The sequence below is a fragment of the Manduca sexta genome, chromosome 21 (assembly GCF_014839805.1).
Source record: "Manduca sexta isolate Smith_Timp_Sample1 chromosome 21, JHU_Msex_v1.0, whole genome shotgun sequence".
NCBI classification, from domain to species: Eukaryota; Metazoa; Arthropoda; class Insecta; order Lepidoptera; family Sphingidae; genus Manduca; species Manduca sexta.
The window spans coordinates 12,115,796-12,187,884 of record NC_051135.1 but is presented as its reverse complement, the minus strand read 5'-3'; the positions used below and the strand labels follow the sequence as shown (position 1 = coordinate 12,187,884).

At 33.5% G+C, this 72,089-nt stretch overlaps 1 protein-coding gene and 3 long non-coding RNA genes across 7 annotated transcripts; all 4 read right to left on the bottom strand.

The window, feature by feature from the left end:
• Window positions 1–22,050: 22,050 nt before the first annotated feature.
• Window positions 22,051–28,803, bottom strand: LOC119190054. The gene is made up of 2 exons (XR_005112751.1): window positions 28,208–28,803; window positions 22,051–26,767 (listed from the first exon to the last, which is right to left on the bottom strand). It is a non-coding gene; the product is annotated as an uncharacterized LOC119190054 (long non-coding RNA).
• Window positions 28,804–29,052: 249 nt separating this feature from the next.
• LOC119190044 lies at window positions 29,053–35,895 on the bottom strand. Its single transcript, XR_005112747.1, has 2 exons — window positions 32,146–35,895; window positions 29,053–31,320 (listed from the first exon to the last, which is right to left on the bottom strand). It is a non-coding gene; the product is annotated as an uncharacterized LOC119190044 (long non-coding RNA).
• Window positions 35,896–39,207: 3,312 nt separating this feature from the next.
• LOC119190011 lies at window positions 39,208–46,748 on the bottom strand. Its single transcript, XR_005112719.1, has 2 exons — window positions 46,560–46,748; window positions 39,208–42,869 (listed from the first exon to the last, which is right to left on the bottom strand). It is a non-coding gene; the product is annotated as an uncharacterized LOC119190011 (long non-coding RNA).
• Window positions 46,749–55,371: 8,623 nt separating this feature from the next.
• On the bottom strand, window positions 55,372–65,929 carry LOC119190010. Of its 4 annotated transcripts, XR_005112716.1 has the most exons (6): window positions 65,514–65,929; window positions 64,981–65,192; window positions 64,509–64,688; window positions 62,228–63,796; window positions 56,051–60,506; window positions 55,372–55,968 (listed from the first exon to the last, which is right to left on the bottom strand). XR_005112716.1 is itself a non-coding variant. In XM_037440979.1 (2 exons), the coding sequence occupies exons 1-2, from the start codon at window positions 65,690–65,692 to the stop codon at window positions 64,976–64,978; spliced, it is 396 nt and encodes a 131-aa protein (XP_037296876.1). In that variant the 5' UTR covers window positions 65,693–65,928; the 3' UTR covers window positions 64,695–64,975. The 4 variants fall into 4 exon arrangements, 1 of the variants encoding a protein (XP_037296876.1); XR_005112717.1 differs by lacking the exon at window positions 64,981–65,192; XR_005112718.1 differs by lacking the exons at window positions 55,372–55,968; window positions 56,051–60,506; window positions 62,228–63,796 and adding an exon at window positions 63,797–64,140 and having other exon boundaries at window positions 65,514–65,925.
• Between the last annotated feature and the right edge of the window lie 6,160 nt (window positions 65,930–72,089).

The window sequence follows — 72,089 nt, the reverse complement described above, 5'->3', positions numbered from 1 at the left end:
ACTACGAAAGTTATTAATAAAAGCAAAGTACCTTTATTTCCAGGCGGTTTTTAGTAAAAAAAAATGGTATATTTGACAAGGACAAAAGGAATAAATAAAAGTTAAGGCAGCTAAAATTCGTATATTACTACAGTTTAAATGTAAATGACTAATTACATAGCCAAATATCACTAGTCGTCGTAAATGCTCTTAAAAGTTGCTAGTCAATATGTGCGACTACACAAAACATTTCGAACATGTTTGTTAACAATATGTAGGTTATTTTATTCACGAAGACGCGCCCCACCTCCTTTTGAGCGGAGTGATGAGGGGTGTCGCGGGGTAAGGGGACTGATGTAAGCACTTTCCCCGACGCTATCTATCGTAGTGTGCGTGTGCACAAATGTTACACACGCGCAATGTAAGCGATTAGGGAAAGTAGTGGGGCGCGTCTTCGTGAATGAAATGATCTTTTATAAAATGCATTGACTTGTAGAACTTAATTATCAACTAAAACTGTTTGTGTCTCGACAAATTTAAGAAGAAATAATTCAAAATCTCTTTCAATTTTTATTTAGGTAATGGAGAATTGTGTTCAAAATTAATTACCTACGTAAAAAACGATTTCATTTTATAAACAATCACAAACACGCACACACAAACACATACTATAAAGCACTGCGAAATATTTGTGCGCTTTTTTACACAAGCGCACGTTTTTATAAATGCAAATTTTACGCAGCGCCGGCTTACACTCATATTAAAAAAATTACGTAACAGTATCATAAAATACAAAATACAGTATAAATTACCATAGCACACAGAATAGTTAGAAAAAAAATGTATTCATAATAGCATTGGAAAATACGAGATTAAATGCATTTATTATAAGCATAATGCCTTTGTATACATTTTTATACTACACTACAACTATTACCTACGAATACAATTTAAAATATTATCAATAATGACATTAGACAGTTCGTTTGTGACTAAAATAACTTCGTTTAGTTATTAATTACTGGCAAGTCGGGTTAACTTAAAAAAAATAAAAACTGATTTAAAACTAAAAATACCTTATTATTAAATTTAAAAAATCCAACTTTGTTCATAAAAGGCGACTGCATTTACCATTCATTCGTTGTAATTACATTGAATAATATTAAATGACAATTTCGCCTTTTAAACGGGATTTCTTATACATGTTACCAGCCTTTTCATTATAAATGACTAAATTAATTATAATTAAACACATAAGACCCGATAAGTTTTTTTTTAATCCGGAACAGAATAGCTTTTCAGAGAATATTCTGTATCGAAAGATTTGCTTTGATATCAAGTACATAAAAATATATTTTGTAGACCATAACGTAGATAATTGATAGCCCAAAGAAGAGTTTCCAATTTAGCTCTTTCATAACTACCTATTTTCGATTTTCAGATTCCGTTAACGAATTTATCTATTAATTAATTTGTTCTTAAATTATAATTTTTGGAACCGGGGTATAACCTATCTCACTATACGCTAGTGTTCCTCATTCCAACATCGAAAATTAATCAAATCTTATACGTCAATAAGGTTCAATGTGAAAATCAATCAATGCAATTATTTTTATATACTTTCGTATAAAGTATACTTCCGTTTACTTAAGTTTTTGTACATGCCTTTTATTTTCTATAAGTACTAAGGGACTGTTTCACAAGTTTCAACTAAATTTTATTTGACAGTTATCGTATTAAACAGCTATTGTAAATAATACTAATTTTATTACCATTTATTTGGGACCATAGTTTAGAGTGTGACTCTTTTATTTGGTCGGACTATACATTTTTGTGACGAGTAAAACAGGCCCTTAGTATTTTCTGCCTTCTTTGTTACAACTTCACTGACGATAAATATGACGAAGCAAAACTCAAATGCACATCAATGAGTATGTTTTCCAATAACAGCTTCGACCATCTTTCCAAACATTTTCACACGCACAGGACACTTCTTGCTGACTCTCTTCGAGCAATACCAAGTCGCTGATCCATCGAAATGTCTGTTATTAGTGGAGAAGGTATAATCCTCGATGCGAAGCAGATGACGACCCGTCGGCAACGGAATGAGCATGAAATCTGTAACTATAATGAAGAAGGTTAGTAAAATTGTATATGAAGATATAACAGAGACCTATAGGAACTATTATGTTAGTGGAAGTAAAGATAAAAGGAAAGGTTATAACGAGCTTTTTGGGGACTCTAATACGGCATTACCAGAATGAAATAAAAATAATAAACGAAGAAATAATGCATGCAACATTGTGTTGAAATATGTAAAATTTAGATCATTCGTATTACTAAAAGATTTCTTTTTAATTTAATTTATTCATTAAAATAACATATTTAATATGAAACATATTTATTATTATAATCGTATAACAATTAAAATTAACAGGAACTAAACTCTAACAACGTAACATTTACATAATACCACGATTTGGGACTGCTTTCGCCTATAATTAATTGATATCATAAATTATTTTGATCCGAGCACCAAAATTTTATAACCATGCAGTATGTATGAGTATTAGGCAAAAGTTAATTCATTATTATAATTATATAACGACGCCGACACACAATAGCCCGTTTTTGTAAAGACTTAAAATATATCTCTAATCAAGATGCAGAATATGAATTAAAAGACGAATTTCATTCCAAATTGTTGACTTTGACGTTTGATGGTTTTCATACAAAAATCGTCTCACAAAATAACTAATACCAGCAAATGATAATACTTATTAATGAAATTATGTCAAAACCACATATTGCACAAGAGTTTAAAATAGACTTCGGTGAATAAAAAAATATATTTCAAACATTGTAATATATTATAATATTTAAATTGGTTACAAAAATATTCCCCTCACGATACGTTACAATACGAAAGACGATTTCTTCTCTAATCACAAATGTTTGAGATCTTGAAGACCTGTTTACACAAGTCTTTATAGGCTACATCACTTCATAAGTACAACAAAGAAGTACAATACATCAAATTATCAAAATAAATGAGAGCACAAAAAATATGCAGTAAAAAATTACGACAACCAAAAACAAATTCAATTTGCATTGACATGTTTAGTCTACAGTAGACTTTAAACGCATATTCCAAAACCTTCCAAATTCAAATCAAATAACTAAATAAACAGTTTTACTGATACTCTTAAGTACATAAATGCCGCTCTTCGGTCCATAGGAAAATATGCTTTAAATCCTTAGAGTTATAATATTTTTTATCCCTGATGATTCAATGATTGTGAAGCTCCCGTGCACAGATAATGAGGTCATCCATGGTGACGATAAAGGATGGACACCTGGAAAGGTACCTGTTCTTGCAATACCATCTTTTCTTTTTCCTGTCACTTCGTCTACAGTAATAAATATATTCACCTTTCCTTAAAGTGGTCTTGCTTCGAATTATCCCTGTAAAATAATTCATCAGTGAAAATCTTAAACTTTACATACTCGATTTTGACCATCAGACGGTCTTTGTCTGGTCGAATACAATAATGTACCCCTTGCACCAATTAATTTTAAATTGCAGAAAAAATGATTTTATTGATTAATTTAAACTAATAATAGTAATTTATTAAGTTCTAAAAACAAGGGCTGGGCTTGACGTTCATTCGGTTAAAATCAATTAAAATAAGTATCTTACTTACCTTAAACAAATTTCAGGTTTCTCATTGAGCGATAGCTTATCTCTAGTTTGTATCCTGCTTAACTGTAATATGCAGTTGTTAGAAGCTGTTTGAGGCGTTATTTCGTGCACCCATTCTCCTTTTCTCTTTTGCCTTTTTAGTGCAAACAAAAGTAGTACAACTTGCTCGTCAGAATCGTGCGACATGATTCATAAAACTGAGCAAATTGTATAATTTGTGTTAGAAGACGATTGTGACTGGTGTTTCGCCCCGCCAGGCCTGGGTTGGTGTATGCAACCCTTGGTTCTCGTGTGCAACCCTGCCTCGCGACACGCGACGTGACGTGTGTGAACAGTGTGCCGTGATCTTACTTACTTTCGTCACGCCATGCGGATATCACATCCAGCTACTTCTGTGTGACGAATTTTTAGTTGGACAAACCACGATTTTCAAGTCATTAGGTCTTCATAATATACTTGATATAGTTATACCTTCTTTCGTAAGTACGAAGTTCTTGACAAACACAGTTCAAACACAAAGTATAATAAAACTAATATAATTGCCTTTCCTTAGTATAGTTTACCTTTTACATTTACCTAGATTTTAGATGGATGAATACCTATATGTTAAGTGATTTTAATTAATCTGATATGTTTCAAATGCTATATTTCTAGTGAATCAGCTATTCCTACTGCAATATGTAAGCGCAGAAACACAACCGAGCATGAGTTAATAGAGAATGGACTGTAAATACATATCTGTAGCTGTGAAATGAAGCTAATTTTTTTGCTGACTGTACATGGATGACCACTGTCAATGACGTACTTTGTTGCATCAAACCAAAACAACCAGTTTTACATAATCCACTATACAAAATTTTAATGAGCTAACTTGATACAAAATTGTTCCCAAGTAACATAGAGAAATAAAACAATTACTAGAATCTTAATTACTTAATAATCGCTGTACACTTTTGTGTTCATCGTAATAATCACGCCTGTACCCCGAAGGCGTAGGTAGAGGTTATTACCCCGGATTATATTATAACCCAAAGTCCGGTGTGTATAAGCCGGCCCTGCCAAGCTAACAAACTTAGTCAGATTAAAAATTAAAAAAAAAATACAAGACCATCAGGTACAACTTACAATACCAGATATTTTGTCAACAATATATTTATTGTACATTTTATTTAAAAACATTAACTTTTACCATGTATACATAGTCTGCTACTATTCACAACCTGATATATTTTCCGTTGCGTAGTATATATTTGGGAGGAGGATGTATATGGTCACAGTAATAGGACTGGATATTATTATCTGCGTCGAGGATCACGCGTCCCCTACATCCCCTGCTGTTGTGGCTTGAACACCGCCAGTGACTCGTGCCTTTAGCCGCGAAATTCTTCGAATGGCAGTAAGTATAATTGTCGATCAGAATTAATGAGTTCCCTGTACGAGATTCCACGAACATAACTGAAAAATAAAGAGTGTCCATTTTCTAATATTTACTGCTAGCCTAATAAATACTAGACATTTACCTAGTTATTTGCATCTAGAAGAGAGGAATTGTATCATCCATCTGGTTTTATATGTGGGTGTGTCGAGGTAATTTCGCTGTTAAGGTGTGTGAAGTCTACCAATCCGCACTAGGCCAGCATGGTGGACTAAGGCCTAACCCTCTCAGTAGTAGAGGAGGCCCGTGCCCAACAGTGGGACAATATATTATAATACAGGGCTAATATTGTTATATACTATCATACTGGTAGGCACATGAAAAGGTATAAATTCTATAATATACATACCATGTTATTTTAATATATCCCGGCTTATAACGGTGCAACTTCGAAAACTTAACCAAATCATTTTCATTTTTTCTAACTATGACATGAATTTAATTTATGGTAATAAAAAACCTGATACAAGGGGATATATTGTTCCTGGTGTAGAATATATTTGGGTGGGGAGTGTATATGAAAGTAGGATAGAACATTATTCCCCGCGTATGTGATCAGCCTGCCTTTACATCCCCTAGCATTGTATGTGAAACAACGTTATTGGCTGGTTCTCTTTACCACAAAAGTTTTCGCGATGTAATAAGTTATAGTTCTTATTAATGAACAATATCTTCCCTAAGTTCGATTGGACAAAGGTAACTGAAATTAAATCATGATTTATTGGCAATGATTACTATAGTATTAGTACACTACGATCATTTATTTTAGTCCACATACGTCGTGCAAGTGATATAAACTAAGTTGGTTTACAAAAAGATTAGCTCTCCGATCTTTTGAATTTTATTTATTCATATATTTTATCAATTAACAATCTTACATACTTGACTAAATCCTGAATTAAATAATTCAAATATAAGATTGTCGCCTACTTATTGTTCGACGGCATCGATTATTTATAGGATTATGTAGTTCACTGCGAACAGATATGTTTTAGAAATTGAAGATGGTAGATCCTCGACTGACTGTATTTGCTGTCATTTATTGAGTTTTTGATAATATGATTGTAGGTACTCCTAAGTACCTATGCTATATCTTCCAATAAAATATATTTGTATCTTCTACAGGATATTATTTTTACAACTATTTACATTTTACTTAAATATTTTTACTTACTCATAACATAACTTTTAGATTTATTTGGTGACTTTACAAAAATATTTACGATACTTATAACATGCTCTGGAATATAATCGTAATTTATTTCTCCAAAAACATTAAATTAATCTTTATAAATAAAAATACTTTAAGATTGCATTCATATTTAATATCTCTCCACAACCAAATATTTATTAACAATATCTCTGTACTGGCGTATACTCTGAGCTTTATTGCTGTAATTTGGAAGCTGATCCCACTCTAAATACTTTGAAAACATCTTTTTAAAATTCAATCTCTTATCCAGATAAACTTTATTTGTGTTTTTTATCTTGGAACTTGACGGATACTGTAAAGTAAGAATGTGGTCGCAGACACTTTGAATCATAATTTCATTAACTTTTTTGTAGTGATTTAGGTGCTTCCCTCTGTTGTCCGGGAGGGTCAGGCCACTCGCGCTTAGTTTATTGTGGGCAGTGCGCACAATTCTGTCAGTAATGGCTAATGTGCCCAGAAACATCTTCAAACACACGCGTATTCTTTCAAGAGAATTTGAATTATCTGTAGCGAAAGGTAAAAAATAGTGTATACTATAATGTCTTCTAGATGGTTCTTCTGTAGTGCAACGAGCCTTATTAACCTTTTTAGTGAATTTGTTAACGAAGTCCCACTGTTTTCTATGATCACCCAGTTTCCAAAAATCAGTAAATATTTTTGTGCGCGTTTCGAAATCGAATTTTTCGTAACATTTCAACTTGCACGTTTCTGGGCAAACAGGTCCTAATACTCTCTTACTGCGCACGCGACCACTTCTACTCATATATTCCTGACCACTATTCACCCCAATTTTTCTTCCAACGTCCAACCATTTAGTTTCGGAGCGTTTCCTTCTTTTATTTCTATTAGTTTTGAATGTAGGTGTTATTTTCTTTTCAGAATTGCTTCTTGGGGTTACAAAATTTGTAGTAGGTAAGAGAGCTGATGAACTAGGTACGTTTTTACTTTCTAAAGGATCTAGTTGCGGTAAAGGTGATGGTGTTGTTTCTAAATTGTCTGGAGTAAACTTCAATACGATATTTCCATGCGACGATAGCTTTTTATCAATCAAATCTTCCAGTGCAATCCAATGGGATGAATCTGTTGGCAAAAAAAAAACAAGAATGTTAAACACGAATTCATTAGTACACAATAATTGTTTATATTAAGATATTATGAATGATGGTATTTTTAGTGAAATAAATTAACTTTTATTTGCAGTTGTGATGTACCATATAATCAGTTTGTCATACCTGAATGCCGTGAACGCACATATAAACTTGTCTAAAAATTACACAGGAAAACATATTCGCAACTTCGTTTACAAGAACGACATACTTATTCCATTTATTTTAGTTTAAAAATCATAATACTGAACCGATTTTGAATCCATCTTTATGGGATAAGTTCGGGGGTCTTTCAAATAAAAAAACAATTTTTCTAATCGTTTAATAAATTACTGATTTCAAACATTTTATGTTTAATTTCATTTCGCATTTCACAAATACATTTCGAATTGATAAGCTCTTTTTTTATGTTAATTAATGATACAATTTAGTATAACATACTTATACATTCATTAATTTGTAGAAATATTTCGTCCGTCCGTCAAATCTTTCCAAATGGTAAATCGTAGTCTACAGATTTTAAGTAATTATTAATTTAGTGTTTTTTGTGATATTGAGTTATAATCACATTTAGAATTTATGATACACAGTAAAGTGTTATTTAATAAATATTTTTATCTTTTTTTTAACATATATACGTTAATTGTCATAATTTCGGTAAAGCAAAGAAGGAAAGAGAAGAAAGAAATTTATTTTGACAATATAAACTTTTTCACAAAACTAATTTACTTTGGTAATAATAATTGTATCGTATTTGATTAAAAGAAACGCATACATGAGATCATTGCCTAATTATTATTATACGGCGTCGGTTAAATAATAAATTGATTTATACTGATGATGATAGTCTAACCAGGAAAATAAATCCCGCCATCTTGTGGTAAAATATGAAACTAATGTCTTACACTGGCAACATTTACTTTAAAACGAGATACAAGATTTGCGAGAATTTATTACAGATAGTAAGTAGATCATAGAAAATCCATAAAATAATCATAATCTACATTTTGACTAGTTATAGAGCATTTTTGGAAGGATTGTGTTAAAATATATTTGTAAAAACGAGTATTTTCTGTGTCTTAAACATACTTTCATTTTTTATATTTCTCTTAAGTTAATTAGCAATCACATTTATAATATTTACGTATTATTTAGACCGGAATATATTCGCAATATTAATATCAAGAATATAGCAATAAATAAAATGGCCTTAATGGTTGGCACTGTATTTTCATTACATACATTTAATAGTACTTATGTTCTACGTACATTGGAAGTATATACATATGAACTATATAAACTATTTGTTCAAAATCTGAACTAAAATGGCGACCAAAACGTCACTGTTATATCCTATTTATTCACTTGAACAACAAATAATTTTACTTATTTGACAAATATTTTTTATTCACATCCAGATTTATACTTAGACTCGAGTTGTTATATTATGAGCGCCACTCAATGTTAAAATCATACTAAAGTCAGGTGTACGGATTGTAGTACAGTTAAGTCGTACTCAAGGAGTATACGGAACGTCAGATCTAGTACGTAGTACATATACATCTAAAAATATATATCTTATATTTTTTTGTTCTTTAAATAATTTTTCCTCTTTACTTACTTCTCACTAATACAAATGCATTTTCTTTGAAAATATTTGTATGTATTTAAAAAGTAAATGCAGAAACAGCTGAACGGATTTGGATGAAATTTGGCACACGGATGGGGTATGTCCTGGAAATGAAACCAGGACATACCTATGTGTTAACATGGTGCTGGCATCAAAGTTTCATTCAAGGACTTTTGTGCCGTGAAAGGCTTTCACGCGAAGCCGCAAGCATCACCTAGTACTTAATATGTATCTACTACCCAACCCTTTTTCTCTATTTCTCTTATCTTCAGTAAGTGATTGCCACGAGCAACAAACGCTAATAAATATTGTACAATCTCTCTTGCCTTTATTGTTCTTAAAGTTAAATGACTAGGTAAATTCTAGATCACAAATAATTGGTCTAGGTCGAAACTACGAGAGTGAAATACTTCCAGTGAATTATGGTTATATAAAGAAGCATTATAGGCCTCACCTTATTTATTATTAACATGACTTATAAATATCTTACCTATCACAGAAGTTTTTTTTTTTTTTTTTACTTTTGCGCTACGTGTATTTTACGCTGCCGCTACATATACTATATCTAAAATTAACACGTTGAAAATGTACTACAAATAAGGAATGTGTGTACTATTGGAGAACCGTATTAAAATAAATAAAATAAATAAACATCTAATGCAAAATAGCCTCCTAACGCTAAATGGCAAAAATACTAATTACGTTTTCACAAAACCGCTGCTCCACAAACATCTTAAAAATGAATAATAATTTCAAATACATCTATGACTATAAATTCGACACACTGATACAAGTCAAGACCATAAAATATTTAGGCGTTATTTTAGACGCAGACGAGATCTTTAACACTTAAAGCATCGGAATGTTTACCGATGTTTGGCTTACATTAAATACTCATTCACAGATATGAAAACATCACATGTTTAAAAAAAACTTAGAAACTACACTAGACTTGAAACGTTTTAAGTTATATACACAGCCATATGCCAATCCATCACCTCCCGTATTTCTATTTGGGGAAGATAGAAATACAGAAGCAAGAACTCCTTACTTATAGCAAATAGACCTTAAAGATCGGTTATCAAGATAATGGCACTACACCTTTCAGATTAAACACATAATATATATAAAGATGCGAAAATCCTAACTGCGCGTCGTCTATTTATTTTCAGAAATTGTTTATACACATAAATGCCTACAAAGCTAGATAGTTTCACCATCATGTCGAAAAAAAGAATCTTTCGATTACCTATGCGTACACACACTTTTTTTGGATATATATTTGGGTTTCTTAGCACACTTATTACTTAGTACTACTACTACTGACTTAGATACTGAAATAAAGGCCTTACATTACGAGAATCAAAGTTAAAGATATCCAAGCGACTTAATCTAGTATTATGACTTCAAAAATACTGACACATGTTATTTTACTTCTAAGGGAAGGTTATATAAGACTTATTTACTATAAATAATTATTATAATTGATAATTTTATGTTTCGTCTTAATATACCATAAATTATAATATCGATTTATTATGCTATATAATATTATATAGATCAAAAAGACTAGTATTAAAGTCAGAAGAGAAGATCGTCTTCTCTAAGTAGATATAAATTCAGTAAAGGTTTAAAAAAAGGAACAAGAAAAGTACGATAATACAAATTATATAGAAATGTATAGATTTTGGTGTCCTAGATACAGGCTCTGCCTAGTTTGGGACCCTCCTTGTTTTGTTAAATTTAGTTTTAAGCATTATCATTATTTACAACAATGTAATTACTGATATGTACCTACGTATCTTCTTCTTGTTATATTCCATTTGTGCAAAACACAAAATATTTTTATTTTTTATTTTCATATACTTTTGGAGCATAAGTTATTTTAATAAATTAGTGATTTTTCGTTTAATATCTTTCTATTAACATATATTTATTAACAATATGCTTGTACTCGCGACAAGTTTGGGCTTTGTTGCTATAATTTGAAAGTTGATCCCAATCCAAGTACATTGAAAACATATTTTCAATAGTCAATTTCTTATCTAAAGTAACTTTGTTTGTGTTTATGTTTTTGGCTCTTGCCAAAGCGTCTTGCAACGAAGCAACGTGGTCGCAGACACTGTGAACCATTGTTTTATCATTTATTTTTGGGATATTTGGCTGCTTTCCTCTATTATCAGGCAAGGTCGTACCACTCGCGCTTAGTTTAGTGTGTGCTGTGCGCACAATCCTACCAGTAATGGATAATGTGCCCAAAAACGTCCTTTGACACACACGTACTCTTTCAGGCGTATTTGAGTTACTATCTGTATAGAGTGGTAAAAAGTAGTGCACATTATGTTGTCTACTAGACGGTGTTTCTGTAGTACAACGTACCTTGCTAACTTTACTAGTAAACTTGTTAACGTAGTCCCATTGTTTTCTATGATCAGCCAATTTCCAAAAATCAGTAAATATTTTTGTGCGCGTTTCCAAATCGAATTTTTCGTAACATTTTAACTTGCAGGTTTCTGGACAAACAGGTCCTAATACTTTTTTACTGCGCACGCTACCATCCCTACTCCTATACTCCTGACCACTATTTACTAGAACTTTTCTTTTATTATCAATCCAATTACTTTCCGTACGTTTCCTTTTCCCTTTTTTATTAGATTTTTTAATTTCAGGTACTACTTCCTTCTCGGGATTGCTGCTTGGCATTGCGATATCTGGTGTAGCTACTCTAGTTGATGTGCTAGGTTGATCAATACATTCTAAAGGATCCAGTCGCGGCACGGGTGTAGGCTCTGGTAAAGTTTCCAAATCAACAGGAGTGAACTTCCACTCGGTACTTTCATTCGACGAAACCTCTTCTTCTATCAGGTCTTGCTGTGCAAGCCAACTAGATTCGCCTTTAATTTCTAAATCTGGTGAAAAAAAATTAATAAATTGATGCAAGTGTAAGTTCAAATAAAATATTATATTACTATGGTACACAATAACATTTACTTATATTATTTTAAAACTAATTGTCATATGAAATGATTGCTTTAAAGTCTTTACGAAAACAAAAAATAGGTAAAATTCAAAAGTCAAGTTATGGAGAAATGTAAATATAATTATATCCATATTCCATATCTATGAACTTTTCCATTTTTGTCATGAAAACATGAGAAGATGTAGCACAGGTCCTGATTTGACCTTTAATGTTAGTTTTAAATTATTTCATATATCATTTCTATCATGTGTCTTGACACCGCCGATTCCATTTTGAAATGAAATAAACTTTTCCGAATTCTTTAGTCTTTTTTACCTTTAAGTGATTTGAAAACACTTATTATGTTTCATACTTTATTGTTATTGCTGTCTAATAAATTATCTTCTGGGCCGTGTTGAATTGCTTTAACATCTTCTGATATGCATTCTTCCAAATCCCAATTTCATATTCAACTACTGTATTTATATCCGCCCGTATAGCGCCTACTGTACACAAGTTGTTGAAACCCGCTATAGTCGCATGCGTAAGTGTGTCGCGTTCCGGAATCAGCCTGTGTATATCCGATTCCAACAGGCCGGCACAATGTCGACTGTCGAGAAATGATCATCCTTCGTCTGTCGACATTCTATTGGACCCCACTTTACTTACCATTAGGTACAATGTGGTCACTTTGTCGTTCCTATGTAAAAAAAAAACTATCAAGAACATATTCTAATTAAACAATAAACCAAGTGGGACATTAAAATGAAATGTATTAAAGTAACAAAAGTAATTTACTAAAAAAATATAATAAAATATACTTATCATCGTGCGCGTAGAAAAAATATAATCCAAAGTAAAAATAATTTTAGAAGTTTTTCAAAATGAGCATATCGGTAGTAATGAAATATATATGACGATATTTACTTTTTCTCCTATTACCAAATAACAATGTATGTGTGAATCGAAAAAGAAATCGTCCTTTAAACTCAAAAAAGCATTTTTTATAAAAGAATAATCGGAATAAGTTTTTTAATCTTGAATAAAAATATATTTTTGAATAGTTTATTTAAGGACAAACATATTTTTTTATATTCTCAGGTGCTGTTCAACTGCATGTTTAAAACATAATACATAAAATCAATAAATTTAAATAAGTGCAAATAAATAATGTAATTATATTAATTAAATTGAAACTTACATTACAAAATAATTTCGTTTATTTTCATATAAACTTTAATTTATTTACAATAAACTTTTTTAAAATTAAATTCGCCATTGGTCTAACCTATGTCATGATCATTTTGTTGTATAAAAACCTTTTTAACATAAATATTAAATCACCTTCTAATACATGTAAACAATATTTAATCTTAATCTGTGTTTAATTAGGCACCGTCTTCAAAATTGGTAATCGATATACATATAATATATATTTTTTTGTTTTTAGTGGTTTTGGCAAGCGATTTTTTTTATGTTTTTATTTTTTTCTTTTTTGTGTCAGTAATAGACTGCCTCGATGGCGTAGCCTTATTGCACACACGGTACGGGTACCGCCGAGAAGTCTTGGGTTTGGTTCCCGGGTGGGCTAAGCCTGCTCGTTTGATAGCAATGTGATCGACCTCTATTAATTGGGCCATAACTGGAACGCGAGTGTGGTAGATATCTACCTGCCCCCGAAAAAGAAAAGGGGTGATGGTATGTATGTAGAAATAAACCTACAGAAACTAAACTCCACTGAAAAGTCACAGGAAGTTCGCAATTACGTTCACTTGGACACGTAGTTATTCCAATTATCTTGGTTCTAAATCAAAATATTAGACCGATTTTGAAAAAAAAAACTATGGAATTAATCCGAAAGTGTATCTTTTCAAACAATAAAAACCAAACCGGTAAATACACCAGATTCCTCAGGTAAAAACTATAAAAAATACACAACGAATTAAAAAAAAACTCCTTTAATGGAGTCCGTTTAAAAAATCATGAAATATGTATTATATACATATACATATAAAGATTTGGTAAATATTTGTGGCCGTTTTAACTCTCATAATTTTGGCTCAGTATGTTTCTGAGACGCTGATGTCAGTTCCATGTCTCCATACTTTTTATAAACAAGGTATGCACACGACTGGTGTAATATGATATAAGATCGATTTTACTTATGTAGTCCACATGCTCTCTGAGAAATCGATAATATGTTCGGACATGACAAGTAAAATCGTATTAAAATCGATGTCACCTTCATGGTATTCGATCGTACCGATATCTCGGATTGTTTTTAACGTCACTGAACTGTGTATTCATTATAATTTGGGCGGGTGAGAGTGAACTTCCGATACGCAAACGATAAAGTCGTCGATCGTTGTCAGGAATGCTTGGCAGTTCATGACGTGCCTCTCTTTGCAGTACCATCGGTTGCGTTTTCCACCAGCCCTTTTACTGTAGTACACAAATCCATCTTTTTTTATCGTGCTCCTGGTTCGTATTATACCTGCAAATAATTAATATTAGACCTTGGATACTAAGCCAAAAAAAATAAAAAAAATAAAAAAACAATAAAAAAATAATATAAATTTTCCATCAGCTTATATTCTGCAGTTACAAAAAAGCCTGTTAATTTTATTTTATAATCTTTGAAAACAGTATCGACAACACCAAAAATATATGTACAAAAACTTAATAAAATACAATTTATTCAAGTAAAATAATTCGTAATTTTTAACAAAAATTAAATTACTAAATTTGTTAATTGATCTTTCTCTGAAGAATACACAATAAAAAATGCTTGGACTTCAGTTTCGAAATCCAAAACAAAACTAACACATACAAATTTATGTTCCTTTATTTAAAAACCAGCTTATGGAAATTGAAGGCACACTAGTTCATTGAATTGATGATATCGCATGGAACAAAAAGAACATAGTAAATAAAGAAGAAGCATACAATTTTACAATAATATATATCAATATAATAAAATGAGAAAGAAATACATACACTGCTCAAAACAGTTGAAAACATTGCTCTCACAGAAACCACGTGACTTACTAAACTATCTTTAGGTATTGCCCTTCGTGTATACAATATTTCGCTGGTGGGTGAGTATGTTTGTTCTCTAGTCCGATAATGGCGAATTTCTCATCTAATTTGAGCTTGGCGTTGCATCCCTTGCAGTTATGAGTTGAGCAGTACCAGTGGAAGTATTTGGTCTTCTTGCATTGCTTCTTGCAGTAATACGTGTAGTCGTTGTACATGACCAAATGTTTTCCTGAGTATCGAGACTTCGCCAATAGAATCACTGGAATATGATTAATGAATTAGTACTATGATACAGTCCGCTCTCAGCGGAGTGAAGTACAAATGATCAATTAACCAGTAGATTAATTACGCATATGAAAAAAATACGAAAAAATCTAATATTTAGCGTTCTTGCACAGCTTTAGCAACATTTGCAGCATGTTGTAGGATATATTTTTTATCCGCCCAGATAATGACAACCGTACACAAGGTGTTAAAATCAGCGATAGTGGCCCTCGTTGGTGTGTCGCATTTCGAGTTCAGCCTGTGTATATCCGTTCCAACAGGCCGGCATAATTGTGTCAACTGCTGAGGAGTAATCCTCTCTTGTCAGTCGACATTCTGTTGGACCCCACTCCACTTACCATCAGGTGCAGTGGGGATACTTTGCCGTGAATTTACATTAAAAAAACATCAAAACTATTCCACCTGTGTTGCTTTTATTACACGCCATGCCTTCTCATATTGTTTTTATCTTTAACAAAGTTGAAGTAAAACAATAATGTTTCCCTCCAATAGACCACTTGAACTTACCTCATTGATGGATAATAACCACATATCAACATGCTTAAACCTTAGCTAAGTTATATTGTAAATTGGCCAATAAAACTCCAATATTATAAAAATACAAAATCACAACCTATATTTTAACATAAAACCCATTCTGCATGATGAATGTAGGACGGGGATGGCAGTGTATTAGCTTAGCGTGTATGATACATCTCTCCATGCTTTGGAGGTGGTTTGAGGTGATCAACCGCGCTTTGCAGTGCCAGCCATTGGTGCAAGTCCAAATGACAGTCTTGGACGCTTTCTTATGGCAGTAGAACGTGAATCCGTCAACCATAGCTAACTCTTTGCCATTTGGTTTCCTCAGCCATTTAACTGTAAACAGCAATCACTTTACATACAAGTAATTTGAATCATGATGAAAACTTGTGATTCAACCTAATCTCGACTTTATTTATTTTAAAAGTAGGTAATTTTTAAATCTTCAAGATTAAATTTTATTCAAAGTAAAAATTACATTGATTAACTCCTATACATAATGTTAATGAAATAGGTTAAAATTAGTAAGTTTTGCAATATCTAGGACTTACTGATGGCAAAGCAAACGTGTAACATTTGTCCCAAAAATTACAAATACCCTGAAACTTCGTTAAACATAAAGGAAGAAATAGAAGTCAATGAACACGACAAATAAATCAATACTTTCATACAACTTTATTAATATATATCTACATTTTGGAAGCAATGATTGAGGATTTTTGTTACATTTTAAAACAAATTCCACCGTGGATAACAAACGAAGGCTGGATGTGGTTGTGGTCAAAGTTCGAGGAGTGGAACTTGGCATTCTTCATGACGAAACGCGCCTTACAAAGTTTCCCTTTGGTGCACCTCCAAGACGAAGTGTTAAGTCTTTTGTAGTTACAGTAGTATGTGTACCCGTTGATGATAGCCAATGATTTGCCAGAACTGCTCTGCGCCCACGACACTGAAAAGCATCTAGTTTTATTAGTATTAGTGGTATTTTAGGTGATAGCTTAAAAGAGCAAATGGGAATCCCCCTTGACATCCACGGCGTTGTCTACTTCTACCACCAAGCAGCAGAGTATAATTACTTGGTATTATTATCATACACCTCCGCATGACGTACATAATGCAACAACAACAAAACCAAAAATATTGACACTAGTAATGTCACAATTATCAAATAAATTGGTATTTCATGTTAAACTTGTTTGAATTAGCAACATTTTAATACAATCAGATTCATGCTCCAGGATAATTCCTTATTGCATGGTAGTCCATGCAATAAGCGCAGTGCCCGACTCATTGTTTATGAATTGTATTTCCGCCCTGTGTTTTTTTACCGGAGCTCGACAAAGTGACTTCACTGCATCTAATATTAAGCGAAGTGAAGCCGAAAGAAAATGCCGATCGGCAAGACGGCATCCCTGTACAGTCGGCACAGTCATGTCGTCCTATGTTGTGAATTCACAATAATTGCTAACAACATCTTTTTTGCAAGATGTGGCTTCGCCTTAATCTAGAGCGCAAGGTCGTTGTAAAAGTTGTCTTTTTAAAAATTTTGTCCATTATGAAATAAAATTAGCATTTCTAGATAACGTTGTGTATTGTTAAACTTTATAAGCTACTTAATGTTATTGGCGGTAAAATGAGACTGTAAAAAGTGTATACATATAATAATATTCCTGTATTCTACTCACTATTGGACACAGGTCTCCTTCACCATAAGGGTTTAGGCCTTACTCCACCACGCTGGCTTATAGCGGGTTGACAGACTTCATATACCTTCGAAATTCTTATGGAGAATTTTCAGGTATACATTGAAATACAATTATTATACTAGGTTTATATTTTGATATAAGTTCCGTGTTTTACGACGTAAGAGTCTGGTGGATGGCTATGGTTGAGAGTTCCCTTGACGATTTCCTGTTCGTTGGCTATAGTGAACTTGGCTTTACAACTGGTCTGGGTCTTTGAACATCGATACATGCTGAGGTGCTGCTTGGACCCTACTTTATAGAATGTGTAGTTATTCACCAAAGCTATTTTGTTGCCACTGCGATTTTTCACCCACTTCACTGAAAGAAATTGATTAGTTAGTTATGGGAAGTAATGATAATTGAGAATGTGTAAATATTTTACATGCTTATTGCCAAAAAATATAATTAGACATCGGGTATAATATAAGCGCGAGAAGTATGCCAGGACCGTGCAAAGTGGCACTCTATAGTCTCTGCCTACCCCTATGGGATAAAGGCGTGATACTATGTATGTATGTATATATAATATGTACTATCGAAATGCCAAAATATAGACTAGAAAGGGCGAAATATTTATTATGTTTATTTTACAATTATCGAAATTATTATTCTTGTGATAATATACAATTAAATATTTTTCATTTTTTAGATAAACTTTGACAGTTTGCTATCTAATATTTATTTCTACCTAATCTGAAAATGACCTATCGAAGTAAGTATGTATTATATATAATTAATATTAATTAGACTTATCAGTGGCGAAGGGTGAAATTTTTCAAAAGGTAACCCGTTGCAAAAACGCAATCGCCTTGGTTAATGTATCGCTGACCTTTTTAACAGAAAACAAACACTAAGACAGTAATAAATAAACCTAAAAGGGAAGCCGATAGGAATCGGGTTGTGAATCGGAATCGGAATGGACACTTCGCCACTTTTACTTATACTAACTTAAACCTTAAACACTTCATAAAAAAAATAACTTCTATAACAACAATTTTAATGGCCTATTCGAAATTCAAAACAATATTCTCAATTCAGTTTGAAGTAAGTCCCGTTGCACACGCGAAACTTGTCTGCCGGGTGGGAGTGTGTCAAGTTTGCTTTGATGATTTTTTTGCCATTCATCAGTGTAAACCGGCCCTTGCAATTCTTATTAGTCTTAGTACACCGATATAATGCGGTCGACCGGCCATTACTGTTCACTTTATAATAAATATAGTCATTCACCAAAGCTCGTTGGTTTCCTTTGTGATTTTTTACCCATTGCACTAAAAAATAAATGAACCAATAACTTTCTTACCCACTGAGAACAATAATTAGTATTTTTAATAATAATTTGCATCAATAAATCGAGAGTAAACGAGACAAAATACTATGTTAATTACAAAAATGTTTATTGTTAACGCCCATATTAATTTTGAAATAAATAAAACAGATTTTATTTAATAAGTTATTTTAACAATAAGTATTAGATGTATACATAACGATATATAAGTTCATTTCCGAACTTTGACATAAGTCCCATCCTCAATAACGAAAGAGTCCATAGGATGAGTATGAATGAGCATTGCCCTGATGATATCTTTGCCGTCAGCTAGTGTGAACCTGGCCTTACAATGTTCGTGTGTTTTGGCACACCTGTACATTGTGAGCTCGCCCCTACTCCGCTCTTTGTAAAACGCGTAGTTGTTCAATAAGGCCCTTTCAGCGCCCCTGCGATTTCTTATCCATTGCACTGGAAATGTTAAATACATTATCCATTAAGGGTCAGTTAGCTAAACACAGACAATATTTATGAGATGAAAAAAATATTTAAATGTATTATTTTGAATTATTCTTAGATATTTTAAACGTGAATCAATACGTTACCTGATGTAGATTGACTATAAAATTCAATGCTCATAAACACAATACCAGGGGCTACCGAGAAACATGCTTACTACAATCATTACCAGTAATGAAAACGAAAATATTTACGGGAATGACTTATTCTAGCGACAAAGATAATTTGCTTTTATTTCTTTGTACTTATTGCTTACCATCAGATTAGACTTTTGTCAATTTCCTTATCAGTTGTACAAAGAAAAGAAAGTTGCCTTTTTCGTTGTCATTCAAATACATTTTATTAATGTAATCAAAGACAATAATTAATGTAGAAAGGCATGTACGCTACGGCCCCAGAATAATGGACCATTTGTTAATTCTAGGAAAAGTATTATTATTGGAGGATGTAGAGACTATCCCGCCGTCACACCCACTACTGCTTCCCGCAAACCAGGATCGGGAGCATGCATTATACGACTGAGCAATGAAACTCGGCGAGTTTCAGGAAACAATAATATTTTTTACGAAATTAATCAAATATAACGATAGGGAGGAATTGGAAATATTGGGGAAACAAAATAGTATTAAGGCTCCAAAAAAAATTACGTGATCTGTTACTGTGTTAGCAACGATAAATATGCTACGAAGGTCCAAAATAAGGACAAAACCTGAAAAGAAGAAATATACTTATAGCGAGCGCTGATCTGACGTTAAACCTTTTCAAAATATGAAATGTTAAGGTTGGATTAATAATAGAGGTATTGGTATATAAATTAAATAACATAATTATAATTGTCGATTTAATCTCAATAAAATTACATTATTGACAAATTTCATATAACTAAATACAAATTTTTAGGTCACATAAACATATCGCCCTGTATTTTTCGACTGTCCATAAACAATACACTATAAAGAAGATTGAACTACAAAAAACTGCGTGACACGCTACTGCGTTCGTCACCCATATACGTAAGATGTTAAGTTTCATAATGCTAGGCAATTACGCTGGCTACAATTTCTTTCGAACCAGAAAACAACAGCGCATACACTCTGCTTGGCGATAGAAACGGACACTGCGGTAGTATCTGTTGGAGATTGTAACCTTCGTCGTGACTTATTATTTTTTATATGTTCTATTTTTAGAACTATTTGTGTTTTGTTTGCCATAGTTACTTCTCTTTAGTCCGAAATAAACACTCGTGTCAATAACATCTTTTTACTAACTTTATTTAATTACTTAGAACATATACCATATTTACAATAGTATCTACCCAAACGACTTTTTTTGCTGGTGGTAGGATATATTTTATATCCCGGATAGCGATCACTGTACACAAAATGTTAAAACCTGCCATAGTGGCCCACGTAAGTGTGCCGTGTTCCGAGACCAGCCTGTGGATATCTGGTTACAACAGGCCGGCATAATTGTGTCGACGGTCGAGGGGTAATCATCTCTCGTCAGCTGACATTCTATTGGACCCCACTCTACTTACCAACAGGTAGCTTATGATCATGTTGCTGTGTAGGTAATAAAAAACGGCCCATCGCATACGAGAAAACTACCATCATGTTCACATTAGAAACAATAAATAAAATACATCAGACTCATAAGACTAAATAACGACACACTATAAAGATATTTTCAACTTTCGCTTCTAGAGATAATTCTATTGGATCATACGTAAATCCTTAAGCAAATATTCAACTAAGTATCAAATTCAATATCTATACATATTATAAAAGAAAGTTCCCTATTCTGTCCGTCTGTATGTTATCGATTTTCTCAAAACATACTGAACGAATTTTTATGAAATTTGGCATGGACATAGTTTAAGACCCTGGGACGGTTATAGGATATTTTATATCACGGGAAAATATATAGAGGGTCTTCTATCCTGGAAAACTCCTTCACGCGGGCGAAGCCGCGAGCAAAAGCTAGTATTTTTAAGCAACTTTCCAGCCGCTGAATTGAGTCAATGATCTGAATGTGATAAACGGCTGCACCGAAACATTATGTGGTCTGAGTTTTAATCTAGCTTCAATTACATCAATGGCCCTTAACCGTATCCAAGTTAAAAAAAAATTACACATTAAGGTGGTAGCTCAAGGTCCATTTTCATACATTTTGTTTCGGCTTTAATCTGGGTAACTAAACAAGTATTGGCAAGTAAAGAATTTAAATTCACGTCTAGTTAGTGATTAGTTCTCGCAGTTGAAGAAAAATGTAAAATAATTAATAATCATGGATATTTCGGCCTTTAAAATTTAATATGACGAAATTTTAAAGGCCGAAATATCCATGATTATTAATTATTTTTACATTTTTCTTCAACTGCGAGAACTAATCACTAACTAGACGTGAATTTAAATTCTTTACTTGCCAATACTTGTTTAGTTACCCAGATTAAAGCCGAAACAAAATGTATGAAAATGGACCTTGAGCTACCACCTTAATAACAAAAATTGGTGCCTAATTGTTTGTCTAATATAGTCAACATCACCCTGATCTTTATTAAATACATATGAAAGATTACACAATAATACTACTACTCGAAATAATTGCGAAACACTTCTCACAATGTCCTTTATAAGTAAAAACCAAAAGGATCAAAATTTTCTAAACTAATATACTAAAAACGCCACAATATCCTTTATAAATAAAAACAAAAGGATCAAAATTTTCTAAACTAATATACTAAAAACGCCACAATATCCTTTATAAATAAAAACCAATTTAGTATAAACATTTACTAAACTAATGTACTATAAACGCAGCTTGATATACATTCCGTTGTTGACCGTAAAATATTCTGGTGGATGATTGTGAAGCAAATTTCCTTTTACCACCACCGACCCTTCGTTCTGTATGTGAAGCCTGGCCCTGCAATTGATCAGGTTCTTCGTGCAGCGGTAGATGGACGTGACCTCGTTATTGGACACTTTGTAGTACGTGTAGTTCCCAAGCAAGGCGATTGTTGTTCCTCTTTGGTTTTTAATCCATTGCACTGAAAAAGTTAAGATTTGTAGTATTCTTTTTGAGGGTAGTGTGAAAAGTTTACGAATTTAGTAATGATCAAGAAATACTTTTTTCATCCAATGCCTTCTGGGCATTACACAGTGCCTCAATTTGTTTCTTTTGTGGTGTTGTACAATTTACCTTCGTGTAGCCTACTTACTGATTACCTATGTTCTGTTACACAATAACCTAAGAATTTTGAATAAATGTGGATAACCCGCTTTCCTGATATTACCAGTGTCGTAAAACATTGAATAATTACATCTTCTATTCTTCATTGACCATATACAAAGCAAGTATTTAAAAAGTTACGTAGCGAGAGATGTAAAGAACAAATCATTTAAGCATTTACAAAAATTTAATTCAAGTAATATAAATAATTTTAACGTCACAATTTATGTAATTATTATATAAGTCACTAAGACTCCAGACCCCTGTTCTAAATGCCAATTAAAATAGTCAATTTATACCATAATCATTGCAAAAATCCATAAATGTAGAATGCATAAAAAAATTAAAGTTTACCTATTACATTTTTATTTCAATCAAACTTATATTATAACAAACAATATCGACGTCAATATATCATAGTATTTTTAAAAAGAACATTGAACTTTATTAAAACAATAACTTTATAATCGATTTCTTGAAAATAAGGCGTTTGTCTTTTATAATGATGCATCGGGGTACGATAGATCTGAAAGCTTCGAGAAAACTCCATAACCCAAATTACCAGTAACCCTACGTCGAAATTAAACTAATTTTCAGATTCCATCGCGGTTTTTAGTATTTTATTTTTTCTTCCGACGTTTCGAAGACTTTGCAGCCTTCATGGTCATGGGGGAGGGGGGGAATCCCCGTCCTGTCCCCGTTTCATTTCAAAACCCTACGTTATTAACATGACTAGATGAGTTAATATATACACAAATACTTAGCCCTATTTAAAAGCTATTTCTACAGCATTTAAACGAACTAATGTTACCCACTGAAAGTTACAGTGAAAAACCAAATTCGTTGTTCCATAGCATTAGTAAGATCATCGCGTGTCACAATCTCAAATTAATCCTTATTCCCTTGTCTCAAAGCTAAGAGTCCTATATAATCATTGTTCTGACGTCGGCTACCATTCGTCAGACATTGGTCTTTAATTAAAGTTTTATATAAGAACCATTCCGTATAATATATCTGGATGAGGGATGGTTGTGATCCAGCCTTGCTCGCAGCATGGTCAAGTCAGATGCGATGGTAAAGCGAGCCTTGCAAAAAGAGGAGGACTTGGAACACCTCCACGTTGTAGTCGCGCTGGATATCTTCTCACAGAAGAACGTGAAGTGATTCAACAACGCCATTGTTTTCCCGTTCTGGTTCTTTAACATTCGCACTGAAATAAAACACAACGTTATTAAGGCTTATTATTGTTTAAATGGTGGGTTGTTTAGTAATGATAAGAGAAGTAATGTTATGCCACGCATGGTCGTATTAGACCCACGTGCACTGATCATAGCCATGGCATAAATTTCGCAAAGTAAATTAAAAATTGAGGAAACTGGGGACCCAGCAGCAGGTCTGGTAGGCTAATAAAACATATATATAATATGTAAAAATAGTAATAAAAAAAATTTACTATTAAAATATTTGGACATCGTTTTAGACAATAAGGATACCAAAAAAGTTATATTAAAATAATAATTTGAAAACGAAATATAAAGTGGAATAAAAGCAAAATTATTTTATTACTGTTAATAAACTGCTAGATAGTTCTTAAACATATCAAATTAAGAATATAAAAAAAACAATATTAGGATATTTTCTAAACTTTTATTTTTATATAATAACGTTGAACAAAAATAAATCACATGCACTCATAGCATTGGCTTCTTCTACACCCAAATGGGTACATTTAAATTAAATAATTTATTTAGTAGCATTGAATTATTTTTGAGTCCTTACGCAAACATATACTCGCAAATCTATTTGTCTTTTACGTAAATATATATTTAAGTTTCGTACTAAGACATAAGAACTTAAATCCACAAGAAAGTGTAAAAATATTTTTTACACCTACATACCGCATCACAGAATGACATTGCTTTAATCAGCTTATATTATTAATATTATGAATTCCATCTCTCCATCACTCAAAAAATAACGTAAACCATTACTAGATCAACTACATTACTATAGTCAAATTATTAACAGTGTTTACTCATAACTCAATATTAAAAATATGTCCTAATGTCTTTGGAGTTGCTAAAATTATTTACCCGAATATTAACAAGAATTTGGTCCAAAAAGCGAACTTATTTTCTACTGGACTTCCGTCTCAGGAATCATATTCCAAGTCACCGTTTTTATTCACAGCCGAATAACCATTCGTACAGGGATGGTGATTTTAATCTTAGTATAATAAATAGTAAGAAAAAGCACTTTCATAGCTCATTTTTACAATAGAATTTACATTGTAATCATAGCCATTACTTATGTTCCTACGATCAACCAGAGAGCAAATGACGGTAAAGTATTCTTTTAAGTTATTTAAGTTTAACTCTTAAAATTACTTCTTTATTCGAAATTATTTGAAACTAGGTGTTGCTCGCGGCTTTGGTCGCGTGAAAAACCTTTCCTGCTATTAAGACCTTCACACTCTCAAGCGATTTATGGCGACACCAGTACAACGCTAGCGCCATCTATTTAATAAAAAAAAAACATTTGCCATGGGAGAAAATTACCAGGATAATAAGTAGCCTATGCGATAGTCCAGCACAGGGTCTTTTACTGTGACAAATTTCATTCAAATCCTGCTGTTTCCTTTTACAAACATCTAAAGATTATCACAAACTTTCACATTTATAAGAAGTATCTTATTTAAATACCCTTAAGGTTCGTATTTCATTGCGAAGGAAACTGTCAATGCTCTTGTCACTGAATCTGTCACCAAATCCTTACAATTTTATATAAAACCCGTCCCTTATCACATAACGAGCTGCATCATGGTTATGACTTAACTGTGCTCGTATTATAGTCTTCCCATCGACTACAGTGAACCTGGCTCTGCACTGGGAAGACCTGGTACATCTCCACACACTTCTCTCCAGATTCGTACCCCGTACCTTATCCTGGTAGTATGTGAAGCGGTTGATCAAGGCTACAGTCCTGCCTGTGCTGTTCTTCAACCAGGTTATAGGTCCTGAAAGATGAATGACTTTGACTAATAAAATTATAGGCAAAGAAAAAACCAATAGACGGAGTAAGAATATACTAAAAAAATATTTTAGCTAGATACACTTGATTTTAATGTACCTTCCTAGAGGTCTAGTGGCTCAACTGATGTACTATACAACCAACGAGCTTATAAGTGTTATAGTATAAAAAATATTACACAAATTCGATAAATAATTTTGGCTTTACTTACCTTGACTTGCCAATCATCGTGGTCTATTAAAATACCGTCGCTTTTATTGCTTACAATGAACTCAAAATAAAAACCTTTTTCGTACTACAGTGTAATGAGCACTTTATTTTTTTATAGTAAATCCCCTCTTTTATGGAAAAGTCGGACGGCTCATGGTTATGCGTTAGTTGAGCTTTAACTATAATCTCGTTGTATATTGTAAGACGGGCTTTACATTTCAGACATGTTTTGGAACATTGCCAAGTAATACTGTTGCTTGAACTAAACTCTCTGTAGTAGTTGAAGTCGCCAATAATCGCTATCGGCTTTCCTAAGCTACTTCCCACTCATCTAACTGGAATAAAGAAGACAGTACATGTATACATATTATTGTTCAAGGTATACCCAGCAGTCATAAATAGTACTCACCTAAGCATAACTTTGTAGGTGATCTTTCGTTATGGATGCCTCAAGTTACGCCTCTGCCTACCTCTTCAGGAATAAAAAAGCGCGTGTGTGTAAAAAAAAGAGAAATGTAACAAAATAAAATATTTATTCATAACAGTAAGCCACGCATCATATCGGACGGAATTAACACGGCGAACCGTGAATTTTAGCTTTGCCTAACCTTCATAACCTATAGCGAACTCAACAGTCATCTCCTACTCTTCAAGAGCGGAGTAAGTTCATGCGCAAATTCCAAAACCGTTCATGCCACGTTTCAAAACACAGTGCACATAACGACGGATGACCTTTACAGCCTTTACATCTGAGGCCTGTTTCTCTTCGCAAATTTCTTGTAGAGCACACCTTGCATTTCCTGTAGCTAGATTTTTTCTTTGATCCTGGTGCTGGTGGGATTCTTTCAGGCCAGTGCCCGAAGCCTCCGTTTGACACTACGGCGAATCTGGTCACATCTGTAATTTTGGTTATTAAACAACTTAATAATTGGTAAGATTTAGGCACATTGACGCTCAACATGTCCCGCAACACAGTTTTCACAAATGATGTCAGCGCAGGTGATACGACATTTTTAATTTAATATACTGTACTACATAGTTTATACCAATATATTGTTCGTCAATTATTGCGTAATGACTACATGTCAACGTTTTAAATACACATTTTAAAAGAAAATGAAAAATAATAGAAACATGCTTTTATTGACTATAATGGTAACATACCAAATAATTATGCGTCTTTTAAAATAAATTTAATATGGAAGCTCAAGCATTATTCAAAATTGAAAACATGATATCATAATAAATAAGTCATCATTGAAAATTTAACAGTTAGTTGGAAATCAATTTCTACTTAAATATTTAAAACGATTCCCAAAGGCTTCCCTTTAGTGTGCTGTGATTAGTGTAATGTATGGATTTTAATAATTGTGAATTCAGGGCGATTGGACTAGTTTTAACTAACCGTAGTTTCGCGCCAGTCTACGAATATACGTGTGATCACCAGACTACGCATATAACTGTAGTCTCATATCTCGTTCATCACACTTCAGTCACATGTAGTATTTATATCTCAAGAGGCGTAGGTGTATAGAAGCGAAAGCCTGTCTAAGATTAAACTTTTTCGTTCTCTTAACTTGTAATTAAACTATGCCAAGATGGTAAACAAACAAGTTTGAATAACGAGATTAGTTGCACCTTAATATTTTTTTAAATATGCAAGCTAATGTCCACCCTGTGGTCTCGATTCGAAGCCCAGGTCAGACGGAAGTGACTAGGTTATTTTTTCTTTAAAAATTACTCAGTCGCAGCTCGGAGTAAGAAGTGCCTCCTGGGGATTATTCTCTATTGCATATTGAGATATTTTTTTTTTAAAAAAGACAGCGACACATGAATTGAAAGAATTAAAAATTTAATAGTAATGCATTAAAGGATCGTTTTAACCAAACGTAACACAAAATGAAATGTAGGTAATTTTATCAGGAACGAAAATAAACAAAAATTTTAAATTAATAAATTTATTGAAATAGCTCTTTAATTTATAAAAGCGCCTAAAAATGAAAAACGAAGTAGCTTTTAATAAAATTTTTCGTATGATAGACAAATTACCATATCCTCATGCTTTTTGAGTTCTGATACTATATACATTAGAACAAAGGACAAGAAATAGCAACAAAGAGAAAAAACTCAAGACTAGATAATTATTTACCAATTATGTACCAATACTATGTTATAATTTTCAACAATCTATGAACGCATCTCCTCCTAATACCTCAAGTTAGCTAACAAGTACCATTTTACAATTAATCACATAAAAGTACAAAGTTTCTATCTAATCAGCGTGAGCATCCAAAGCGTTTTTTACACCAAACAGGAGACGCCTTTGTAATAACATACCCGTCATGGCTACAGAATTCTCGCGGTGCGTGGTTGTGTTCCAACAGGGCTTTGACCATCGTCTTCCCGTCAACCAAAGTAAACCGGGCCTTACAACGAGGGGAGGTTTTCGTACATCTCCAGAGAGATACGCTATTGCCTGATGTTGTGTTTAATGTGAACGTGAAGTTATTGATTAACGCCATTCGTCTTTCCGATGTGTTTTTTACCCATGTTACTGTATCTGGAAATGTGATTCAAATTTATTTAAGAATCAATGAGTTTAGTACGCAGGTTGCAGGAACACGGTGGATGCAAGCCGCTTTCGACAGGTCCGTCTGGAAATCTTTAGGGAGGTTGTGTTCAGGAGTAGACTTTCTGGGGCTGATGATGATGATGAGTTTAATACGTAGCAAATGAATTTGTTAACAGCCAGTTTTATGTAAAATTCGATAATTAGCATTAGGTCTTTTTCCAGAAGTCCTGTCGCGGATCACTTGTCAACCATGCGAAAACCAGAACTATGCATGGTACAAAACGCCCAACATCGTACCTATATACTTATATATTTTTTAATTGCTTCGAATGACGAAACGAGCTTGCCGTTCGGCTAGTGGTAAGCGATACTACCATCCATAAATAGTAGAAACACCATCCATCACCTTGAATTACAAAGTATTGTTTGGTATTCAACTGCGCTCAACATCTTGAGACGTGAGATGTTAAGTCTTACTATGCCCAGTAGTTACACTGATTACAATGTTGTTCAAACCAGAACACAACAGTGACTACACACTACTGCTTGGAGGCAGAAATAGACATTGCGAAAAAAATAATTACATTAATTCTCTAAAGAAGAAACTAACTTTTATTTATTAAAATTTATTAAACAGTTATAACTCAACAATGCCCTTCTTGCCATATTAAACTAATAACTTGGTCCGATCATGTTCCTTTCATCAACATTCAAGTACAGCTCATGTATTATATTTTACAATAATTTCCATTGACAATAACATATCGCCGAGCCGGATGGTTGTGTTCGAGGGTTGCTTTGACTATCTTGCCATCTTCTAGATGGAATCGAGCCTTACACCTGGGAGTTGATCTTGAGGTGCATCGCCAAATATGACCTTTAATTGACGAGGTGTCTACAGTAAAGGTGAAGTTGTTGACCAACGCCATTTGAGTCCCGGAGAAGTTTCTTACCCAAGTCACCGTATCTGTAAATATTTGATCTTACATATAAATGCGAAAGTAATCGATGTTTGGAAGAGACTTGGGAATGGAGTTGGATTTTGAGTACAGAAGGATCATGTCCTGGGTTGGCATATAGGGTTTTTATTTGAGGAAATGCGTGGGACTCTGATACTGAGAAAGGTTTTAGACCTAGGCGCGACACCTACTGTTCAATAAAAAGCTGTAGAGGGTCTAGTTAGTCCAACAAAAAAAAAATGTATTATTAATGCTTATAAATCACGTTTATTATGACATATTTCAAGAACGTTTAACTTACACACAATAATATTTTGATTTCACACCATGGTTTTATGAACGACGTCTTCAAACATAACAGCCTAATGCAAAATCGTACGAGAATTAACAATTCGATAGTGAATATTCTTCGAGTCTTAAGCATTATATACGAATTCTTTGGATAGAAAACACTATTTTACACCACTATCGTAACACTAAATTCACATCGAAATAATACAGCCAACGTAACAGACGGTTATATGACTAAAAACAATTTGTTCCAAACAATTTTAGCAAGCATATATAATTACTGTTTTTAATCGAATAAAAAAAGTATAACTAATTTATTTTATTACATTTCTATTATTAAATTCCACTTTACAATAAGCATAGACCAATAGCCCATATAGCTGACATACAAATTATATCCTAATAAAAATCCCGTTTTTGATAATGAATTTGCGACGCGGATGATTGTGTTCAAGAAGGGCTTTGGCAATCTCCTTGTTGTCGATGAGCGTGAACCGAGCTTTGCACCGTGGCGCGGTCCTGGTACACCGCCATATATTGCCCTTTGTACTAGAAGTGTCTAAGGTAAATGGGAAGTCATTGACCAACGCTATCCTACTCCCGGCGCAGTTCCTAACCCACGTTATTGTATCTGGAAATAGATGAAAATTATTTGATGTTTGGAAGCGCTGGAAGGATTTACAAATTTTGGATTAAAGATATGCGTAAATCCTGGGCTAGATTCGGCTTTTAATTCCGAAGTAAAGCATCGGGATTTTTTTTCGGATTAATGCGACAGCAACGGTTGGCATGTCTTTGAGAAAAAAATAATTAAGAAAAATTGATTATCGCAGCAGAGGACCAGATTATCACAAGTAAACTTTTAAACAAGAATATATAAAAAAACATACTGACTAAATGTCCATACCGCGAAACTAGATGACCAACTCAGCATAAGGTACTATGTGAGTCGTATCTCAACACTGAATTTTTAAAAGTGGAGGTAACATAACAAACTGTATCATTTATTTTCAAATCAAGTTTATTTCAATATGTTTACATCTTTCTTTCAAACCCGATGGTTTATCGTTCAGTTATGTCAAAATGTACCAACTACTTTAAAACATTTGTGGATTGTTATTTATGACAGCTGAATTTCTTATGAATAAAAAAAAAATTGATTAATTTACACATACTTTTTTGTATCAGATATAAATAGATCTTGTCGTGTTTTGCAGAACAGTAAAGTATCACATTAGAATTAAATGCGTTTTAAAACTTAATCTCATTTTTGGATAATTTGTGGGTTGGTACATCTAAAATTAAATATACAATTATCACAATCTTTCGATATTATGATCTATTTATCACAACGTTCACGCAAGCAGATCTGCCGTCAAAAACTCATATGAACAGTAATCATAGTCTAAAAAATATACCATTTCTTATGACGAATTTGCGAAAAGGATGGTTATGTTCGAGTCGAGCTTTGGTTATCATATTGTTGACGAGAGAGAAGCGAGCCTTGCATCTTGGAGAGGTTCTGGTGCACCGCCACACGGTGTCAGACGAAGAAACTGCCGTAAACGTATAGTTATTGATGAAAGCCATTAGCGTGCCGGTGGTGTTCTTGACCCATATCACTGCATCTGGAAGGAGATGGATGGAATGTCTATTTATGCCGCTAAGCAGCAATGTGTACTCAATGTTACGTTCCGATTTGAAGGACATTGTAGCCAGTGTAACTACATAATAAGACTTAACATCTCATGTCTCATGATGGCGAGCGCAGTGAAATACCAAACAATACTTTGTAATTCAAGGTGTTGGATGGTGTTTCTACTGTTTATGGGCGGTCGTATCGCTTAACATCAGGCGAACGGTCAGCTCGTCTCGTCATTCAAAGCAATAAAAAAATAGGTTCAAACAAAACACTCTTGCCCTAACCCATTTCACTGCAAGGCTAACACAACTATTTCCAGTTTTTTATGGAAATTTATATTTTTACGAAGACCGCATTTGAATCCCTTTTGAAAAGGGGGCGTCCATAAATTACGTGAAGAGTTTTTTTTTCTATTTTTTGTAATGGTGAGATGTCGTGAGCTTCATGCTTTTATTTACGACTAGTTAAGTCTAGTAATCAATATTGCTGAGAGTTATAAGTGTAATAAAAAATTAACAATAGAATACTTAAATCGTAGCTACTGTGATTTAAAAAAGAATATCTACTCAACATGTACAATCTGGATTAAATGGCCAAAATAGTATATTTTTTTTTGTTTCAATCAGAAAAAAAAATGCGTGATATTTGCCGAGACCTCCCTCTCTCCAACGTAAAATTAGATGAGAGTTGACTTGACCCCCTCCGCCCTTTAAACATCTCACGTAATTTATGGACGCCCCCAAATATACACCTAAAAAAATTACTTAAAACAATAACATAAATACATACAACAAATTTAATTGTTTATTACATAAATCACAATTTGAGATAAACTCCTTTCTTGATGCAGTATTTGCGTGCCTTGTGCGTGTGATGTAATATTGCCTTGTACAACTTGCCGTCGATGAGGACGAACCGGGCCTTACAAGAAACAGACGTCCTTGACATGCACCGCCAAATGTTACTGAACCTAAATCTACCGTCTAAAACGAACGGGAAATCATTTACTATAATCAACTGCTTTCCGAGACAACTCTTTGCCCATATTACCGTTGGACCTGTAAAAATAATTGAAGTTACTAGAAGTAAGTCGTAGGCCTCTCGATTAGTGAAAAGGTAAACATTGTCTAATTCGGTTGTCAAACTGCATTGCATTTGTTCCGGTATGGATAATCTATACTAACATATAAAGTTTTGTTACTTGGTTTCTATGCACTACCATATTTGATATAATGAAAATAATTTCTTTTTAATACAAACCTACCCTCACTCTGTTTCAAACTCTGTTCCGATTAAACGCCAAAAATGCAGTTTAGTTTAGTATATTAGTTAAAAACAATTTCTCATGTAAGTGAATATAATTCTTTTCGAGAAACAAATATCTTAAACCATAAAGCTGAAGAGTTGAGCACAACAGTCTAAGTCTAAAGTCTAATAAAATACATGAAAATTACAATGAATTCATCAATTTAATGTCACTGTTAAAACTTTTATTCCTTAATTAAATTTATTTTTAAAATTATTTTATAATACATATACATTTTTTTTGTATAATATATTATATAAATTTAGTTAAATTTCTTAACTCACCATTTGTAATCATTGTTCATCTCTGCACCGCCATTATCGACTGGTAGAAAATGCTTTTGGCATTAATTCCACCTATATACTATTTCGTATATAAAGTTTATAATTAATAAACATTTAAGGGAGTTTTTAACGTGACCTTACATCAAAACGGTGTGCTAAGGCAACGTCCAGTGTTTTACATCGGTTTGACGTTTGTCCACTTATCAATATTCGTATTAATTCACAATTACGTTGAAGGAGCTAGTTGTACATTATTGTCAATAGTGACGTGCAGTAATAATTTATACATAATATAGACGAAACCGCGTTACCCCTGATTAAAATAATTGCCGACTACAGAAGAATAGTCACGTACGAGTGTGTAGACACTATATTCGGGTGTATTCATCATAAATCAGTTAGATATTCGGCCACGAATTCGCCAAGTTCTTCACCGAGAGTCTAAATGAGGCATTATGGGTCACTGTGGATACAGGATTGGTGGAAACTAAATTAGTGGGGAAAATAAAATCGCTATGTGATGATGGAACAAATTTGATTTATTTTTAAGTTAAACCTTAAATGACAGGGAGGAAAAGTTTAAATAAAAACTAAACCTAAAGTAGAGAATCATTAATCTTTGTTCATAAAAACACACATTGGCAAACGAACTAATCTATAGAAATATTACAGAAGAGTTTGTTTATTTGCACGCGCTATCTGAGGAACTAGTCAACCGATTTTTTATCACAAATAGGATGCTGCTACATTACTTCTTAGTGCTATAGGCAATTTTTCATTCCGGAAATATTTCCACGCGGGCGAAGCCGCAGGCACAATATATATATCTCCAACGCCCACATACAAATGACATTAAATTTTAATAAAAACCCGTTTCGTGATATGATACGTTCGGGCGGCGTGGTTGTGCGTCAAATGTGTCTTGATCATAGTCTTCCCGTCGACGAGTGTGAAACGCGCCTTGCAGTACGTCTTCGAGCACTTCCACAGACCACACTTGCCTGACGTAGACTTTAAACAGAACGAGTAGTTGTTCACTAACGCCATCAGCTCTCCGGTGTCCATTTTCACCCATTTTAATGTTACTGTAATATTGTGTTATTGTTACTTATGTCTTTAAGCGAGAATACGATTTCCACGAAAACTTACAATTGAAGATTTGCAGGATTTGCGGTGCATGTGTATTTAATAATTCAAATATTGCCGCTAATGTAAACGCATCGGAAAGTTATTGCGCAATATATAGCTGCGAGAACTTGCTAGTGTAAACTTAGCTGTAGATTGAACAGCCTATGAGGGAGCGCCACGAAATGTTTTGACATATAATTGTAGATATAAAATATAACTTCAAAAAGTCTATGTTAATGGCAACCAAGACAATCACGGCTGGCATAAGCCTCTCTCAAATTTTTTAAAATAGTCCTGTATCTAGCAAATTCCTGCCAGTGATTATTAGTAATTCTATTGTAAACTGTATGATAGTGATTGCGAAATAGGCGACATTAGGTATTATTTTCGGACAGAAATGAAACGAAGACAGTTACAATATATTTCATAATAAAACTTCAAGGTAATTCCATTGATTAAAAAACGTATGCATATATTACAATTATAATTGTCATAATTCATTACATTAAAAGATCTAATTACGATTTGCATTTAAAATGTCTCCCCCTATAAAATATTACTGAAATTACAGACCAAATAAAGTGATAATTACGTCTAGATTACGATTACAATTTTCAATTCTATTATTACAATTATACTAATACAAGTATAAGACTAACTCATGAAGACAATCCAGAACTCATTATTAATTAATATAGATGATGCCTCACCAGAACAGCGTTTATTATTATTATAATATATTGATTCCAACACCATTTTTATCTTTAGCACCCAACACCAGAAAATTCTGGGGTCTGCCAATACCAAGAAACGATTTATTATTTTTTCTCAATCCTCAAAAATTGTAAGCATTATTCGGCTCGAGTTTCAGTGACTCAGTTTATTCCATACATAACAAATTTTTGGTTAGTGCATACTTAATATGATACGTCATGTGCTTTAACGGCTTAGAAATATTACGTATGTTTATGGTATACGATTTTTCCTATTTCTACCATATTTACTTCGCATATAAACCCCATCCTCTATAAAATATTCTGAACAACGGTGGTTGTGCACAAAACTGCCCTTGACAATATTCGCGAAGTCGACGATAGTGAAACGTGCTTTGCAACCCTTCGAGCCTCGCGTGCACCTCCATATTGATTTTCGACTACCCGAAAATTTGTTAACACGGAAAAACGTGTAGTCGTTCACCAGAGCTATTGTATTTCCAGATTGATTCTTCAACCATTGCACTGTAAATAATAAATTGTATTAGATATTGTTAATTTCTACATTGTAATGAAAAGTGTTTAGCTCTTACTAATAAAGGATCTATTAGTACATATAGACCACAATCTATCTGCCAAGTTTGCATAATAAATGCGCGGCATATTGAGTAAATACTATGTATATATTTAACACGCTGAGTGAGGTGCCATTTTCAGAGGACTTCCAGGCAGTGCGTTAGAAACCTCTTTGATCTCATAACTGACCTTCACTGTAGTACGTATGAGACCTAACCAATCACCTAAAAAAATTTCTTTAAAAAACCTCATATCTCTATCGAAAAATAAGATACAATCTATGCTCCTTCTATAAATAATAGAGAATCAACTGTTCTATCTCAAGTTTGCTACGCCGGGGGATATGACAAGAGGGTAAGAAGATATAACGAAAAAAAGAGGTATCGATTGAATCGCGCATCGCAACTAAAGACTGATCGGGTAGTGACTAGTGATGGGAATTAAAATAAAACCCCAGTTATCGATACCTTAACTTTTATTTAGGTAATCATTTAAACATAATTATTTAAAATATATTTATTAAGAGAAATGTTTCTCATTGAAGCGTGCTAAACACATTTGTTACTGACATTGCCTACATAGTGTCTTTATTCGTTTGGATTTTTTGGATGCCTCTGTGCTTCTCAATGTGAATCGTAATTTATTGTAACAACCTGTGCAACGTCTTTTTTTGCTACCACGCTGAAAAATATGATTTGTAGTTCTTCTATATGGAAATTTCTGTTGTAGACTGTTGCATACTTTCATCAATCTCACTATGAGTTCATTCTTCCTGTGATTCATAAGTTTCTTCTTCCAGATTTTTCTGACCTTGTTCTAGCAGCATTTCCTGATTCCTATTTTTCTGCGTGGTTGGTTTTGATTTCGTTCTCCTTCCCAATTTTCACTTAAGCTCCGGTCTTGGTGCTAGTCATCATAAATTACACTATCATTTGTTTCCCTTCGCTGTGTTTCTTGTTACTCCTCGTCCATTATTTCCTGATCTTTTACTCGTAAGATTTTTGATTTGTTACCAGTTGTGTTTTTTTGTTTGTAATTTTTTTTTCCATCTCGTTCTTCAAATTGTCGTCATTATAGTCGATCTCTTCATCTTTAAATGAGTATTTCAATGTGAAAGAATTCTTGTCTGTATTTGAAGTTTTTTTTACTTCATTGCACTTAAATGAACCAGAAGATAAGCCATTACCGTTACGATACTTACGAGTATAATTGGTGCTTCGTAGCACTGAAAAAGATTTTCCAGTATAGGGACTCCAATAGATATTTTTGTTTTATTCCGCTGAAACAGAGATCTTTTTCTTTTTTCTTGAATGAAATATGTCCATATAATTGTCACTGATTTTAAAGAAGACCGTATTCGAATATTTTCTAAAATCTGTATTTTACTAGTCGATAGAACAAAATCACTAGTATTTGGTACGGAACAAAAAGATTTTTTTCTGGTACTAGTTGATTCGGTATCATCACTTACTAGTTTTGTTTTTATTATATTACTACATCTCCGTGCGTTAGAGACCACACCGATATCCAATTTTTTTTTATTACATAATTGAATCAAATTCGCAGCGGGAATTAAGTATGTATATTTGTGTCTGTCAAGCACATATAATTAAAGAAGTTACGACCCCTCCGTATAGTGGTGAAAAACACGATTTTTGGCGCCGCACCAGCTGAAAGTCACGCTAGAGATCATTTAGATACCTTAACGCACTCAACGTGTTAATTGATTTGCGTTTATTCCACCATCTCTCAACAGTGATAATAGTACGGAAATTAAAAAAATACGATTTAATTGCTTAATATTTAATGTAAACTCCATTTGACACGAAATATTTTTGTGGGCTATGATTGTGTTCCAAATATTCATAGGCCATTTCCTTGTTGTCGATAATAGTAAACCGGGACCTGCAATTCATTTTCCATCTACTGCTACACCGCCATAAGGTTTTGTATCCGTTGTCTTTGTCGCGACAGTATGTGTAATGGTTTAGCAATGCGAGAGTCTTTCCTCTACGGCTCTTGACCCACGTTACTGCAAAAAAAATCGGGTCATTTTAAGCTGCTTACAACATTTCCTTGGGGTGTTATAAACTGACATAAAAATACTAAGAGTTCTGTGTAATGTGAGTGCACTTGTTAAATCAATGAATAAACGTGATTTTAACGTGATAAGTATTTTTGTTCTATAATCCAGGGGAACCTTGGAAACTTAGAGGGGGGACATCATTTTATAGTATAGAAAAAAACAAAGCAATTTTAAACTAATGTACGACGTGGAATACGTGAAATATTTTATTTATTAGTCGTAGAACAAATAATGCTTACGTTAAGATTAAAAAGTACAATAAAAAGTCCATACAAAATTTCAAAAACTTTAATATCGTCAAAAACTTCCTGTTAAACGCTTTATTTGTGCAATATCAAAAAGCTAAAAACTTAACAAAACCACATTTCAAATTGATATAATATCAAAACTTATAACTTTATATAGATTCCATTCCTTATGATATATTTTGTTGGGGCGTGTTTGTGCTCCAACTGAGCCCTTGCTATGACCTTGTTATCTACTATAGTAAACCTAGCCTTGCATTTTGCTGAAGTCCTGCATCGCCAGTAAGTCTTGCAGCCAATGATCTTATCGCGGGAGTACGTATAATGATTCAGCACAGCAATAATATTCCCTTTATGATTCTTAACCCATGTAACTGTGAAAACATTGATGATATTAAGATTATTTTATAAAATAACACAACATACTTACGTCTTCTTTTTGTTACAACAGTATGCATAATTTGTTGATGATAGGATATATTTTTATATCCACCTGGATAGCGAGCAATGTGCACAAGGTGTTAAGAGCCTTTATAGTGGCCTACGTAAGTGTGTCGCGTTCCGGGATCAGCCTGTGTATATCTGGTGCCAACAGGCCGGTGTAATTGTGTCGCGTTCCGGGATCAGCCTGTGTATATCTGGTGCAAACAGGCCGGTGTAATTGTGTCGCGTTCCGGGATCAGCCTGTGTATATCTGGTGCCAACAGGCCGGTGTAATTGTGTCGCGTTCCGGGATCAGCCTGTGTATATCTGGTGCCAACAGGCCGGTGTAATTGTGTCGCGTTCCGGGATCAGCCTGTGTATATCTGGTGCCAACAGGCCGGTGTAATTGTGTCGCGTTCCGGGATCAGCCTGTGTATATCTGGTGCCAACAGGCCGGTGTAATTGTGTCGCGTTCCGGGATCAGCCTGTGTATATCTGGTGCCAACAGGCCGGTGTAATTGTGTCGCGTTCCGGGATCAGCCTGTGTATATCTGGTGCCAACAGGCCGGTGTAATTGTGTCGCGTTCCGGGATCAGCCTGTGTATATCTGGTGCCAACAGGCCGGTGTAATTGTGTCGCGTTCCGGGATCAGTCTGTGTATATCTGGTGCCAACAGGCCGGTGTAATTGTGTCGACTGCCGAGAGGTAATCATCTCTCGTCAGTCGACATTTAATTGGACCCTACTCCACTTACCATCAGCTGCAGTGGGGTCACTCCCGTGTCAATACAAAAAAGCAACAAAAAAAAAATCTGATGTGACCGCGTTTTCTCATTGTTCTCAAACCTCTATAAAAATCATAGTATTATGTGGAGAATATTTAGGTTCTTATTTCCGCTCTTTTTATCACAATATTATTTCTGGCCAGTTCTGAATTTACTTGTTCTTGGCTTCCTTCTGTTCCTATCGAAAAATACAAAATTCGGTTGATATATAAAAAAAAAAATCATAAATGCTTGTACCGTCTCAAATCTTATCCTACCATGTGGTATTCATGAAGGTTTATCCCATTTAATTGTGGAATTGAATGGTTTGCATAAATAAAAATATAAGCAAGATCCTTAATTTTTATTTTCTTCTTCTTTTATTAAGTATTTTTTATAAAATCCATTCAAACTGATGTCATACCTACTTTGATGCATACAATCCATATTTATCTATATAAGACGCATTCTACAGCCTTCAAACATTTTTAATAAACAACACGACATTTCAAAACTAAAATATTGGTCATAATCGGAAATATCGAAATCACAATATTCAGAATTCATAAAAAAGCAAATGATATTAAAAAAGTAAGAAATTTGGGATATTTATTTATTTCCTTGGTCATAATTTAACTCAAATATATACATTTTAATACGCTGTCGGTCTCTTTGGCTTTTCATTTATATTTTCGGGAGGAATAATGGGTTTATTTAAAATAGTGATTAGCGTTTACTAATGTGATGGTTTATCAAAACTTATTCGACTAGGAAGTGACTGAATTTAGGCTATAACGTATTCCTTTCTTTAGCATTTAAATGTTAGTAAAGTGTAGTATAATAACATTGTCCGATTCTTAATAAATATTGATAGATTAAAAAATTCGAACTGTATGAAAAGAGCAATGCGTCGACAAATGAATGATTTTAAAGGAGGTTTACGCCGAAAAGTTTGAAAAAAACTTGTGAAGTTTTACAAAATCTTGATCTTATCGGTTAAGGGTCGTCCAGTAATAATCACGTAATGTTTTTAGTGATTTTTTAACTCCCTCGCCGTCGGTTGACGTGGTGAGATTTTAGACAACCCAAAAAAAAATCACGTGTATTTTTTTTGGTACAAAGTATATTGAAATTTTTGGATTAAATCGCGCGATCAACGAAAAATACATGTGATATTTTATTATATCCGAACCCCTCTGCCCCTTTCGAGCCTCACGTGATTAATGGACGACCCCTTAAACGGATGAAAATATTTATTCTAAAAGTAAAAAAGAGCTCCATAGGCATTTTAGTTACCATTAATTTTAATGGTGGCTCTAACAAACTTACATAATTAGTCATAATAAAACATTAGGTCTATATTTTCTGTTTATATTACCTTACAGGCACTCATTCCTCTACCCCTGAGAAGGTAGGCAGAAACGCAACGGTTGTAACAACCTTCCCTACTACGACAGGTGAAATGACACACCTGAAGGTAAGTGGCAACATTCGTCCAATATTGTCAGAGGATAATCCGCGAAACGTCGTATCTGTGTGCTTGGAATGTGATAAAAAACACGTGTCATTTTATTTGTGATTGATTGGGACTAACACTTGCCGCATTGGTCTTTCAATCAACCACAAACATCAAAATTAAAGGTCATTGACTTACGAGTCGTATTTTTGGGTCTTTTAAGAGGGATGTTTATATTTTAATATAAACGTTGTTTCTAATAACATATTGCGCTGGTACATGGTTGTGGATCAACTGAGCTCGCACCATAGTACCATTGTAGATCGTGAACCGGGCTCTGCAGTAGGAAGAGTGCCTGTTACACCTCCACATACTTCTGATCTCCGAGCTCTTGTAGCAGAAGAACGGAAATTGGTTCACAACAGCTATAGTCTTCCCGACGCTATTCTTCAACCAGCGTACTGCAAAAAAATACCGTTATTATAATATATACTTGATTACAACATATAGACTTAATGAAAAACATATAAGTTTAGAAATCAAATGTGTTAAAGACGTAGGTTATGGGGAAAAGAAAAAAATATACGTTTTATTTATTTAATGTCTACAACACAATGGAATGTATATACGATAATTCAAATATTATATAATGAGTACATTAGTGGTGAAAGGTACATATAACTCCATTTCTGTCTGCTTTCCTTTATGTAGAATTTATATAGAATCAAATTATGATTAGCAGCTAATCTGCAAGCTATATTTTATGAAATTGAGATGCTAGTACAAATAAATCTTCATCGCGACATTTATGCCTGGTTTCACCAATCTTTGAGGGTGTGTGAAGTCTACCAATCCGCACTAGGCCAGCGTGGTGGACTAAGGCTTAATCCCTCTCAGTAGTAAGAGAGGCCCGTGCCCAGCAGTAGGACAGTATATAAAACAGGGCTGATATTATTATATTATTCACCAGTCTACCCTTAACATAAGAGGATCCCTTAGGATTGAACTAGCTATGCCAAAGCGGCATTGGGCGGCCGATTTGTCCCTTATGGTTTATCGTTCCATTTTAACAAGCATTGCATTAGGAGACCCTGAATGCTAAATAAAACGATTACTAATGTCTTACAACGAGTATCTACGTACGTTTTTTTTTCTATTATGAGTAATACATGGATTATAATGTTAACTTTCCTTTTAATATGAGTAATTGATTAAAATATATCTATTGAGAAAAGATTTGATTATACATCAATGCTAATTTAAACAATATCAAATTATGATTATCTTTAATTGGATAACTAATATTGCACAAAACTACTCGTATTATGAATATTCTAACTTATAAAGCATATTTGTATGACAGAGCACTTACGTCTAATAAATATTTTCAATAAATTAATGCAAGTATTATGCATATTCTAACTTATTAAAGATATTTGTCCGACAGAGCACTTACGTCTAACATATATTTTCAATAAATTAATGCAAGTATTATGCATATTCTAACTTATTAAGGATATTTGTCCGACAGAGCACTTACGTCTAACATATATTTTCAATAAATTAATGAAAGTATTATGAATATTCTAACTTATAAAGCATATTTGACTGACAGAGCACTTACGTCTAACATATATTTTCAATAAATTAATGCAAGTATTATGCATATTCTAACTTATTAAGGATATTTTTCCGACACAGCACTTACGTCTAACATATATTTTCAATAAATTAATGAAAGTATTATGCATATTCTAACTAATTAAGGATATTTGTCCGACAGAGCACTTACGTCTAACATATATTTTCAATAAAATAATGAAAGTATTATGAATATTCTAACTTATAAAGCATATTTGTCCGACAGAGCACTTACGTCTAACATATATTTTCAATAAATTAATGAAAGTATTATGAATATTCTAACTTATAAAGCATATTTGACTGACAGAGCACTAACGTCTAACGTATATTTTCAAAAAAAATAGCACGATACATTTGCTAAGTACTCAATTAGCTGCCTTTCCATCACAGCGATGATAATCTTTACTATGAATATCAAGCGAATTTTAACTGAGTTTGACATACATTTTTAGGTTCGCAAGCACATTTGGTTGAAAAGCAATCTAAAGATACGCACTTATGTCACATATTTTTGTTTTTTTATAAGGGTTTTATGACACAAAGCTTCATTATATTACGTTTAGAACAGTATACAGTTACACTACTTAAATACACAGTAAAATGAACATTAACCAGATTTAAACATAAACCCACTTTGACGAACACGCGTGTAGAAAACTATTTCCCGTTCCTCATGATATTCCATTACATTTTCATGCAAACACCATTTCTGATGACAAAGCTGGGTGGTGGATGGTTGTGAATGAAGTTGAATTTGAATATGCGCTTTGCCCTGTTGGAAGTAAAGTGAGATCTGCAGGAAATTCCCTTAGTGCAACGCCAGTACAGTAGGTCGAGTTTCGTCATGCTGCAATAGTAAGTATAATCCTGTACTAGCGCCAGTAACTTGCCAGAACTCCTCACCCAACTCACTGAAAAAGATATAATTATGAAATATCTGTTCATATTTAAATATCATTTATATTAATAGATCTACTTTTAAACGGTAAAAAATATTATATAAAGCTAAGGTTATTAAAAAAACATACACTAGGATGATCGTTTATTTTTAAAAGAGTGGGAAGTATTAATTACGAACGCTCAAATTATTTTTTATTGTGAATCGCACATAAATAAAACACTTACCTATATACACAAAAACACTTATATTTAGGGGTAGCTCCCCCTAAATATGCGAAGGCATATTCGTCTTTTCGTAATTACCTGTGGGCTAAAGTACCATATATATGGTAATCAAAGCTATCCTTAATTTGTAAAGTATTTGCAAAAAGACGAATTTGCCCCGTAGACGGAAAACGACCCCCAGACCGACATAAATATGTTTGCTTATGTTTTAGTTCAAACAACTGACATTTGCCGCATTGATTGAGCTTTGCAAAGAGGATAAAGGTACACTTCCGAACTTCGCACTAATCGCTTTAATATAATACACCAACACCGAAATGAAAATCACTTTTGAAATAACTTATTTAATTTCATTAAACTATGATCACTTAAAGACGGACAAATTAAAAATGCCATGCTGCGTGCGTTGGCACTTGCGAATGGCACATCAGGATATTGGAGGGGTCGACTCTTTTGAGTTCAGGTAGCAGTTTTTTTGTATGGGAATATGTATCCTATTGTGACCGTCATAAAGAGCATTTTTATTCGACTTATTGTTATAGTGTATGATTTACTATAGTCTTAAAATACAAAGAATATGATTTTAAATGAGTTAGTTTGTACCACTTCATTAATTAACATAGCGGTATTTTTTTGCTTCATTCATTCTTCATCTTTGCTTCATTTACGATATAAACTATGTTAGACGAACGTAAAAAATAAATTCGTATTTCGGACTGATCTGTCCATCCTCTGATAAGTTACTTGCTTATTGTATTTCTGCGTCCACTTTTCCTCTCTATGAGAAACATACTTTGATCCGCGTCTTGTTCACCCAAAGATGCAAATTCCGTCATAGCTTTTTCTACAGATGCACTGTCATTGAATAACTACCTAAATATAATAACATTAAAAAATAAACGACATAGTTCACAATATAATAAGTAGAAGCAGTAAAAACGAGGATAAAACATATCTGTGAATGTAATACAATTTATTTTAATCGTTTATTTCTCTACACACACATAAATACAACAAAAAAAAAGTATAAAGAGAAAAAAAAACACACACAGTTAACAATACCAGGCACACACCTGATTCCTTGCATAATGTGTGGTAGAAGGGATACCAGCTCAGTATACGCTGTAAGACAGCACTGATTTTAGGCTTTACCCCAATATTTATCGTTAATACTATATAGTCAAAGAATTACCTAATAGTATTAAATTAATAAATTGTTCACTTCATAAAAGGTGATTTATTCATTTACTGTACAATATAATTAATTATAATTATACTGCCATGCTAAGCGCAAAAGCGGTATGTCAAGGAAACCTTATTTTAAGATAATTGAAGTTTTGTAAATGTAGTTTTATAATTTTTAGGTAAAACGGAGATAGAGACATCACTTTTAGGTTTTTTTAACAAGTTCTAAACAAGATACCGTTATTAAGGTTAGTTCATTGGATGAGTATATCTTTAAGCTATCCGAATATACCATAATTTTTTTTTTAAGATACCGTTTTTGAGCTAAGCACGGCAGTATAGACGTAATCAAAGAATGTTACTTACCATAAGAATCAACCATGTTCCAAAAAAAACTCTGCGTGGATATAAAACGACCCAAAACAATCATTAAAGACTTTGTAGACAAAAATATCTAACACTAACTTTTGCCTGCAGCTCCGCCCGCGTTAAAAAGTTTTTCCCGAATAAAAAGAGTAATGTAGCTTCTTTTTAGGGAAATAAATTTCAAAATCTGCTCTGTAATTACTGACATAAGGGCGTTCAAACAAACATTATATATTAGCATAGATTAGATAATAAGAATGTTTATATTTTGCAGAGAAATTACGTAACGTTGTGACAATTACATAAATACTTGACGTTATAATTCCACTTATTTTAATAGTAAACGTATTAATACAGACTTAAATTACTAAGAATGTGCTTAATAATGATTTGGTTTACATCTATTCATTTATCACAGCGCAGTATGTGAAAACATACTTATCATCTTTGGTAAACACGAAATAAACTCTATGGGCCCGAACGAATAAGGAATCCAATGTAACGCATGTATTCAATCGGATCCGCCTTTCGGGAGGACCTTATATGGTACATTTGCTGATATTTACACGAGCGAAGTTGAGTAGAAGCAGTTAGATCTCGTTCAGATGACGCGCGCTTAGAACTAAACATATAATAATATCAGCCCTGTATTATATACTTGCCCACTGCTGAGCACGGGTCTCCACTACTACTGAGAGGGATTAGGCCTTAATCCACCACGCTGGCCTAGTGCGGATTAGTAGACTTCAGACACCTTCGAAATTCCTATAGATAGATGTTTTACGAACTAAACGTATTTCGTATGTATTTTGATCGAGCCATTCACATGGTAACGCAAGCTAAGCACGCAAAATGCATCTAGTTGTTCATGCGCGTTTTGTTAACGCGCTCCTAGCGCTTGTCATGTGAACAGGGTCTAATACTCGTATCCGCTAACAATACTATGAGGACGCACAACGCTCCTATTTTTATTTTTTTAATGTTTTGAATGACTAGAGGAGCTTGCCGTTCGCCTGATGGTATACGAGACAACCGCCCATAAATAGTAGAAACACTATCCCACACCTTGAATTACTAAGTAGTGGTTAGTATTCCACTACGCTCGCCATCCTGAGACGTGAAATGTTAAGTCTCATTTTGACCAGTAGTTACACTGGCTACAATGTCATACATAACAGTGACTATACACTGCTGATAAGTGGCAGAAATAGACATTGCGGTGGTACCTATCCAGGCGGACTTTCACATATGAGAAACCTACCACTATTAAGCTTCCCAAACGCATCGATAATTTTATACTTTCCTTTGGCTTTGTTCAGGTTTATCTGACAACCAACTGAAGCATAGTTGTACCTCAATATTTACCTATCACAGCGCCCCTTTGCCCTCGCACAGCGAAAACTGTCATCCGGAAAGCACTGAGAAACACTCATAATCATAGCATTTCTCCTTACTCAGCTAAGTAACGTTTATGACCTAAGTCATTGATTTATATTATTAAACGTAAATCAAAATAGTATTCAACCGTAGACCAAACTGAGCTGATATAAATTCGTCGAAAAACAACACGGTTTTACTGCGTTTAAAAAGTAATCAGAATCACCGACCAGTTTCGACCTATTAAGTAGGTCGTCCTCTTAGCACTCGCCCCTGAGGATGACCTACTTAATAGGTCGAAACTGGTCGGCGATTCCGACTACTTTAGTACGTGAGTAAAACCATGTTGTTTTTGACTAATTTAATATGTCTCGCGTAAGTTTTAATAATATGATATAAATTCGTTCGGTATTATATTTGGTATTAAATTTTCAAATAAACCCCGTCACGTATAATGTAGGATGGTCGTTTATGGTTGTGTTCAGTATTTGAGCGGGTAATGAACCCTAAATGGGACCAAATGAAGCGCGCCCTGCACCGACCCTTACCGACGTTTGTGCATATAAACGTCTTCGAACTCCGACTGTTGTTGTGATTGTAAAACGTGTATCCGTCAATGATCGCCAAGACTTTGCCGGCATGGTTTTTCACCCAGGTTACTGAAAACAAAATTGTAGTTCTTGTATTATTAAATTTTATGATATGTGATACATTGCAATTTAGTTTATTTTAAAGACTTTTTTTATTTAATGAAATGTTTAAAATTTGGTGGGCCTTCAAAAGTTCTGTTGCATTAACAGAAAAAAATCATTAACATTAGACAAAATATAAAAGTTTACTCTGCTTATCGGATATATTATCACTAATTGTATACTCAAACTTGAATAAAAAATAAAAATAAACTTTTTTGATCATATCGGTATTTATTAAAGCCAACCTATGGCTCCTTCGTCAAATGCCATATTATCACTGACACTTAAGTTCTAATGTGAAACATATTTTCAAGGTAAAATTCCTTAAATCCCAGACCATTAATTCACAAACTGTTTAAACTAAAGCAGTTTTAAACACGGTCAAAATTTACTGAGTTTTATCTACGGTCAACTCTGGTAAAAAAATCAAACTATTGAATTATACCGTATCACCAGACACGAAAGAAGCTGGCACGCAAGTAGGTAGTATCCGTTGTAGAAACAGTTAGGACTTTACTAATAATCGTAGTTCAGCCTCTCAAGGTCATACAATGTTTTGTCTCGCTCGCTCCACCGTTAAATATCATGTAACATAGGAAGACAAAACTGTTGAGATTGTATACGCAAACACAAAGCCTCTATGTTAAGAGAACTGAAAGCATATTATTATTTGAATTTTTGAAATTAGAATGATTAACAATATCCAGTTGTTACTAAGTGTTATGTGGTGTCTTATTATGTTCGTATTTTGATGTGCAATATATTACAAATACTTATGTAATTATTCTAATGAAAATGTAGTATGCTTTCACTTAGCATGCTAATTCTACTGTGTAACTCTGCCAGGGCGGCTCACAACCCAAGGAAAATACTGTATAACTAAGAGACATATAAAATGATATTAGTAAGGTCCTAAATGATTATATTGGTATACAGTTACACGTAATTTCTATTTAATACTCATCATCACAGTCAAAGTGTATTTTGACATCAGTCCATCAATTCGAGATTATAATCATAATACTGATATATATTTAATACTATTTACATGGTCGTAACAAAATTCTAATTGTCCATATATTCAAAAAAATATATTTAGTCTGATATTTCACAGCACTCAAATGTAAGTAGGACGACATTCATATTAATATCCCAATTCGAGTAAAGTAGCCTGACCAGGAAAATAACAAACCTCGCCATGCTATGGTAACAAGTTACGCAAGAAATAAGTTCCGTATAAAAATATTTTATTATGAAACTAATTTCTTGTATTAACAACGTTAACACATGAAAAATCAATATAAGGCTCCAAAACCATTTTTTTCTGTGGTCAGAATACTTTAATCGTGTATATGGAAACTTCCAACATTCTCTACTTCATCAGAATTATCGTCCATAGATTACAAAAAATATAAAAACAAACCCCCTTATTCATAGATATTTTATTGTTTTCATAATCGTTATTTATCTAAGGACGGAGTAAAGCTGTGATAACAAGTCTGTTTCTCAGTGCTGACGGCATGGCAGCCTTCGCAGTACGTAGACATAGGGCCGTTGTGATTGGCTAATATTGTTGTATCTCAATATTAGCCAATCACAACCGCCCTATGTCTGCCCCATGTATGTGCCCAACGGCACTGAGAAACAGACTTGTTATCACAGCTTTACTTCGTCCTTAGATAAAAAACGTTTATGAAAAAGGGGAAAGTTTATGATCTGTCTCAAATCTTAATATACTCTCCATCAGAAATAACACATCTTGGCGGGTTGTGTGAGTGTTCCATATTGTACCGTATGAATTCACCGTTGTGGGTGATTATGAATCGCGCCCTGCATCGACTGATGTTGGTACACTGCCATATCTGGGTGAACTTCCCGTGCCTCTGCTTGTAATACGTGAAACCTTTCACCATCGCCAGATCCTTGCCTTTTTTATTACGAACGAATTGGAAATCTGTGGATACAAATAAATTATAATGGCAGTTTTTATATTGTTTTTTTTTTATGTTGAGAGATTTTTTCTGATAAGTCTTTACAGTATTTTTTTTATTTGCAAACATTTCTACAATAAATGACTTATTTACAATAATTATCGTTATTAAATTTCGCAATGTGCAAATATTTGTAAGAGTAAATTGGGGAGAAATATATTTAATTAATATGTCAATGCTGTTTATTTCATTTGACCAATATAATATCGACAGGTGAGATAAAAGACAAATTAATATTTATATTTTATTTTCTAATTACGAAAAAAACGCAATTCTGATTACCCATTAATATACTACAATCTAAGTTAAAATTACATTACAATAATTACTTTGTTAAAAGAATGTATCAAGATTTGCAAATTTATCTTAAAATAAGTAAGTGTCGTGGAGACAATGTTTTATAACGTGCAGGATACTAAGAAATAACGTTATAAATAATGTTTTAATAGTTATCCGTACCTTTATTCGGACCGCATAATGTAATTCGTAATGACAAAAAATATGCATCAAAGGATTTCTAGTTCAAATGTTTTAACGGCTGATTTAGAGTAAGTACTTACTAAGTATCTTAAGACATTTTTAAACTTTTTAATAAGTTACAATTTAACTAATTTACTGGACCTAAGGAATAGGTAATAATTTCATAAAAAATTTAAATCATTTTACCAGCTGCCTACGAAATTATAGACTGCGAGTTTAGTTCTCGCACGAGAAAAATATTTGTATGGTCGCAAATATTTGCGCAGGTCCAGGTGTTACGAGATTCTTATTTAAAATTCAGCGACGACACAAGTATAATATTTGTATACTATAATTTAGTGTATAGAAATAATAATGAAATCATTATAATTAATTAATTCTACGTAAAGTTAAACTAACTTAATAATAGATATAACCGAATATTTTACTGTAACATTCGAATATCACACCATTTCTGGGTATTAACCATCGCTCACTTTAAGAGCAGCATTCATTGCACTACAATGTACTAATCAATAAAGTCCATTACATTTATGTTTACACAAACTTTTGCTTGACATAAGATCGAAAAACTAACTGGAATGACGTGATGCTTTCCACGCTAATACAACTCGATCCATGCATCAGCAAAAGTTTGTGAACATTTACACATCTTCATACTTATTAAAGTGTATCCCAAATAATGGGTTTGCCTTTCGGTTCACAAAGTGAACTGGAATAATATTCATAATTAAAATTCTAAATAAATCACACTCATATTTCACTAAACAACGTCTCGAGTTAGTTTGCAACAGAAGCATCAACGATTTCTCTCTATAAGCCGGCTCGACCGAGGCAATCCTATTGTCCCATGCATAAAGTACCTTTTGTATTATTAGTGAAATTGCCGTAAGCCCAAAATATACTTTCCTTCTAATCCTCATAACACTAAAAATACCTCTGACATATCTATGAATTATATAACCGTCAGGTCACTCGACGGCCAGCCGTTTACACAATTCACAGTCTAACATACACCCCATCACGTATTGCATGCGGGGGAGGCTTGTGCGTGTGTTCAGCCCTCAGCCGGATCATACTCCCATGGTTGTCCAGTGTGAAGCGAGCTTTGCATCTTCCCGTGTTGGTGCATTGCCACATGTGTGTGGATTTGCTCCTGGCGTGGCAGTAGAATGTGTACCCCGCGATGATCGCCAGCTCCTTCCCAAATTTGTTGTAGACGAACCTAACTGAAAAATTCAATTCACTGTTAGTTCAAGCGTCATGCGATTTATACTAAAATTTATGGCGTTTTTAGTTACTAATGTCAAAAGGATTATATTTACATTTATAAAAAAAAAATAATAACTCTGAATACATTTTTAATGTTTTCATGATACTTCAAATACAAGATATTAATGACTCAAACAAATAGTCAAAGTATGTAACTAACCACTTTGTTCATTTTTAGTTCATAACTTTAAATTTTTGAGTAATTTAAGTATATAACCTACACCTAAGTATAATAAATTAAATATATTCGTTTATATTAAACTTAATATTTATTTGTATTATACGCCAAATAATAAATAACATGTTAAATAAAATACTTGAGATCATAAATCAGGTTTGAAACCGTATTAGCATATTTACATTTATTTAAGTATTATTTATAACGATAAATTTATATAATTTATTCTAAACTTTTTACATCAGTGAATATATATCGGCAATATGTTCAAACTAAAGTAACTTATTAACTTATTTATTGTATGATAACTAAATGACTTTCTTTGTTAAATATTACTTGGAACATGAGTTCCACAGGATAAGCCATGCATATGTAATAAAAAAAAATGGGACGAATATCCTCATTATATTTAAAGTAATGAATATTAAATATTCTGGAACATCTATAAATATTAATAAAACTAAATTGCTTTCTTCTTCGCAAAAAAAAGTGTAACAAAAATAAAACATGGTCAACGGGTCTTCCGTAAACTAAAATAACAAAAGAAATTTGATTTCCTTCAACAAAAAATTATAAATGTTAAATCTGGCTTTATACCTCGATAAATATTAGATAAAATCGCGTAAAAATACTGAAATAAAACCAACCTACTAAACGATATATGATGTGCCGAGCATCATACAAATGTATTGACTTATAATTAAAGATCAGTAAGTAGGAAATATCATAAAATCTACGTCAACACTTGACTAACTTCTTAACCCTACACAATTTTGTTGTAGAAACTAGTCTAGCTTGACTTCACATTGGCTTCCATATCATCCTCCAAAATAACTTATTTATCACTTATATATCTTAAAATAATAATATTCATAATTAAGAAAAAAACACATAATAGTTATAAATGAAATTAAAATGACGCTATAAGTTGCAATTTTTGTTCCGTCCTGGATAATTCAAATCACGATAATCCTTGTACACCCTAATATTTTCAACACAGGTGTTATTTTTAATTGGCAAAACTTAAAATATAATTATAAAACTAACATAACCTCTAAATATATCCCTACAGTTTACAATCTAATATAAGTCCCATTGATAACACAATGTTTGGTCTGCGAATGGGTGTGTTCATTCCTGAAATGTACCATATAGTTGTCTTTGGTGGTGGTGAAACGCGCCTTGCAGTTGTATCTGGTGCAAACCCAGTAGTTGCTCTTCTTACGTCGGCTGTCGCAATAGTAAGTATAGCCGTCAACGAGCGCCAATAGTTTCCCTTTAGAATTACGCACCCAGGTCACTGGAAATCAAAGTAACATTGACCAAGAAATCATATCTTTACTTATAATTTATTAGAGACAGATACAATCGTATTTAACTAAGAATTGATGCAGAAAAAGTGCATTCGACGAGCACCATGCTGCCTCAGGTTGAGTATAACTGATTTCTTATAAAAAGTAAACAATAGTTAAGGTCTAAAGGGCTATTTGAAGTAAAAACAAATGCGCAATACATAAAACTTATAACACAGATTTAAGATCACCTCATAAGAGAACTTACCAATATTATTATTTCCAGCGTTGTATTAAAAACTACAAAAATCATCAGATTTATACGAAGGTATTTGTTCTTAGACAATTATTTGATGATCTATGAATATTTGCTATTAGTTGTGGTGAAAAAAAAGTTCTCGTGACATAGCAAAGAACCATATTGCACTTGATGGCAACTATAATGTTACTAAGCTGTACAAATTCATAAAATTAACTTGCCTTTGACATAAAACACTGTAAAGACCCGTATCTTGTTCATGTCGACTTGACTTTAGGCTATTAATTAGGGAGCCAGTTATGATTAATTATAAATGAAACATACAGTATAAGTTCATAACAACCATTTTATAAATAATATTATGCATTATTATTAGCTTAAAAATACTTATATTTATGACCATTAACATAAACCTAGATATATAAAAAAAACCGTATAAATAAAACCTCAAATTTTATAAACTCACATTTTAATCATAAACCACACAATTTAACAATAACAGTAACGCAAGTCTTTAAAACAGGTATTGTACCGAATAACAAACCTCAGAGCGGAAGGGTTGGGGACCGACTGCTTACGCGCAGGGCGTTCGAGAGTGTGCGACGTGACGTGAATGCTTATAGGTACAGGCTCTATCAAAAATAACGAATCACATTCCATTCATTCGGTCTCGTTCTGTAGTACAAAACGCTACAAAACTCATTCGTGTTTTGGAAATATAATTACGATTATGCATTCCGCCTACCTCATCAAGGAAACGCTGGTGAGTTTTTATGGCAGTATAAAATCACTATCGTTCAAAAGCTCGCATCTAATAGACTATACTCAGGAGCTGAGATGCGCATTTTGTCTTCATTCTCTTTGGCGCAGTATTCCCGCGATTGGTAAAGCATAAACCCATTTTAATCGAGCGATTAATCGCCATTTTCAAGAAACGATCCCAGTCGCTCTTTACGATCTATCCGAAAAATTTACCAATTAGAACAAATGAGTTATTTGATTGGTCCATTCTCGGAATCGGATTAAAGATTGATTGTTTATTGAAAACAGCTGTATATCGAACTAAGTTTGCCTGACCAGTTGTTTCTTTGTACGCTTGACACATAGACCGTCTAACACACAATAATTGTGCCGAGGATGGTTGTGTACAAAGTTGGAGCGTTTGATAGTCCTTTTGTTAGAGTTATCAGACTTTACGGATGTAAACCTGGCCTTGCATAGGGCTCGTATACACCTCCAGATCTCCGTATAGGCAGTAGCCTTGTCTCGGTAGAACACGAAGTCATTCACTACAGCTACTTCTTTACCTTTCAAATTACGTGCCCATTGTACTGAAATAGTATTGTTACATTAATTGGCTATATAGGTATAAATGTATTAGTATTCATATAATTCATCTGGCTACGTACATTCTGTCCAACTCGGCCAGGTGGCGTTGCACGCGTTGTTAATTAATTAATCTTTTCATTAAACATTTCTAAGACTGAGAAATAATTATGTATCACTCACAAGATAGTTGAAGATTAAATTATTCGTCCCAAGTCATAAACGAAAGCGAGCAACACTCATTCCGCGTCGAATGCATCAGCTGACTGGCCGGTCGGGGATGCAGTGGGAGGCGTGGCCTTCGTCCTACCCCGGGCAAGTCATAACGTAGCGCGCGGTCCATTTACGAGAACCGTTAGTACAGAAAATATAGTTTAAATTAAAATTTTAAATCTACAACATATTTCATCAATTCAGCCGGGAATCGTCCATTGCTGGACATAGGCCTCCCCCATGGAGCGCCATAGGGACCGGTTCTGGTACAACATTTACGCGGAACAAATTTGGACAGCTTAATTTTATTAAACATTTTATAATTTTCGATTATTTAATATCAGTTTTTATCATTAAAATCAGTTCAACGTTCATTTAAATATTTATTTTTATTCAAGTTCTTACAACGTTTAATTAGTCTGATGAGTTCGCTGTATTGTGCTGCGGCTTGAAGGCCGTCAAAGCCGAAGTTATTGCAGGGAAGTATGAGATTTCACCTCGCAAGAAGAGCACATTTATAGCGATACTGTACTTTGTAATACAAAGTACTTCGTTGCTTGTTTACGAGCTATCGTTGCCTTTACTATTAGCTTGGCAATCTACTAGCTTTGTCTTCTAGTTACAAAGTAGCTTGAATACGTAACAGTATACTACTTTTATTAAACCAACCTAATATGTAAATAAAAATTTACTTAACTATTCGTAGCCAAAGATTTAAAAACCTTACTCATAAGATAATAAAAAATTATGAATTAAAAAAAATCTAAATAAAATACGTTTTGATTTTATGTTCATGTGAATTACAATTAGCAGTTATTACTACGTAGCAAATCATGCAACTTGTCATTTAACCGTAGACTGATATCGACGACTAAAACCCACAGGAAAATAGACCTTACGGTAGTAAGAGAAATAGATATCTAAATTAACTATAAAAATATATGACCGTAAAATTGACAGAGGCATTCATCATAGCTTAAGAAATTATAGAATAAAAGCAGTTTATTTGTGATAATTGAATCTATAGAATATAATAATAAACAAAACAAAAATTTTAAATTAACGGCATCACAAAACGGCTCCAACTCAGCATATGCTGGTAATACAGCCAGCGCTGATCTTCCATTGGTCCGTTTGATGATGCCACGGCCGACAAGACAGACTTAAATTATAGATTGTTACTCCATAGCACCTATACAACCATTAAATTGAACTGCAACTACTTTAATAATCGCACAATAATTGCGATTTGCAACGCTATATATTTAATATAAAAAGTGTTAAATGAATCTTAAATTAATAGCCAATACAATTGTATAAAGAGTAAACACAAGTCTATAAACATGGATGCTCTATTCTTAAGAGAAACGAACAGGGTTTACGGATTTTTGGTATGTTAGCTACGGGATAGCACCGCTGTGCCCCCATAATCTGTAGTATATACCATTAATTAACCGGTATTGCAAGGGAGGGTGAGAATGCTTTAAAGAGGCCCGCACGACGGTCTTATCCTGGGACAAAATGAAATGTGCCTTGCACTTCCATCGTCGACATATCCAGTACGTAGTTTTTGCACTAATTCTAACACGGCGGAACGCATAGTCATCAATAATAGCTATGTCTTTCCCTTTGCTGTTTTGCACCAATTGAACTGAAACTGAGATGTTAAATAAATTAAACTAGTCAAAGTTTTTAGATACAATAGTAAAACTTTCAAATAAGAAATCATTATGCAATAGTAAAACATATAAAAACACAAAAATATATACAACTTTTAGTGAGCGTCAAAGTTTATAATTTCAATTTTTTGAAGGAACGAATATCTTTTAATACAACAAAAAAACTAAGTTATCTTGCCTAATCCATGTCCTATTTTCATTAATATTCAAGCGATAAATTATCAAATTGGTATACATTTACGACTGTCTCAGATTAAATAATCAATATGAATAGCACTATATCAGAATTAGTTTCCAAAACTACTGAATCAATGAATTATTTCTTATTGCTTTCGATTTACATTTCTACCCAATCCTTTGATATATGCCGTTATTAACACAATACTTGAACGGCGGATGGGTGTGGAGCCAGAACGATCGGACGACCATCTTCTCCTGGGTGGTTGTGAAGCGGGCTTTGCACGACCGCTGCACGCATCTCCAATAAACCGAAGACTCTCTGAATCCATCGCGGTAGAATACACAGTCGTGTACTATCGCCAATTCCTTGCCTTTCTTGTTGTACACCCAATGAACTGAAATGCGAGTTATATTGAGTTTTTTTTATTATGATTACGAGCTTTAACTATTTAAGAATATGTAAGAAAACCTGCATACCTGAGTGTTCTCCAAATTAATCTAAAGAATTTCTGAACTCAAAATCTGGATGCTCTTGTGGAAGAGAAACACGCATGAATTTATAATATTCTTTTCATCATATAATTGTACTTTAAATACCCCTGAAATTCCTTCACACGCAGCACTTCTCCTTACTAGGTATGTCTTGGAAGATGCAATCGAATAACAATAAGAAAGAATTGGTGGACAAGTTCTTCATTTCTTCTGTTGAGTCAGAATTTTGCCCATTATAATTCTAGCGTTCCTGGTCTTAAGAACCATACCTACCTGGACAATTTATTTTATGCTTGATAACAGACGAAGCAAAAACAATGCTATACTTTCGACAGCAAAGCGAAGTTATTTTTCAATTAGAGTCCACAGTTCCAGAAAATAAAAAAATCATAGCACTACTGAATAGAATACGTAGATGCTGAAGCAAAAAGATCTAGTATTAACATTGAGGCAACTTAAGAAATGCAACATAAATAAAAATTGTAGTAACTACATACAATCTAACATACCCACAGGCTTCAACCAAGCAGAAACAGCTGCAAGGTCACAGTGAACAACGTTCATTAACAACATAGTTGACGTAAATGGCCGTCATGTCACGGAGACGCGGCGTGTGACTGGCTCGGTGGCGTGAGATGGTCTGCGGGGGACGCCGGCTGACGTCCACAGTCAATGCAACGATCAAGAATCTTTAAACAATAGGTGAACGTGAGACGTATAGACGTGTTTAATGATATCTGAGAATTTATTCAAGATTCTTCTAATGTAAAATTTTTTATTGACTGTATTCATACAAATAGTTACTTAAGTAACTGTTTCGTAAATAATATTGTGATTTTTCTTTGGTTACAATTATATAAAAAATTGTTAGATGTATTGAATGAAAGTATCAGTTTTAATATCTATTTAGTAGTGTATACACACAATACATGATTGATACAACTGCTAAGTAGCAGTATAAGAGCGCTATTGTATACCGCTTTAGAGGACGTTGCAGCGTAATTACTGGGCGCACTCAATAACAGTGTTGTAGCCTCTTGTTATTATAATGATAATAAACTGAGCCTTACATTAACGTTCAGCTAAGTCTTATTCTATTTATTGTTTCAATCTTGAACATCACATTACGTAGTACCATTAAAGAAGTATTTTAGTTCGTATTTCGTTCATACTCTCATTTTTAAAGTCAGTACTAAATCCTTTAGATTCAAATATTTATTAGTATGAATATAACATAATATTATATGTATTTTTTTTATAATAATTTGGATCTTAATATAGCATGAGTTTCCTAAAGATATAACAATATTGACCACCATATTTTTTTTTATCTATTTATGCAATTCTTTTTATGCATATTTTAGGGAAGACCTCCGGGCCGACAGGCCTCCTCTACTCTCAGTAGTAGAGGAGGCCCGTGCTCAGCAGTCGGCAAGTATATAATACAGGGTTGATATTATTATTATTTATTATTATATTTTAGGGATGGGAAATATAAAAATCGATAGTTTAATTAAGTTTTATCGCATAAGAAGAGAAAAAACTACATTCATTAATGTTTTTCATCGAAGCAGTCCAAACAGAAGTTTCTTTTACATTCCGCACATTCAGTTATAATTTTTTTTTACTTTTCTGTCAGCTTGGCGACTTGTCAAATAGATCCGGAGTTTTGCGTAGCATCCGACACATTTTTTCTTCTTTACACCCCTTACTAAATGATGTTGATTTGTTTTTGGTACGGTTTCTGAAGAGATCATTTTAAATTATGAAGTATTTTATTGGTGGTGTTTGGAGTATACAGTGCGGTGTACGGAGCGCGGAAGGAGGAGAGTGGTAGTATGTGTGTGTACCAAATCATAACCTATAGGGCAGGGGTTCCCTAAGTGTGCGCCGTAGAAGGTAAAGAAAGGCGCCGTGAATCGATCCTCTAATAATTGGACACCACAAATATTGTCGTCAATTTTATATTGTGGTGTTTTAATTTTCGTTTCGATCTAACCTAACCTAACCTAACTACTATTATTGTAGGTACCTATTTCTTTCGACTGTCTTCTTCAAATAGTTAGCTGGGACAGGACGCCGTGAAAAATACTAAACTTGTAACTGCGCCACGGGTCACAAAAGATTGGAAAACCCTGGTATAGGGTGTTAAAACGTGCCGTAGTGGCCCACATAAGTGTGTCGCGTTCCGGTATCAACCTGTGTATATCCGGTTCCAACAGGCCGACATAATTATTACGACTGCCGAGGGGTGATAATCTTTCGCCAGTCCACATCCTTTTGGACCCCAGTCCACTTACCATCAGGTGCAGTGGAAACTCTTTTCCGTGCCCGAATGAAATAAAGCAAAAAAGATGAAAAAAAATGAAAGAAATGTGTAATGCGTGGCCAGTACGAAAATACTCTGAGGTCCTGGGTTCGAATCCTGGGTCGGGCAAAGTGAAATCGGATTTTTCTGCTCACTGTCCCAGGTTTTAGAATTTCATGAGAAATAAATCGTGAGACGGAACACATTTGGCGTAAAGTGGGTGATCTTGTTGCACCTCTGCTTACTCCTTCACGGATGAAGGCGTGATGTGTGCGTATTAATCCACTGCAAGGTTTTTTCTAAGAAATTTACTATAGTGAACACTTATAATAATTCAGTTATTACATAATCAATAACTAGAATAATTACAGTAAATGCATTAGATTTTAAAGCCAAACCTGCAACATATTAGGAAACAACAATATGTAAGGTATATTTTTATTTCAGGTAGGTTTATTTTATATGTGACATTATAAATAAATCGACATGGATAAATATTTTAGCTATGATAAGTGTGTTAATCGTAATCCCACGAGCACACTTCACAAAAAGTAGATCAGAAGAATAAAATACATAGTTGTTTCAACTTACGTGCATAACATAATCTGATGTACATAATATTTTTCTACTGGAATGGTTTAACATATACATATATACACAATTGTAGCTACAATTATTACGTCATTACTGTATATTCAATAACATTCATGACGATAATAAGTTAGAACAATTACTTGAGATCCTTTTTTTAAGTATAATTTATGGCACATTTACTATATTCACCTAATACAATTTGCTAATGGTTTTGCGTGATTATCAGCCGACAATAAAGGATCAATCTTCAATCCAATTCCGAGAATGAAGCAATCAAAACAACTCATTTTTAAGCATGTCAAAAAAACTTGGTTCTGATATGTCCATTTTGAGATAGATCGAAAAAAGCAAGTATCAATTTCAATCTTCAACCCGATTCCGAGAATGAACCAATTGAAATAACTCATGTCAAAAAACTTGGTGCTGATTGGTCTATTTTGAGATAGATCGAAAAAAGCAAGTATCAATTTCATTCTTCAACCCAATTCCGAGAATGAACCAACTGAAATAACTCATGTCAAAAAACTTGGTTCTGATTGGTCTATTTTGAGATAGATCGAAAAAAGCAAGGATCAATCTCAATCTTCAACCTGATTCCGAGAATGAACCAATCAAAATAACTCATGTCAAAAAAAACTTGGTTCTGATTGGTCCATTGAAAAAAGCGATTAGGATCGTCTTTTGTAAAGGCGGTTAATGATATAATAGAAATCAAATACGATTCCATAAACCCAACTGAGCGGTATTTGTAAATGTTTCAGTTTTACTCCCTTATTTTAAGTTCTATCAAGAGCGATTTTCTTTGCGTACGTTGGACTTTTTGTTTCCAAAACACTGTCCTCTACATTCTTTTTCCGTGATTAAGTGCCCAAAAATTGCTATTTTGACAAAAAATTCGTAAACTACAAATTATCTTTGGTATAATACTAAAAGAGATCATGACAAATGTATTTGTCTTCAGTACGAAGGTAGTTAAATACCTCATAATTAAGAAATAAAAAACAAACTTTGATATTTGATATAAACATAAATAACTAAACTTACATATCTCGCAAATGTTTTAAATAAATAAACGACTTAATTTAAATATCTTAACGTATACCTATATAGGATAGTCCTATATTATCATAATATACAATCGATGACTAGAATGGTCCATCACAAAGTTTGTATTCATCACATTGATTATGAGAAAATCTTCTAACGAGATCAATTCATTCATAGGTTAAGTATAAGTAAATTTATGCTAAAATCTATTTCTAACACTTATTGTGTTTATCAGCAACAGATTCCGAAGATCTCATCTTTAAACTTATAATCTCACGTACACTCCGTTACTAATACAAAACGGCCTCGCCGCGTGCGCATGTTGCAAACAATGACGTATAACTTCCTTATCCTTGGTAGTGGTGAAGCGAGCCTTGCACCGTCTCCGCATGCATCTCCATACATCAGTAGTTAAGGTTCTCTTCCCTAAGTAGAACGGGTATTCATTGACGATAGCCAACTCCTTGCCTTTCTGATTGAATGCCCACAGTACTAAAACAAAATGTATTTATTAGTATCCAATATAGGCCGGAAGCGGCGATTGCCTAGTTGGGTGTGGAACGGACTGCCAAGACAAATGTCCGCAGGTTCAAATCCCAAGGGCACACACCTCTGACTTTTCTAAAATCATGTGTGTATTCTTTGTGAATTTATCGTTCGCTTTAACGGTGAAGGAAAACATCGTGAGGAAACCTGCACATCTGAGTTCTCTATAGGAATTTCGAGGGTGTGTGAAGTCTACCAATCCGCACTAGGCCAGCGTGGTGGACTAAGGCCTAATCCCTCTGAGTAGTAGATGAGGCCCGTGCTCAGCAGTGGGCAAGTATATAATACAGGGCTGATATTATTATTTTTAATATAGGCCGGATAACGATCAACGTCCATAAGGTGTTAAACCCGCCATAATGGCTCTTGTAACTGTGTCGCGTTCCAGTATCAGCCTGTGTATATTCGGTTTCGGACAGGCCAGCATGAGTGTCGAATGATGAGGAATGATCATCTCTCGTCGGCCAACGATCCCTCCCACTTTACTTACTATCAAGTGCAATGGCATCACTTAGCCATGCTCGTATGAAAAAAAAATGATTTAGTATTCAATACCATTACCTTTGAATGGACTGCTTTAAGCAACAAAAAGAAATGATATTTTTTTCTGTGTCGTACACTTTAGTTTATATCTTAATGATTTTGAATATTAACTTCTTACCCGTTCTTCTCTGGTAAGAACTGCTTTCCGAACTGATGGTAGAGTTAATATTGACGAAATCAAAATAATAATTCATTACAATAAATAAATTACTGGTTCAAAAGCCTTTTTAAGTTTTGCACTACGTCATATTTTGTACATCTATTTGGAACATAAAGGTATTATTCTCGGACGCGTTTAAATAACGTAAACTATAAAATCTACCTTTTTAAAAATTCTGGTAGAGCACATAACTTTGACCAACCGAAACCTTACATGGCTGTGTGGCCCATCCGAAAATGATACAAATGAAGAAATAGCACTAATTCATGTTACATAAGTATTGTAAATAGGAAATCGAAAACATAACATTTATTGTGGAATTGTATTAAATTGTAATTTAAGGCTATAATAAAAAATAATAATTTTACAAGTAGTATCTAAGTATAATCATATAAACAAAAAGTACAAAATATGTATTGAACAATTCGACATGTGGTGAATGCGAAGTGAATGAAAAATGGGAATTGGGTTGTATGGACCTTCCGCCACTGGCATAGAATCATTATTGGCCAGTTAAACTGACCATCATGACATAAATATGGCCTCTAGTTAGCGAGCTTAATATATTCACACAATGTTTTGTAATTTAAAGATCTCGATGCCATTATTTTTTAAAGCTAAGGCAATCAAAATGCTTACCATCAGCTCGCTCGTCTCGCCAATCATTGCTATAAATGAATATCTAAGTCGTCTTATATGTATATCACACCCTTAGATCTAAAGTGACCTAACTCAAAATTTACATATTTTCTAATTTTATTAAAAACGACCTTCTAAAGCAAACTCTATAACCCTGTGACGAGAAAGACAAAATTATAAAATTGAAACAGATTCTCAAGACGCGACTGCCAAATTTGCTGCCTTATTGTTATCAAATCTTTTTTATTTGTTTCCCACAAATCGTCTTTTTTGTGTTATGTTACTTTAGGTCTAAGGCTGCGATATATAGCATCACCTTTCTTACCATTTTCAGGGGTATATGTTAACCATCACAGTATCTAATGAATTTAAAGCCTATAATCGCATATACACGCCGTTAAATATATGATAGGGCACTGGAAGATGAGCATGCTGCCATTGACCGCGGATGAAGATTTTGTTTTTACTGGTGGTAAAACGAGCCTTGCACATGCGCCGGAGACACCTCCAAACGTCTGTAGTCATGGAGCTTGCAGCACGGTAGAACGCGAAGCCGTCCACTAATGCCAATTCCTTGCCTTTCTTATTATACACCCATTGAACTGTAAAGGAGTATTATTAAAACATGAAATTCGAGTAAAAGACCTATAGCTATTTATTTTTTTAAATTGCAGTGTGTCTACTTCGGCTGAAGTTACAGACCAGCTGATCCATTGTTACCTCTTCGAGACAAAGGCTCGCCAAAGCCGCGAGCGAGGTCATACTTCCGATTGCTGTTTCAACTACCCTAAATATGACACCTTACCGACGAATCTCTGACCTGAACGACTCAAAACGACCCAATTGACCTTACTGTTAAATTGCTTACAAAGTTTTATTGGACGCTGTAACAGTGCGTGAACAGCGCGTATTATTAGACGAGCGATATGCTCATATCGCCATTTAGTTACATATTAAAAAAACAACACTACAATATTACAATTTTAACCAAAAAACAACCTTATTTAGAAACAATCAATATATTTTCCAAATACTATTTATTCCATCAATAAATTTAAAGTACATGTATTACTGTGACCGCCTACTGATGCGCAGGTGACGAAGCGCAGCGCAGCACACACCAAATTGAATACTGATCCCTAATATGAATTAGACATAGCACAGATTACCATAGACATGCCTGTACAATTTTGAATCTTATTACATCGGCATACATTACAAATAACAAAGGCTGTTCTGCGCTAGGCTAATCTTCGCCGCCTGCGCAACATAGTCTGAAAATATATATTTGTGATTGATTTATAAATACCTTAACTGTTGACCAATAAAGAACAAGGAAAGCACATGAAGTGAGTATTCAGAAACGTAATAACCTTAATTGTTGAACGCATAACTCTATCAGATATTGTTATGACTTATACATAGTTATAAAGGATGTTACAATAAGTTGGAATACATTAACAGCATTTAAAAAGGCAAAGCTTACTGGTAAGATAACAAACGAAACAGAACTTTGAATTTCTTATTGATATAATTATACCAGCTCTAATTCCGTTTTAATAAATGTTCATTTGTTGTTACTACCACCTTTCCGCAACACCCTGTATATTAAACTCTATACTAACAGGTATAAACTATATAATACACAATATAATAAAAATCCATTAAAGTTTAAAATACATTCCCCGGTCCAAAGTGTATTTAGGGGGCCTATGATTATGTACAGCATTCATGCGCAATATCACTCGGTCTTTGGTCGTGACGAACTTCGCTTTACACTTGCTATAGGACGAACATAGCCACATATCAGTCGTCTTGCACCGCGAATCGCAATAAAAAGTGTAGTTTTTAAAGATAGCTATCGTCTTGCCGTTTGTTTTTCGCGCCCAATTCACTAAAAACAAAATAATATAAATGAATAAAGATGGATACAATTATTTTCACCGATTAATACTAGAACCAAAATTACCGATGGAAGAGTCTGCAATACAACGGGAATATGTACAAAGGTACTTCCAATCTAAAGTAATGGAATATTTCAGAATTTCGTTCGGAACGAACTATACAAGATAATTTAAATGAAACATTACCTCATCGCTACAATAATTTAATTTACGATATTGTATACCAAAAAATGCTATATATGAGATATAATGACTTAGATAGATTCTCCTTTAATCCAGTTCTCTTTCATATTTTGACCATTCAGGTATCACCCGTCGGAGTGCTGTCACCACCCTTAAATTTATTAATTATATTAAATATTAGATAAATTATTAAAATCACGATTAAATCAAACATGCATGCATTTTTTGCATTAAATAAATGTGATTTTAGTATATTATTGTAGTCCAAATATTATTTAAACGCGCCGCGAATTCGCGGCGGGCACCGTCATAATTAGTTTATTTCTTTAACACCTCATAAGATTAGGTGTAATGATATATTATGGCGGCTATTGACAAAACGAATTAGCGCAACCGATATTAGGTAAGCGTGATGAGAAGTAATTGAAGCTTTATCATTCATAATAGCTAATGCCTCGAAGAAGTAGAGCAAAAAATATTGTTGCTTTTTAAAATATTGTTATTTTATATTATACTCACCGCTCGACGGCCTTGTTTACGCGGCAAACCGCGTTCGACTCCATCGCCTATAAGTCCCAAAAATTTCTTCTCCAATTCGTTAAGTGGGACGTCCTCTGACAGCCCTCTCCTTTTTCGGCTACAGGATGTACGTAGAGCTGCAGCTCTCTTCTTTAATTTCGCCTTGTAATCAACCCAGTACTGCACGAAGTTTAGTTTCAGAGAATTTAGATAATTTAATTAATCACGTACACGTCTAGCTGAGAATTGTTCCAAAATGTGTTTGAACTAATAATAATAAAATATCGACCATCATAAAATATAAACTTGAGTTGAAATAGCAAGCAAGTGATACAAACTAAACTGACATCGGTGCATGATATAATAACTGCTTTTTGCATAATTTTCGACTCTATTAAAATTGAATAAGAACAAAATTTAATTTTTCGTTCTGTTTTCCGCCAGTTGGCACTGAAGGTTATAATATACTAACGGTTCGACCATCCCCTCCAGTCCTTAACAGAACCTTCTTTTTGAAAGTTAAGCGCCTCTGCAACGGATCTCCACATCCGCTTTGAAAGCACACGCGCTTCTGCAGATTTGTTATAACCAAGGGCAAATTCCTTGTTCGAATTTAAAATTGGGAACATGGCCTCCAACTGGTCCGTAGTGACACGACGACGTCGTAACTTCACTTCTCCGTTGCTAAAAATACGTAACATCGGGGATAGGGCAATATCACGTCACTAGCGTAGTGAATAGCGTATAAATGACAAAAAAGTGAAGAATTTCAATAAAAAAATGAGTATAATTTAAATTACAATTTGGATTTTTTGGTCATTTACGAGGTATTAACCAAGGGCAGCTAAGATGCCTTTCTATAATCGCTAACGCCAAAGATATTATAAATTTTATACGCGAATAACATAATATAGTATCAATAAGTCAATCGCCCGACATGTCATTCTTATACATAATGTTAGAGTTAATTTCCATGAATGGTGTAAAAAGTCCTTATTGCCTTACCTGGGTAACGAATGATTGTGCAAAATATTCATGCTGACCATAACCCTGTCTCTAGTGGCGAAATTTGCCTGGCATTTATCATGAGAGCATTGCCATATCACATGTTCTGTCGTTTTGCGCAAACCGCAAAAGAAAGTATAGTTGTTGATAATCGCTATTGTGTGGTCGTTCTTGCGCATCCAAGTCACTAAAACAAAGAGGATTAGTTAGTAACTGAAGTCAAGTAACTGTCAAAAGCGGATACAGGGCAGGCATTTCGGAAACCAATACTTTAAGGTCCCTGAGCCAACGATGTTCGCAAGCGAAGTAAATTTTTAGGGTAAATGGAAAATTTTATACACCCTATTTTCTATGCCTTATATTAGTAGCAGTCATTTATATTTAACATATTATTGTTCTGATGGTTAATTGTACACTAAGTGTTCGTTCAAGAACTTTGTTACATTTGATTTTTAGTATAACATCTATGGCTTAAGTAAGCTTCATATTTTCCATTGAATGTCAAGTATAAGGAATAAAATCAAGGAAAACTCAAAGTAGAATTTCGTAATAATTTAATTTGCATACCAATATTTACATCTATGACAATTCGGCAGTGCGAATAACAAATTACTGAAAACATAAAAATACATATAATCATCATTCGCATTTTTTTACACTTCGCACATATAAAAATATAAAAAAAAATATTTAACTATATAATATTTACCTTTTCCCGACAGGGAACTGAAATTACTCAAAAGCTAGTTGTCCGTAAAAGTAATTTCGCAAACGATTCTCAACCAAATAACACTCTTAGTGTCATGGCATAGAGAATCATCTAATCTGATTGTTATTATTTTTTTTTATAATACTGGTAAGATTCAATTGTTTAATTATCTACCACAAGAAATCTAGGGACTGTTAAAAACACAACCTTCGCAATATAAGAAAAAGTAAAAAAATCATTGTAATAAATCACCGTTTGTTGAGATTTAGCTTCAGCGTTGGGCAAGGACGCCTTACTGAGTGTACCAGTGGTGAAGGATGAAATTTTCCGGAATGTATCCCATCATATAGGTACTGCTATTATAACAAGTTTTCACTTAGTAATATTTATTTTGTACATATTATGGCTGAGAGATTTTTTTTCCTGTCAACATTTTGTAAATTTGTAGAGACACGTGATGAGGTACAGAAACGACTTGATTTTTATATTGTTATCTCTTAATCTTTTAGAAAATTATTTGTGTTATATCTAACTACTTGTAGTTACTCAAAATTCAGATCACTTACTCGCGAACATAATCAAGCTAGTAACGCAAATACCTAATTAAAAATCTAAGACCGTACTTAAACGTATGGTCTGGTTTGTATTTAATACAAATCAAGATACTCGGCCTATAAAATTACATATAGACAAAAAAGAATCAAGTCCGCTCAAGAAACATCAGTAAAGCGATTCTATCATCTCTTTCTAATAATAACATTCAATGCTGATTATTTTGGCATACCCTTTCGTGCTCATCGTGCAAAATTTACTAACAAGTAATCGAATTCAAACTCTATGACAAAGCCGTTATTGGTAAACATTAAAAATATCCGGTGGCGGATGGTTGTGCTCCTTGGTGAGATCGACGATGAACCCTTGCCTGCTGAAGATGACGCGAGCGAAGCACTTCCCCCAGCGCGTGCAGCGCCACACCTCATTCTTCAAGCCCTGAGTAGCGCGGTAGAACGAGTACTCGTTGACTATCGCAATCGGCTTCCCTGACTTGTTGCGAACAAAACTTACTGTAAGGGAATTTGGACGTTATTTTATAAGCCATAAGTATGTCAGTTTTAAGTGTCCATTAAAAAGATACAGAGGTATTATAAATGTGATTTTCTATGTGAAATAAAGATTTAATTGGGTACTTACCAAATTATTACTAATGTTATTAAGGTCTAGTATCCCCCTTCCATAAAAGACTCCATAAGTAGTTTTCCGAACTTCTGTTATACAATTAGGTTTTAAAAATTGTAAGGAACGCACTTCGTCTGGATTAACCTCCGACTCATATGAAAATAATGTGGCATAAAATGGACAAAAAGAGTTAAAGAAAAAGCAGCCCAATTATTTTAAGAACACCAGTCAATAGATAGATAATAAAAAACTGTAAAAACCAAAGACAACTATTTAAAAATGCAAATGAAATTATGGAAAACATCTTAATAAAAACACACATAATTATAAATAAATTTATAACGATATGTACACAATTTTTTAAACAATAATAAGATCATCAATTAAAGCTTATTTACATTTTGTCTAGACTAATCTTTCAATCCATAAAACTATTTTTTAAAGTAATATCTGCCTTATTCTCTGTAGATTATGTCTCAGTTCCAATGATATTCGTTTGATAGATACCTGGCAGTTGAAAAATCAGCTTTAAGTGTAAAAAAATAAGAGCTAATCTCAGAAATGGTTATGGTTGCCGGTAAGTTTGACGATGATGTCGTCTATTGTAGTAAGGGCCGCCTTGCAGTTGATCTTTTTCTTAGCACAGCGCCATCTAGTTTTGTTTCCATTCTGATAATCCTTCACGAACCTAAAATGGTCGATCTGTATTGCAGTCTGACTGAAGGCAGTCATTACGAATTTTGGAACTGCAAAATAAAATTTACTTTTAACATCACTGAATCGTTCTTATCAAACAAATGAAGTGTGAAATGCTTTTTTTTCTGTTGTTTTTGTCTGCTTTTGAGACTTTCAATAGGTCCAAAATTATCTTCAAAGTAAAGGTCTATAAAAGCATCGACCTTTGAAATACGTGATATTAAACATTACATTATTTAAAATACAAACGTATATTTGACTGGAAGTAAACGTTAGTAACAACAGCATACAGTACAGCAATGTATTTTGCAACATGACATATTGAATTTGTAGCCCATATACCATATGTATTATTCGTGTTGAAATGCAAGCCCATTGATCGCTCGAGAGTTCGTATTTCCAAAGACAAATTCTGTATAACCATATACTAACAATAATGATTACTTAAATTTACGCGAATGTTAGACATTTAAATTAAACTTTTTTACGAATTTTATCGCGGTTTTAATATTTTACTTTTCTCCCGACGTTTCGAAGACTTTGCAGCCTTCATGGTTCAATCCCCCCCGTGACCATAAAATAGTTTAATTTAAACATATACTAACAACTAAAGGCACATAAGGTAAAACTTAATCGTCCATAAAAAAATACTCTTAATTACGAATTTTAACATATATTCCGCCACTTGTCCGAATCAGTTTCGGGGGTGCGTGACTATGCTCATTAACTGTCTGAACTGCAACTAAATCGTAGTTAGTTATTATAGATTTAAAACAACCTCTGTGATAGTCAGCACAGTACTATCGCAAGCGGTTGTCCGAAGCCCTGCTCCGACGGTTGTATGAATATCGGTCGTACAACAACGCCATGGAACCATTATCCATTGTTATTATAATTCAAACACGAAAGAATTTTATATTATACAAATTCATCATTCATCCGCATCATGACATAAAGATAAAGAAATTATAAAAACAAAAGAATCGCACTAACAGCAGTACACATAAAATAAATAACAATGAAATAAAAAACGAACAAAAAAACAGAATTGCAAATTTAGTAGTTTATCTTCCCCAAACATCATGGTGTGAGTAGGGTTCCATTGAGCACAAGCCGCGAGCGAACCACAGCACTGGTATTTAATATTTATACAAGGTATTTTTACATCGCGTTACTAAAGGAAACCACATACTTATCTACTTGGAAATAACACTTTACAATAACCCACCACGCTGGCCTGGTGCGCATTGGCTGACCTAACATACCCTTAAAATTCTTACACTGAACTTCTCAGGTATGCAGGTTCCCACACGATTTTTTCGTTTACCGTATAAAAAAATGATAATACACAAAGAATACACACATAATTTTAGAAAAATCGAAGATGCCTGTTCTTTTGTTTTCAACCTGCGGACATTCGCTTTGGCAGTTCGTTCCACTCCCAACTACGGTATCTCCATTTCTACATACTACATAGTGCATACCAATAAAAAAAATATTTATAAATTATAATTTATTTTTTAAAAAGTGAAGTATGTATTCAATACATATGGAATGTCATCGAATTACACGCAATGCTCTTATAAAATTTTACTAATGAAAATAATTTCTGATATCTACTACGGTACAGCACACTCTCTTCGTAACCTATTTTAATTATAAATTACATAGTCTCCTAGCTGCCGTTATTCCACTCCAGTGTGGGGTTGGCACAATATAATTTTTCAAGTAAACATGTTGCAGAAAATATTGAACTTCGTCTTTAAGTATTTCCCAAAATAAAGGTACGAAACGAAAAAGGTTTCTCTTTCATCTGTTTTTTTTTTTGTCTTAATACAAATGTTCTTTGAAATAATAATAAAAAAAAATTACGAACATTAAGATAAACATAAATAAAAATGAAAGAGAAAGAGAAATAAAAAATTTCGTAACAATATTTCGTAAAAACCTTTTCGTTGCGTGAATTTACTTTGAGATATACTCTTTTTACAAGAAATGGGCCAAATATTTTTGACTATTCGTACTCGGCTTAATCTCATATTCAATTGAGTACAAGCTTAATAATATCAGCCCTGTATTATATACTCGCCCACTGCTGAGCACGGGCCTCCTCTACTACTGAGAGGGATTAGGCCTTAGTCCACCACGCTGGCCTAGTGCGGATTGGTAGACTTCACACACCTTCGAAATTCCTATAGAGAACTTCTCAGATGTGCAGGTTTCCTCACGATGTTTTCCTTCACCGTTAAAGCGAACGATAAATTCACAAAGAATACACACATGATTTTTAGAAAAGTCAGAGGTGTGTGCCCTTGAGATTTGAACCTGCGGACATTCGTCTTCACAGTCCGTTCCACACCCAACTAGGCTATCGCCACTTTTACAAGATCGAGTACAAGCTTAGTAATATATAATAATAATACAATTTAAAGCTCTTTTAAACCTACCGTCAAAACTGGAGATCTGTCCAAACAAACTATTAAAACCCACATAAAATTCTTCCCGATCTGAGATTCAAACCAAAACCTTCACCAATAAATATTAGGCGTTTACAATCACGCTCTGTATCAAACCTTATCTCAACCAAATCTTAGTCGTACAAAATGTTGCCAAATCTGAGTGAAACCGAAATCCTTCCATAAATGATACCACTAGGCGGACCTAACGTACTTTAATATAAATTCCCTCGCTGCTTCCAATCAATTTAGGCGGTGGATGATTGTGTTCATTCGCGGAATGGACTACAACGTTATCTGTATCGGTAACAATAGATTTAGCACATCGCCTATGATAGTCCGTGCAATACCATCTCCAACAATTGTCAGTTGCTTTCTTCCGCCGGTTGTACGTGTATTTCTGGTACAACAAAGCCTTGGAGCCATTAGACATTGTTATTACGGTGCCTGGAAATCAACAAATGTCATAATTAATCCTAATTATTTCATGTTTTTTATATTTTTGGCTGGATTAATACATAAATATAAGGTAATCTAAATAAAAACGTAGTATAGTTTAATATTTGTTATTAAAAATTCGACAATACAATTCTAAACAACTTTCAAAAATATGCACGTTGATTATTTTACATTAAAACAATAATAAATATTGCATTACCATATTCACCGATATTCATTCCCTTTAAGCCCTGATCACAATCGCTTCATAAACCTTAAGGCAACCTTTGACGAACATTCCATTTTTGAATATTTTAATATTTATGATGTTAATATACAATAAATTGTTCCTTTGGTAACATTATAATAATTATTATATTATCTCTAAATAATCTTATTTATTTTAAAACTCATATTTTCATCAATTAATAAATTACATTTGGAATGTATAAAAATTATATTACAGTTATATTTTTATATTCATAACCTATAACATTATGCGTTCGAAACACCACACACACTCGTCATTACATTAATATGAATTTTGCTGCAACAAATTAAATTAAATTTATTTTTGGGTTAATTGTTATTTCTTAAATTTATTAATCGTCACATATAATTCCAATATTTTCACAAATAATGCAACAAATTCTAATTTTTAACTAGTAATCACTAATAATGATTAAATTTTCATGTAACAATACAAAAAACATAATACTTCTCCCCTACAATTTAAAGACTATTTTCCAATATCATCATTTTATTTGTAAATTTAATTTAGTTGATAACTTTCCATAGGATCACAGATCCATATTTTTTATTATTACAATTTTTAGCACTACATGATACATCTAATACTATGTTAGATTTTAGAACCACATTTCATAAGTATGCATCACATACAAACATTAACTTACGACACTCGTATTAAGTCAGAACATTCCGCATTGTTATATGTTATTTAAATTCGATCAACTGTGTGAAGAATAATTTAATAAATAAGCTTTGTTACTATATAGGATTTAGACGACAAATTTTTATGAGTGCAGTGTCAACATAAATTCACGCTTCCATGCCAAAGAGGGCAGATTATAGAGTCCC

Bases quoted from the DNA above. Each gene is read 5' to 3' on its own strand.
- LOC119190010 (XM_037440979.1), bottom strand. From the start codon at position 65,692: ATGCGCAAGAACGACCACACAATAGCGATTATCAACAACTATACTTTC. The intron at 65,193-65,513 runs GTAAGGCAATAA...ACGTATTTTTAG, and splicing joins CACAATCATTCGTTACCCAG to CAACGGAGAAGTGAAGTTAC.